The 72089-nt window shown below is 40.1% G+C and overlaps 1 protein-coding gene across 1 annotated transcript; it reads left to right on the top strand.

The window, feature by feature from the left end:
- Positions 1–15791: 15791 nt before the first annotated feature.
- Positions 15792–51178, top strand: SGMS1 (sphingomyelin synthase 1; the record flags this gene model as incomplete). The annotated part of the gene is made up of 5 exons (XM_084245277.1): positions 15792–16451; positions 32082–32199; positions 46967–47120; positions 50110–50276; positions 50999–51178. Exons 1-5 carry the CDS (start codon positions 15829–15831, stop codon positions 51176–51178), a joined length of 1242 nt encoding a protein of 413 aa, XP_084101403.1. The 5' UTR covers positions 15792–15828.
- Positions 51179–72089: the final 20911 nt, after the last annotated feature.

Raw genomic sequence — 72089 nt, 5'->3', positions numbered from 1 at the left:
TTTTAATAGTAAAGAACTGATTTTATCTAATTTAGCTTTAGCTCTGCTTGTTCAGATTTTTTAAAATCTTTTTTTTTTTAAAGATTTATTTATTTATTTATACAAGCAGTGGGTACAGTCAGAAGTGTGGGAGGGAGAGAGAATTCACCAGAGCCAGAGCAGGGAGCAGAACAGGCAGAAGGAACTCAGGTACACTGCTGAGGGGAGCAGCGGGCGCGGCAGGAGAGGTCTGTGCGCCATGTGGGACCCTCGCCGGTGGCCAGGGATCGAACCGGCGCTGCAGAGGCTGCAGGCAGCTTTGCAGCCCAGGGCTCAACCACTGCACCACCAAGGAGGCCCAGATCTTTTAAAATCTTTTTAAAAGAAATTCAATCATTCTATTTGTCAACTGATTTTATAATTTGTATAATTTTACTAATTTCTTTACAACTGTCATCATTGGTTTAGTTACAAGGTTCTAATTTTGTCACATTAAGTTGTAATTATGGAAGCCAAAGAATAAAGCTTATTAAATTTTTATATTAAAAAATAATATTTAAATGATTGTCTTAGGGTTAGTTCTTGTAAACTCTGTGATCGTTAGTTGTAGGCTTTTGTACTTCTTTGAGGTCTTACATCCTAGACATTTTCTGGCTTAGGTGAGATTGCCAAATAGTTCAGATATATAGTATGTTTGCCTAGTAAACGATGTAAATGTTCCTCACAGAGTCACTAGAGGCACATTAGAATTACATAATTATAGTAGAAGGAATGTCAGCCAATGGTTTAGAAAAGAGGGGTTATAGTTCTTGTGATTCCATTACCTTCTTGTGTTACTTAGGTCAGGATCTCTGTTGGGAGATGTCTCTAAACTCCTAATAACTTTGGGAATGTTGTGGGATGAGTATATATTCAGTAGTTTCATAAACTCTCTGCTGCCCCCTGGTGGTGTTCTGCCTTAGTCCAAAGCTTGAGATGTATGGAGTCTCTTTACACCTGAACCTGTGCTGTAGCGCTGCCACCTTGATGGATTGGGACCATCCCTTTAGAGTCCTGAGCTTTGGTGCTAGTAACCATTAGTCAGTTCATAAAGAAACACAGTGAAGGCAGACCCCAGAAGATTAGGAAGTTATCAGCTAAAACCAAGAAGTCACAGTCGGTGGTAAATGGAGAGAAGTTGATCAGTTGATGGATACTTGTTTTTAAGAGTTGGCTTAATTGCTATCTTAAGATAGCAGTTTTTTGGAGGGTGGAGACAAAGGTAGAGAAGACCTACACTTGCTTTCCTTGAAGTCCTTGATTCTGTTAACATCCAGGAGACCAAGAGAAAGGGGCCAGGGGTAGAAACAGGCAGGGGAAGCCATTTATATGAGAAGATTAGAACGTGGTGGGATATGGACTGTGCCTTCAATTTATAGCTTATCCTTTGGGACTCTGTCTAGTCTAAAACTAGTTTGTACTCATCTAACTATCAAAGTAAGCATTAGAAATTTATTTTGGGAGATGGACTTGAACTTGACATCTCCTAGCTAGGCCTTTGTTATTAATTTTGAAATACAGTGTTAGTACACCAGGATCATGTTCCTTAAATTAGCTTTTCTTTTGCTTCAGTGTGTTAAATTTATTTTTAATAAATGTAGGTTTAGAAAAGATATGTTTGCCTTTTTTTCACTGAAATGGAAAAGCTTTGCTTACTTGGCTAGTGGTTATTTCTAATCCTCAGTGGACTATTAAAGAAATGTGTCCTTTTCTTACTGTCTGCTGTTTACCAGCAGTAGGGTATCCCTGTATTTAAGCACCTAAGGTATTTTCTAAATTAGTTGTCTTATTTCACTCATGGTGATTGGACCCCCATAAGTTTTCAGAAGACCATGAATTGCCAAAAGTGGCCATGCTTCTGAGTAAAACATCAGCACACATTTAACTAAGGCTTTCTAATTACAGAAGCATTCTAGGCGAGTAGTTCAGAAACTTCAGTATTAAATCTGTTAGGACACTTTGGTGGTGTATGAGACAAGGAAAAATACATTTGAAATCTGAACTGCCTTAGAAAATCTGGGGATTATCATTGTATATAAAATGTATCTAAATATTATGCTACTATTTTCATCTTTTGTATAATATTAAGGATGCATCACTGCCTTTATTGCAGTTTGAAAATACAATAAAAATTCTACTTTCAGATTCTGTAGGGAGGAAAATATTTTTTCTCTACCCATCTTAGGTTCTCTGACTGGCATCCCATAAATTAGGCTGACAAAAGACTAGCAAGAGTAAAACAAACAATAAATTAACTTGCATGGCACATAAACATGGGAACACATACTGATGAGTAACTCAAAGGAATGGTTAAGAACTTGGATTTATATAGCATGTTACCCAAAGAAGAATACATTTTAGAATAGTGACAAGAGGAAGGAAAATGACTTTGAGTTTCTAGGGGCAGAAAACAAATATATGGGGAAATTAATGATAGGTAAGGGCTAGTTTTAGCAAAGTTTACAGATTCCTCTGATGTTATCTCTTGAATTAATAAGACTCAAAAGTTACCTCCAGTGATTAACTTCTGGTTTTTGGTTGTTTTTTTTTTGTTTTTGTTGTTGTTTGTTTGTTTTGTTTTTATGTTTAGAGGGGAGGCGGAATACTTTCAAAAATTTATGTCCTACTTTTAGGCAAATTGGGGGAAGGTAGAGAGTTCACCCTATGTCTGCTTCCTTTTATTTGCCTTCAGCTCAAAGTAACACTTATGCCAGATAGCTTATTTTGAAATTGCATGTGGTCATCCCTCAATAGCATGAACATTCTCTTGGTGTCTGCAGTGGCTCTTAGGTCAGGGATAAAGATGCGAAGCTGTGACTAGGGTTAAATGGCAGAAAGCATAGTTACAATGGGAAGGAGGGGGCTGAAACATCTCAAGATCTCTTTTCCCTTTAGAATAATTAATACAGGATAGTAACAACAGAAACATGTTTTATACATTTCAGCTGTTATTCTTGGATGCTTGGCAAACACTTTCAGTTTGACAATTCATAGCCCATTGAGTTCTGAGAAGATTTCCTGAATGATCTCTTTGACAGTATCATCTCTGTTTTTTTTTCCTGTGCTCTTCTTGAACTCCTACTATTGTCATATTGAACTTCCTAGATTGCTTTTGTGGCTTGTCTCTCAGTTTTCCATCTATCTGTCTTATTCTACTTTCTGAGAGATATTTCCAGGTTTATTCTAATTGAATTTTTCATATTTACCTTGGATTTCCAAGAGCTTTTTAAGTGAGTATCTTTTGGGGTGCCATTTTGTCTTTGTTCCTTATCTCTTTGAAAATGTTAATAGTATGGGCCTCCCTGGTGGTGCAGTGGTTGAGCACTGGGTTGTGAAGCTGCCCGCAGCCTCTGCAGCACCAGTTCGATCCCCAGCTGCTCCCCGGCCACTGGAGGAGGGTCCCGCATGGCGTGCAGACCTCTCCTGCCGCCCGCTGCTCCCCTCAGCAGTGTATTTCGTCAATCTGCCTGTTCTGCTCCCCGCTCTGGCTCTGGTGAGTTCTCTCACCCTCCCGCGCTTCTGACTATACCCAGTGTTTGTATAAATAAATAAATAAATCTTTAAAAAAAAAAAAAAGAAAATGTTAATAGTAGTTTTTCTTAACATAGTTACATAATCTGTTTCTTTTTTTGTTATTCTTGTTTTAATCTCTGGCTTTCATATTTATTAGTTTTTTCATTAAATGTCTGTTTTTATGTATCCATTCAGATTTTTTTTTTAAAGATTTATTTATTTATTTATACAAGCAGTGGGTACAGTCAGAAGCATGGGAGGGTGAGAGAATTCACCAGAGCCAGAGTGGGGAGCAGAACAGGCAGACTGACGAAGTACCCTGCTGAGGGGAGCAGCGGGCGCAGCAGGAGAGGTCAGCACGCCATGTGGGACCCTCGCCGGTGGCTGGGGATTGAACCGGCGCTGCAGAGGCTGTGGGCAGCTTCACAACCCCGCGCTCAACCGCTGCGTCACAGGGGGGAGGCCCTCCATTCAGGTCTTAAAGGAAGCATTAAATACAGTGTCTGAAAGTTCTTTGCATGAGCTTGTTTGTGTGGATTCAGTACAAAACAATCAGTGCTCTTTTCTCTTACACTGTCTGGGGTTCCCAGGGGAAAAAAAAAATCTATTCATCCTCCTGTTAGTTTCCTTCCTAGCTTCCCGTGTTCTGGGTATCTAAAGGATTTGGGCGTCTGATTTAACTTCTGTTTGCAACTTATACTAATCCCTTGTTTTCAGTGCACTGCCCCTGCTGTCAGCTATATTGGTATCTTCTATCCTGGTGACTCTTCATTTCCCTTTTCCAGCAAGTAAACGTCCCTGTCCCCTCTGGGAGGAGAGGTCTTTGTTTAGCTGTTGAAGTGAGACTCTGGCGGCAACTTTAAAAAAAAAATTTAATATATTTTTTACATCTTTCTTCATTTTTGTTTGCTTTCTCCTTTGTAGTCGCCATGAAATTCCCACCACCCATTCACTGTGCACCATCACCATAGTCCCTTGTGCTCTTCCCACCTCTGTTTTGATCCCTCTCCCTCCTGTTCCCCTACAGAATGTCTCTGATGTATAGTTGCCTGTTGATTTTGATTTTTAATTTATTAAAATTACTTTTTCCCCCTAATCCCTTATTTGGTGCCTCTACATTCCTCCTATAAGTGAAACCATCTGGTATTTTTCTTTTTCTTTCTGTTGGTAACTTTTTAAACAGTCTCACAACCAGTCCTTCTATGGCTCCACCTTCACTCATATTTTGCAAAGTACCTATGCCACCAAGTCCTCCTCCTTTTAAGACTCCTGTTAGAGTCTGATTGCTTCTCAGCTTTCTCCCTTTGCTGCGTTAGAGCTCTGTTTTCCTGGGACACTGTCAGTTATCTCCAGCCCATCTGCTTCTCAGTCTCGCAATTTGTGCTGCTGTTAACACCTCTTTCATTCTCGCTGCCTTTTTTTTTTTTTTTTTTTAATTTCTGTACTATGATTTCAGGAGAGTTTTAAGAGGCAACAGAAATGAATACATATGTTCAGTGAGACCTCTTTTTTGAATCAGATTTATCTTTTAATCAAATAGATGCCATTTTCTATCCCTCTCTTTCCCCACAAAAGAGCCCATGAGTGGTAAGTTATTTGAGTTTTGTTGGTATGAAAAAAATCCCCTGTCAGCTGCCTTTAAACATATATACTTTAATTTTTTTTTTCTGATTCCACTTCCTTTAATAACCTCCCTTGAATCTTTTGCTCTCTCTCCTTTCCTCCTAAGGTATCAGCAGGTCGCAGGCCAAAGAGAGAGGCTCAGATTTCCCATTGCCTTCCTTAAACAATCTTTTAAACTGTCTCACCCACAGCCTCCTCTAACATTTTCTCAAGTTCATAGCATGCTAAACTTCCTGTTTGTCACATTTGCCACCCTCATGATAGATTATTTCTTCATGTGATTTATTGTTTTCAATTGCTTGTTCATCCTTGGCAGAGATTACTCTTTCCAGGGATTCCTGTGAACTCTGTGTCTGTTGAAGGGCCCCTAGGGGGTCATTTGTACTTCTCTTTTATATTTTCATTAATTTCTCTGCTTGGAAAGCCCACACCCCACAGATGGTATAAATTTGGAGTCTTCATGGTTATATGATAAATTCCTGATCCAGTTTCTCTAGCCCTTGTTTCCTGCCTTGATGTGGCCTCAGGCTGTGTTGGCTGCCCAGGCTTGGATCTTAGACCCTTAGCACCTGACTGCTAGGTCCAGGGCTGGTCTCCCTCTGGCCTGAATATGTTAGCTTGTATCTTTTCCATATGAGTTTTGTGATTCCTTTTCTTTCAGCACTTGGGATATCCCCTTTCTTTATTTTGAAATGGATTCGATATTAAAATTTTAGCAATTAAGCTTATTTAGATTGTTATGCTTGATGTACATCCAGGAAGATCTGTATCACCGGTTCCTTGTTTTGGAACCAGCAGTTGTCTTGCTTATTCATATGTTCAGTGGGTATCTGTTTAGTATGTACGGTGTGTTAGGCTTTCTGCAGGTCATAATCCTAAAAGAGCAAAAGTGTAAGATGGGGAAGGATTTCTAGGTGAGGGGGAAAAAACAACTTATGAAGCATGCAGTGAATGGTTTGTGAGGGAAACTATAGATAGTACACAGTCGTGCATGTGTATGACACAGACTTTTCCTTGTTGGGAAAAGTTGCAAGGTAAAGTTAAAGAAATAAGTTGTAGCATAGACGGCCTTGGCACTAAGCTCAGAACTCTGAGCCCTGTTCAGAAGCTGTGGGAGCCCACCCGCGGTGTTGCGCATCAAGTGAGGCATTCGGGTCAGATGCCAGAAAGACCCATCTGATGACAGTGTGGAGGTGGGTTGAGTCAGACTGGAGAAAAGCTAAAGCAGAAACAAATGGAGATAAGAAAAGGAGAGCAGATTGGAGACAGCTGTCATGGTAGAATCTCCAGGAATTAGTGGCCCATTAGACATAGTCATGAAGTCACTCAGTGTCAATCCATGGACCAGGTTCCGTTTCTTTTTAGTTTATTTTGTTTAGTTATTTTAAATTAAAAAAAAAAAAAAAACAACTGAGTTTGATCACCTGGGAATGACTTTCCTGTCCTGTTTGCCACAGTCCTTGCAATGTCTTAGTCTCTGTAACCCTGATGGACTTCTCCTGCCTGGATCCTGAGGGCGAGGAACCTTCTCCTATGAAGTTGAGAACCTGGTGGAATGACTTCCCTTCACAGCTCTTTTTTATTATGCTTCCTTGTCTTGGATGTGGAGACACAGGGGTGAGGAAGGACTAACGACAGAATGACTTCATTACTCTGATGCTGACTCTGCCACCATCCCCACTTTCCAGAAGCCACCTGTACTCTCCTGCCTAGTCTCTTGACTATGTAGGAAAGAGAGGAAAGGAGAAAGGATCTGAACTTTTCCTCCCATGGATGCTTTGAAAAGCTCCTGTTATTATCCATGTGCTAAATTCCATATGATAATTCTAATGCTTATTGCAGCTCTAAGTATTACTTTGACTTTACAGATGAGTAAACTGAGGCAGTTTAAATAACCAAGGCTATTGATATGCTCTAAAATATGTCCTAAAGTTCCTTAAAAGTAAGGGATAGTAAAACATTACCTCACCTTTTCCACGCCTTGGCTTTTCTTCATTGCCCTTTTGACTTTATGATAGACTCAGGAAGTACACGCAGTCTTTTATTCCAGCTCAATTGCAGTAAAGTAGAGAAATTTTAGCTCTCATTAAAAAAATAAAATAAAATGGGAACAAAAGAAAGGAATAGAGTGGGGTGTAATGGAAATAAATGTTAAATGTGATGCTGCCAGTGTTCTTGTGCCAGATGAGATCACCGCTGTGCATGTCCACTGGCTGCAAGAGAGCCAGTGGAATTTGAAAACATTGATTATATCCTAACTTTCTTGAGTGCTGCTGGACTGAGTCTGTGTCCAAGAATACATATTAACTAGATGAATGTGAAAATGGTCCTGCTGGTTTCAGGCTTAGAGAGGCAGTTAATCAGTTGAGTGGGAACAGATTATCTTCAGAATTTTTGTAATTGGGTTCTAAGAATGAACCCCCAAGAGGAAAATGTATCCTGATTACTCATCATTAGAGCTATGCAAGTTGTCCTTATTTTACGATAAGGCAATATTTTCCAGAGAGTTCTTTACTTTTGGCAGTAGATCACCTATATGGATATTGAAGAAAATCTAGGTGATGGAACGATTATAATTCTGACAATTTGTTGTTGCTTTCTCTCTGAAATCATGGGAAATATCTGAGACCAGGATTTCTTTATGCACTTAGTTAAAATTTCAACTTTGTCTTTGTTGTTGGTTTAGCTTATATCCTGACTTATCCTGGGACCATTATGTTGGGGATTTTGAAGGATTTAGGAACCTAATTATACACAAAGGGCAGAAGTTCTGGTTATTTAGAGAAATCTGCAAACCCTTTTCATATTTTTTTTTTAAAGCTAATGTAAAAAATACCAATTTTTAATTTTACAATGCAGCCTACATGTTTAAGGCAGAGAATGTACTTGAAAGAAAAAGTCCTTTTCTAAATGCAAGTTACATATTTTTATCAGAGAAATTATAAAATACTAAAAAAAAACCCAAAAATTAGTTCATAATTTTATTACCCAACGGTAGCAGTTAGAAGTTGATCTAAACTGTCCAGACTTTTTCCTTAGGAGTATTTTTAATACATGTGCATTTACAAAACGGGTGTCATTCTCTTTTGTAACCTGTTTGACAAAACTGTACATACAAAAATAAAATCCAATCTTTAGTAGAGACTTTACTAGTTTATATCATACTGTTACATAATGACAACTTCAATTATTACTATAGAACTTTTAGGTCGTTTCTGATTTTTGCCAGAATAAATAATTCTTTGAGCTTTCTGGTTATTAAATATGTACAATGAGTAAGAATTTTCATTCCATATTATTAGAGTACAAATTAGAACCATAATTTATAATGTATAAGGAATATGTCTCCTTGTTGTATCTACTAATTTTGTCAGTCAGAATCATCTATTTCCCTGTGAAACACTGAGGTCTATCTACATTAAAATGGGTCATTTTGAAGGGGAACATATACATGGAGGCTAATAAATAAAGGCTATCAATTCGGTAAGTTAAAGGGTAACTTGGAAAATCAAAGTATCAAACATCATTAAATAGGTATGGAGGAGACCAAAAGATGTCATCACATGAGGCTCTTCTGACAATCTAGAGGTAGACCAGACAGGAAATATGTACATTTCTAGTCCTTCTTTCTTATATCTAAGCAAAATAGGTCAACATATACTTAGCTCAAGGGGCCTTATGATAAGGGATGATGATTTTATTTGCTAAACAGAGTTTAACTGTGGAATTGTGAATATTGCATATAATAGCAATTTAAAATATAAGACAATTTAAAGATTAAGTCATCAAAAATAATCTTCTAAGATTTCCTAAACTGTAGGTTGAAATAAATATGTAGGGCCTTCAACCGAAGCCACGTGATTGTTATTCTAGTCTTATTCTTCTTCTAATAAATGTAATTTTATGAATTATACCTATTTAAGTTAGTATGTTATATAACAAAAAAAATACAGCAAATTAAATTGGTTTAGAGAAAAGCATTCAGAAACTATCCAAATTGCATTAGAGAGGAATTAAACACCTACCTCTTTAGTGGACTTTTGTTCCCTAAAAGTTTCATTTAAATTATTACTGAGTTTTATGGAAAGTTCTAGGAGTTACCAAGACCTTTATCTGGACTTAAAACATGTTTCATAATAAAGTAATATCAATTCTTATTTGTGTTGTTCTTTAATAACCCACAGATAGTTTCATGTCAGAAAGTCCAACAAGCTATGTATTGTTGACCAAATTTTGATCTTTCGTTAAGTTGATTGTATGGGCTACTAAAACATGTGTATATCCCTATATACCTTTGCTTTTGTTTTTAGGGATTTGATGCAAGAAGCAGTAATTCAATATATATTTGTAAAACTAATTATGTATATACTGTTTCCTGTTGTCATTTGCCACTGTCAGCATTTAGAAATATAGAACTTCTCTGTAATTTCTTCACTGACATTCCAGCTATGTTTGTTCAATCTTGGGTCCATTGTACCTTTAAAAATCATTAAAAAAAATCAATTCTTAATTTCATAGTACTCAAAAATCCATTGAATCATTGAAGTAGGAGAAATTATATTCAGTATAATAAATCCTTACATTTTTTTATGTTTTGCTTTATGTTATCCAAAGCACTATCAGGTATAGGCACATTTCCCAAGTTAATGGAACAACCAAATGGAATAAATTATTTCATTATAGGAAATGGAAGTACTGAGGTTTCAGTACAAGTTAATCACAGAGTGTTGGAGTGCGAAAGAAGTGATTCTGTATCCCTCTGGGTTCTTCAAGACTAGCAAATTGACAATAGAAAAGGCCAAAATGAAATTTAATAATAACTTGTATTCCCCCTGCATACATGGGAGAGACCCAGCATGACTGAGCAACTGATCCACTTGGCTTCAGGTCCCATTTGAACAGCTTAGCTAAGACAAAAGGTCTTGGTGGGTGCCAGGGGGTCACCTAGAGAAAGGGAAGATTAGTTTGGGAAGCTACCAAGGAAAGCACAGTAAACAAAGATAGGTAGATTACATTCTGCATTCTTCGTTGGAAAGGGATAAGGAATATAGTTCTTCCCATTACAAGCCTTTACAGAATTTGTCTGTTACTATCTTTTTCAGAAGCAGCCTTCAGAGCCCAGCCGGGAAATCAGCCTTTTGCCAGACATACTTGGTTGTGGCAGGGTCTTGTTCACTTACAAGTATAAGCGTCAGAACTCAAATTTTCTAAGCAATTGGTCCATGGATAGTTGTTTTGTACCTTTTGTGGTATTGTACTTTGTGTTCATTTGTGAACACAAATGTTCATTTGTGAAAGTTATATAGTAACTTTCTGGTAGGACAGCAATGTCTTATTTCTGGGCAGTGGCAAGTGGTAAGATAAGAAAATAGATTCTTTTTGAGCAAAGCTAAATGAACTTAAATGATTTATTTAGTGTCTTTGCTTGATATTATTTTCATTATCTGGACAATTGCTCCACCCTTATTTTTCTGATTTTTAAAGGTCTGACTTTGATAACTAACTATAAATAGTTTATAGTGTGCAATGGCATATTATCTGATGACTTACAAGATATAAAGTCTAAAATATCTATTTCAAGAATTGGAACCAAATTAACAGATTTATTTTTTCTTAATTGAGACCCATTTAAAAACCCTGCTTGAGTTTAGACTCTACAGTGGCCATGTGTTGTTGTCACTTAACAACAGCAAGGATTGTTGTCCAAGGGTTATTTACCCCAGAAAGCATCTTGGGCCTCCATCTAACCCAGGATTAGTTCTTTACTTTGCAACGTCACTGGACTTTTAGTGTCTAAAAATTACAGAAGAACAGGGGTTCTAGCATTTTGTCTACCTCTCAAATACTGGGGTATTGTAAGACTCTTTATGTACAGATTTTATTTTTCCATTACCTCTTCTTAAGTTTTGATACGCTAATACAATGATTTCAGCTGACAATTATTTCTTAATATCCTCCTAGTAATAGATTCAGTGTAACTTTTTCTGTGTGATGATGGTAGTTGTGTTTTCTTCACCCAGCCTACCATACAGTCTTCTATGTCTAGATGTGAAAAAAACAAATTGCACTTCCCTTTTCACTGATGCCACAATTTTTCTAAATTGAGGGTGTGGATGTAGGGAAAAATAACATTCACCTCTGCTTACACAGCTGCATTCTGAGGCCTTTGAGTAAATCCTTCCCTTTTAGCTGTAGTCTTTGAAGTACTGAGTAGCTGTCCAGCAGTTACCGCCATGATTTCAGCATCAGCTGCAGGAAAACAGCATGTATTCCTTTATTTTCAAGCTTCAAAACTTGCTTGAAAAATAAAGGTTTATTTTCTTGTGAAATTTGGACGACTCTATGTTTGATGTGTGTCAGAATGGTTGAGCTTTAAAAACACTGCTATTTGGAAATGGCAGCTTCAGTAAATATGTGTGAAATGTCACTGTGGGCCTAGTTGGTTGTTAGAAAGGAAGCAGGACATTACATAAAGAATAAATGTGACTCCTGGAGTAAATTAATAGCTTTCACTCCCTGTATATGATCGAAGTATCACAGCAGTAGTAGCTGTGTGACAAAGGCAGAGTAGTTATTAATCTCATTTACCGCACATAAACTGAGGCTTGAAGAGGTTAAAGGACTTTGTCAAGAAGGGAAGTAACTGAGTTGGGTCTTACCTGCAGGCTCCCTGATTCACAGCTGATATTTTTTCCACCATGCCATGCACACAAGATAGTTAAATTATATTGTGTGTCACAGATATCAGTGATGTAGGAATTTGGGGAGAGGAAAGAAAAGACTTTGTAAACAAGAGCTTTAAAAACCAAGGAAAGAATCTGGACTCATTAAAAGGGAGTAGGTGGATGATTCCAAGTTAGGGGAAGCACAGGGACTCTTAAGGAGTGAAGAATTTTGTTGTCCTAATTAATGGAAGCCATTGAAATATATTGCTGTCTCTTAAGAGCTCTTCTGGCTATCAAAACTGTCTAATGGTGTTGATTTTGCCAGATTAGTGTTTCTTCATTTAGATGGAGGCTTGCAAGTGTGTGTTTGTGTGTGTCTGTGTGTGTCCATCTGTCCCATGACACTCTATTGTTCCCTACCATTTGTTTTTTTTCTATTTTAAAGAGTATTAGGTCTTTTTTAAAAAATATATTTTTTTAAGATTTATTTATTTATGCATACAAGAGCTGGGGTACAGGCCAGAGATGCGCGTGGTGGGGAGGGTGAGAGGATTCACCAGAGACAGAGTGGGGAGCAGAACAGGCAAACGGACTGAAATACAATGCTGAGGGGAGCAGCAGGCGAGACAGGAGAGGTCTACCTCGCCATATGGGTTTCTCCCTGGACGGCTGGGGATCGAACTTGTGCTGCAGAGGCTGTGGATTGCTTCATAGCACGGTGCTTAAACCCTTGGGCCACCAGTGAAGCCCAAGAGTATTATGTCTTTAGAGGAGATTTCCTTTTCAAAAAGAAGTGAAATGTGCCTTGATCTTGTTCTAGTCTTTGTAGTTCTGAGGAGTTTCCTCTCTTGGCAGACTTACTGCTTTGGGAAAAGGGGCAAGCTGGAGAATCTACCTGAAAAGCCCCTGTTCATGCCTTGGGCTTGATCATTCCACTGAGAATTTTTCTTTAAAGTTCTCACAGCCATTTTAAAATGTTGAGGGCTTCCTTGGCAAGTACTCTAATTCTACTAAAGATAATTTGGGGAGCAGTCTGGGTTCTGATGCTAAGAGATGCCCATCCCCATAAGACCTTCTGCCAGGACTTTATTTTAGCATGTCTTCTGGTTACTCTGGACAGAACTAGTGACCATCGAAGTTCCTCTAGAGTGTTTTTTTTTTTTTTTAAAGATTTACTTATTTATTTATACAACCACTGGGTACAGTCAGAAGCGCGGGAGGGTGAGAGAATTCACCAGAGTGGGGAGCAGAACAGGCAGACCAACAAAGTACACTGCTGAGGGGAGCAGTTGGTGAGGCAGGAGAGGTCTGCGCGCAATGTGGTATCCTCAGCAGCGGCCAGGGTCGAACTGACACTGCAGAGGCTGCAGGCAGCTTCGCAGCCCAGCGCTCAACCGCTGTGCCACCAGGGGAGGCCCTAGAGTGTTTTTTAAGTGATTACAAATTCATTCAGTTTCATATTTTTCTCTGAGGAATATCTTATTGTCCTTGACCATCCAAATAGTTTTAAAGGCGTTTTCAATATTGGTCAGTAGGTTGCTTGTCCATTAAACCATCTAGGTGTAAGAGACATATCCCAAATGTCCAGCAGACATTGATTGGGCACCTTCTGAGTCCGAGGATGTGATATATCAACACTTTAGATCATTGCCCTTTCCTGGTCACTCATACTCTTCAGGGGTGAGGGGTGAGGGGAGGGGGATTCTAGGCAAACGCTAACCACAGGCTGTGTGACAAGGAAGGGGAGTAAGGGGCGTGCACAGTGGATGCACAAAAGAAAATACCAGCTTTTTGCACAAGGTTCACAGTATGTTTTAAACTGGCCATTAAGATTTGATTGAAAATTTGAGAAAGAAAAACCAAGGATTTAGCACCGACAACCCCTTTTGATGCTAGATTATGTATCATCAACTGTCACATCTGGTTCTTAAGACACTAACAACAACCTTGTGAGAAGAGGATTACACCCATTTTACAGATGAATAAACTGAAACTCAACTGATGGGTTATGCATGGGAAATGCTAAGAACAAAACTCTGGTTTTTCTTCTGCCAGAGGCCATTTTTTTTTTTAAATGACAATGCTTTGTTATAGAACTAGGTCTTTTATTTTGAATTTGTCTTGCTTTTTTAAAAAAAAAAAATTCAAATGACTTTTTTTTTTTTAAGATTTATTTATTTATATAAGCACTGGGTATAGTCAGAAGCACGGGAGGGTGAGAGAATTCACCAGAGCCAGAGCGGGGAGCAGAACAGGCAGACTGACGAAATACACTGCTGAGGGGAGCAGCGGCCACCAGGAGAGGTCTGCATGCCATGTGGGACTCTCGCCCAGTGGCCGGGAATCGAACCGGCACTGCAGAGGCTGTGGGCAGCTTCGCAACCCAGCGCTCAACTGCTGCGCCACTGGGGAGGCCCGACTATGACATTATTAAAATAATACATGCAAATGAAAGAAAAGTAGGAAAAAAGTAGAAAATGCCTCTAGGCCCATCATCAAGTATAAAAGTTAATATGTGATATATTTCTTCCCCATTGTTTGATGCAGTGTTTACAAACCATGTGTAGTTAAATACATAGACTTCATATATGTGAGTGTTATAAATACATGTCATGCAAAACACCTAACTTACATGCTTATATTCATGCATGTATAAACTTATGTGATTTTGAATCTCCCCTACAGATATACATTTTGGGTATTACCACATCACTGATTAAGTATTTTAATAAATAAATACACTGAACTTGGGATGAGAAACTTAAGTTTTAGCTCTTCTATGTGAGCTACCATTTGGCCACGGGCAAATTTCTTGACCTCTCTGGAACTCAGTTTTGTCACTTATAAATGAGGGAGTTGGACTAGATCACTGACTTTGAAACTGGATCCCACAAAGGGATGTAAAGGTCATCAGAGCCAAGAGGAACCTGACCCTTCATTCCATTTGTGTTTTAACCCAAGCAGCTGCATTTATAACTCTTACAAATTTGGTGTCCCAGCACATTTGAAATAAGGGACTCATTGATTTGGGGGTGGGGGGGAGTGAAAGAGTATAAAATATTTGAATAGATGATTTTGAATGAAATTTCTGTTTCTCTTCTGTAATATTTATTATTAAATGCTCTTGTGTTATGTACATCTTTTTCTTTTTTTAAGATTTATTTACACAAGCACTGGGTATAGTCAGTAGCGTGGGAGGGTGAGAGAATTCACCAGAGCCAGAGCGGGGAACAGAACAGGCAGACTAATGAAATACACTGCTGAGGGGAGCAGCGGGCGAGGCAGGAGAGGTCTGCGCACCATGTGGGACCCTCGCCGGCAGCCGGGGATCGAACCGGTGCTGCAGAGGCTGCGGGCAGCTTCACAGCCCTGCTCTCAACTGCTGCACCACCACGGGAGGCCCTGTTATGTACATCTTAAAACATGTCTTCACCAGATAGAATGGTAGATGAAGCATATTTGCCATATTCTTTCATATTACCTCAGGAAGCATGTGTGCGAAGAATCACTGATTCATACTGAGCAGTGTCCAAAGCACTAGTGAATTATTTCTTAGCAAATATGTCATTGGAAAGACTGGGAAACATTTCTCCTTGATCTTATCCATTGCAGGTAATTTATGATGCTTTTTCATGGGGACACTAGCCAGAGAATCAGTAGTTCTTTAAGTTAATAACATAGTTGAGGACTATGTATTATACTTCACCAGTAACTAAATTTACATTTCAAGGGGATTAGTTTGAAAGTCTAACTATTTTGACATTTTCTCTTGCCTCCACAGAAGGAAGAATCTTGTCAAAAAATGAGGTGAATTAATACCCAAGCACGCAGGAACCCCCGACAGCTACATGAGGTATTTAAAAATTGCCCGACTGTCTTGCTGCCCTCGTCTCTGTCATGAGGCCTGACAGGATGAACAAGCCACGGAGGGACAGCGTCCTGCTCTGTAGGAACGGAGGCTGCTGACCTGCGGGAACAAGCTGGGGACGGCCTCTTGTCTGCCAGTACAATGAAGGAAGTGGTTTATTGGTCACCCAAGAAGGTGGCAGACTGGCTGCTGGAGAATGCTATGCCAGAATACTGTGAGCCTCTGGAACATTTCACAGGCCGGGACTTGATCAACCTAACTCAAGAGGATTTCACAAAGCCCCCCTTGTGCCGAGTCTCCTCTGACAATGGGCAGCGGCTCTTGGACATGATCGAGACCCTAAAAATGGAACACCACATGGAAGTGCACAAGAACGGCCATGCCAACGGGCACCTCAGCATTGGCACAGACATCCCCACACCTGATAGTAGCTTCAGCATCAAGGTCAAACCCAATGGGATGCCAAATGGATATAGGAAGGAGATGATAAAGATCCCCATGCCAGAACCAGAGCGTTCCCAGTACCCCATGGAGTGGGGCAAGACGTTTCTGGCCTTTCTTTACGCACTTTCCTGTTTCGTTCTCACCACAGTGATGATCTCGGTCGTCCATGAACGAGTACCTCCTAAGGAGGTGCAGCCTCCACTACCGGACACATTTTTTGACCATTTTAACCGGGTGCAGTGGGCCTTTTCTATTTGTGAAATTAACGGCATGATCCTTGTAGGACTCTGGTTAATTCAGTGGCTGCTCCTAAAATACAAGTAAGTAAATCACATAATTGGGGAGTATCCACAGCTCACGCCTGTTATGTTTTGTTTGGAAATGAAATATAGCAAGGATTAGTAATCAACGTATATTATTTCCATAAAAAAAAGATAAAACAACCACATACCCAACTGAAACTCTGGTAGCTTTTAGAAAATGCTGGCTTATTGCCTGTTTTGTATAAGATTCATAGAGCGTGAGGAAAAGAATTGTTAGGAATGATGTTCTGTTTCACTTCACAGGAATGAAAACCCTCAGACACCATCAGAGAACACAGATAAACTGCCTAGTCTTGGTGTTACTAACCCATCAAATAAATTGTTGACAGTTGGCCTATATACCAGGAGTGCCTGTATAACCTATTGCATCAGGTCAGACATCTGGAACTTAGCAATATGTATTTAAGGATGTTTCATACACAGTGCAGAATGCTGTTCCACAGTGGCTCGGGCTGTTGGGAAAATGATACACTTGGGGAAAGACTTAGGTCAGTGGGCTGTGGATGAATTTGAATGGTTCAGTACCTTCTAGAATCTAGTGACTTACAGGTATATGTGGCCATTCCATTCAAGTTTTGTGGGATTGTAAACAGGCATCTCTTTTTAGATTCTGGTGGATCCAAGATCGTTTTCATGAACCAAGCTCTAGAAATACATATTACCTCAGGCAGGCTGTTTGTTCAGGTTGCCTTCAGCAAACTAAACACCATCACCCATGTGTTTGATTTACTCATTATCAGAACTTCCTTATAAATTCCATGCACAGAGCTGGAAACTGGCTTGTTGGGGAACTGAGTTTCTAGTGAACTGTGTTCTGTGACCTCACAATATGGTTGACTATTAAGAAAAACATTTTTGAATCAAGAAAATAAAGTGTTGACTGAGTTTATGCTGTGTTTTATCTAACATAAAATGATGAGTGTTTTTTCCTGCTATGTTTCATAAGGACTGTGTTTCTTCACCTTATAAATTATATATCTGCAAATGAAAATAAAAGCAGTTTCTGATTCTTTGCCAGGAAAGGACTATCTTAACCTTGTGTGAAGGAAACTGACTAAGTGGCCGGTGTTTGTTTATTTTGGGGCCAGCGTCTTTGATTTTAAGCTAGCTTCAAAATAGAAAAAATGGTTTGGGCTGCATTTGATTTGGTGGAAGAAGACTACCTTATATTTGCTTTAGTTTTAAGAGGCTTAGTTAGCCTTAATTATTTGTTAAGAACATGCTTTAGAAATATGAGATGATTAGAATTTGCTAATCACATTCATTAGCTGCCAAACTTGACTTCGCTTTCCTATTTCTAAACCTTTTTCCTAAAAGACCCTTAGAAAGTAACTGCAGTACTTTTCCTTCACAAAGGCAGGATCAACTCAAATTTGTTTCTTGAATTTTTGTTGTTTTGTTTGTGTGCTTGTTTTCTGGTTTTCCTTAAAAAATTTTACATGCAAGCAAATAATTCACAGCCCCAGAATATAGTGTTGTGCAGGTCATATCATATTTGAATCCAAATCTGTCACAGAAGTGTGACTTTTAAGTAATTTTTTTCTTGTTCTAAGAAGTGTCCTATCTTTAGGACTAGTTTTTATAAAGTATATTTCTCTCAGCATGGACTTTTATTCAAATCTCTCTCCCTTTATGCTTTCTAACGTTGTATATTACTGGCACTTATTGCCAGCACTGAAGTCATTTGTATAAATTATTTAATAGCAGTAACTTAGTTGGCTTGTGCCTTGGCAGAATGAATGGGCTACAGACAGCCAACCTGGCCGTGCCCTAACATGCTGGGTGGGGTGGACTGATCTAAATCTCAGGAGCCTTGTCTTCCTCACAGATAAAATAGGGGCCTCTCAGTGTAGTTATTTCTATTGTTCTATATAACTGCATTTTATTTGATTCTAACATTTTTGAATGGGCCAATTATGAGTATTATTAGCTGCAGAGCATTCTTTTGATGTAGAGTACACCCAGTGAAGGAGTTGTTTGAAGTTCACTCTCTGGTTTCCATGTTGGCAAGTCAGAGACATGGGAAATGGAAGCCAACTGGTAGGATAATCCTGAACATTCCTGCTTCTGTCCTCCGGGGTGGGGGGGCAGGGGGACACACTCCTGGTTTCCCAGCTGCCTCTTGGAGACCTTACTTTGGTGTATGTAGCACCCCAGACAGATGCAGATTGATAGTTCAAGCAGTAGGTATTGGTGAGCCTTTCCCTGGCCCTCAGAAAGAAGATTAAAATGCCGTGTAGAATCAGAGACACCCCTTGTTTTTACTTATTTGCCTGTTGCAGCATAGCAGTTTTATTCAGCATGTTGGAGAAATGGGTTCTTCTGGTTAAGGAATATTTTATTTAACAGAGTTAAACTCTTGCTGTTTTTGTGCTTAACTCTTCTCAGTCTAGACCTAGACCCCTTTCCCCAACCTCCATCAGAAGGCTTTCCATTTAGAGCATCTTTTATACGGCTTCTAAGAGTTAAGGCTGAACAGTAATTCCCAAAGGGGCATGTTGCTTTCATTTTAAGAGTCTTGGGGCCTTTTAAAATAAAATCAGCCTACTCCTTTTGCTTCTGTATTTTCTGCTTTTTTGAGAAGAATCATCAAAGGCTGAAAATCCGAAACTTGGATTTAGAGGGTGATTTATTAATTGAGAAGTGAGATCACTGAAATCTGGACATCAGCCAGATGTTTGAGGTGCTAGAAAACCTTGATGTTGAATTTGTGACCTTCTGACATTTGGTTCTATCCTTATGTTCTATGGAATTGTCCTTTATGGGTAAACGTGTTTTGGGTTTTTTGTACTTAAAAAAAATTTTTTTTTGCCTTTTTTCATTCTTAACATCTTCCCCTCATGTCTGTATGTATATATGTTTATATATACATATATCCATGTGGGAGTTCCATGACATTTTGAAGTGGAATACAATAATGCCTAACCTAGAGAATTTTTTAATTTTTAAAATTGTAAATAATGTTGTTTCCCCATTTAGAATTGGACTTTCAAGCCACTGACTAGGAAAAATTCCTGGAAATCTCTACATTTGTGTCAGACTTCACTGCAAAACAGGTATCCCTTGTTTTAAGAAAGCATGATAAAGAACTTGTTAAACTTACAGATTTGATAAGGACTTTTCATGCATGGCTAAGTCATGGCTAACACGGTGACACCTATGTGTGACACACGTGGCTCAGCTCTATTAGGACACCTGGCAGAGAGGGCCAAGGAGCAGGACTGCAGAATTTCTAAGGCAAGGGTGTTCCAGCTAGCAGAGAAATCATCATGACTTAGGATGGTGATCACAGATAATCCTGCCCACCTTGTTGGCAACCAGATCTAACATTCTTTTCTTTCACCTTCTTTCTTTCATGTGGGCAATGGCTGTACCTAGAAACTTAGAACTCCTTAGATCCTTGTATATAAATACTCAGAAAGTTCTGTGAACTCTGATTTCAAATCCATTACCTCTCTCTTTCTACTTAATGATGTACATGGGATGGGGGTGGGGCTAGTTCCTTAGCATCAAACTCAATGTCTAATCCTACCTCATCTTTAACTACTCTGTGCCACAATTTTCCTTGAACAAACTCATACCACATTCCATTATACTCAGTGTCTCCTTGTTAGATTGTAACTTTCTCAAAGGGAAAGAGTAGATCCTTTTTTTGTCATTTATCTTTCCATTGCATGATCTGGTACAGAGTCTAGCACATAGAAAGTGCTCATTTAAAATTTATTCATTCAGCTTGTGTATACTGAGCAACCTAGTATGTGCCAGGCTCTGTTGTAGACCCCAGTGGTGTTAGTTAGAGTGAGCAGAGGCCCCTGGTGCTCTCATGGAACTTACATTCTGGCCTGCATATAGCAGTCAGTAAACAATTTAGCATATAATGTCAGTTAGTGATAGGGAAAATGCAAAAAAATGAAGCCATATAAAGGGTTACAGAGTGTTGGCTGGTGGGAAGGGGAATAGTATTTTAGATAAGACTTCCAATGTGGTAATAGTTGAGTAGACACCAAAATCAAATGAAGGAAAATACCAGGCAAGGTGTTGGGACAGACCAGTACAGACAGGAGAGATGGTAAGTACAGAATCTGAGGCTTCCTTGACTAAGTGTCAAGGACTCTGTGCCAAGTGGGCTAGAAGAAAGTGGTGACACAGAAGGTCAGTGAAGTGTGTGTGGTGTGTCAGGTAGGGTATGTGGGCCACAAGTAAAGAGTTAGGATTTTGTTTCAAGTGTGATAAATTATGAGAGGAAATGTTATTATCAGATTTGTATTTGGAAAGAATCACACTGGTTGTGATGTAGAGAACAGTGAATTAAAAGTGGCGGTAGGGGACCCATTAGGACACCATTAAAGTAGTGCAGGTAGAAGGTGGTTGTGAGTTAGACTCACGTACCTCAGTTTGACCAATAAATACATTCGTGCTCCAATGGTGGAAGGCATGAACTCTTTCAACTCTTTGAGGAAGCTATGGCTTCTGCTAAATTTAGAGCTCCTTATGTTTTTTGCCACAGGGCATGCTCTTTTATAATATCTTTCTCATACAAAGATTTTGGGTCTCTCTGAATGTCTTAATTTTGTGTGGAATTTAGTGAGGAGATCGGATTCACTAATTTGGGAGTTTACACAATTTTGCTTGAATATATTTTATTGCAAAACAAAGTCAGGTCACATATTTATCCTAGTGTTTTCTACTGTGGCTTATTTGGGATTGGATACTGGCCCAGAGGAGTAGTACCAAGCATTTGGTGAGAGTTGTGGTTGGTGGGGGTGTTTTGTAAGGATAAATTAAATATTGCAGGTAAAAAGATTCCAAGAAAAAATAGAAGGAGCCATTGGATAGTTGGAATAGAGTTGAAGGAGCTTAGGGGTTGAGGCATGTTGGGAGAAGAGATTCTGGCATAAACAGTTGCATAGAGATACAGGGAAACTGAGTGGGTTCTTTGAAAACTGATCACATGCCTAAGGGAAAGAAGTAGGAAAGGAAATGGTGCTGGCAGATCCTGCTTAAGACCTGCCATGATGTCTCTATTGAAAAGTATTTCTGGGATCTTTGTTCATCTTGCAGAAGAGAACAGATAGATTTTTCCATTGTGGCTTTTCTGGGATGACACTATGAAACTATTGATATGGATTTTTAGATGTTTGGCACCAGTCTGTATTTTGTATTCAGAAGCTGCTTTGTATGTTATCCTTTGATAATGCTCTGGCTTTGGGGACTGTTTATTGGGAGGGTATCTACCAAAATACCTCACTTCTGGGAAAGAAATGTAATTTCCGAGGACATCATCATTGTGCTGATTGGCAGCTGTTGCTGTCAGATGCTTATTTGGTTTTTTTGGTTTGTGTCTTATTCACAGACTAGACTTACCACCAACATTTATCTTTCATTGTATCCCATTTTAATTCTGTCATTGCTTCTTGTTGTATTAAGTTGATTGGATCAAAGTGCTCCTATTCCCCAAGGTAGTTTATGACCACAGTTATTGTCAACATTTTTTCAATTGTTTTTAAGTCTTTGAGGTTGTGACTAAAGTACATTAAAGTTCCTGATACAGAGTATTTAATATAAAGCAGATCTCTCCACATTTCTATTCAACAGTTTATTTTTCAAGAACCTTTTCTTAACATCATGTCACATAGGTTGACTTTATGCAACAGACACAAGGTTAACTTTTAATGGAACTTCAGGACATATTTACATTTACTTACTTATCAAGAATTGTTGAAGACTATATGCTAGGGATACAGCAATGAGCAAAACAAAGCTGCGCAAAGGTTATCTTCTGGAAGAACTTTTGTTTGTTCTCATAGCAACATCTAAGTTTTTAAAAATGTGTACTGTCCAAACCATCTAAATATAAACTCACAAGGACAAAAATTCTCTCATGTTATTGTAGCTTTACAGTACCTGGCCCATTTAGTTGGCCAGTAAACGATCTTCCAGCAATAAAGCAAGATAGGAACTCAGGATCATGTCTTTCCATCCTTTCTGTTCCTTCTCCACATGCAGACACATCATTATGTGTTCCCTCTGAGTCTGTTCTTTTCCATGCCTTGTCATCCATGTTGTCAGAAAATCGCTCTGTTCACATGGCAGATTCCAAAACAGCTATTTGAATAATAAGATTTTTTTAAACATGCCTTTTCATTTGATCTAGTGCAATCCAACCCTTAAAGTAAGTGTCATTCCCTCTCTCAGTGAGTTTAACTGAAACTCAGAGTAGCTCTTGACTTGCCCTGGGTCCCACTTGGAATGTTGTAGGGATTTAGGGGCCTTCACTCTAAATCTAGGCTAGAAATGTCCTGATAGAGCAGACACCTGTCCTTTGGAAATGTACTTCCTTAGCAGATATAGTGGCAAGATTCGACATACACAGGACAGATAGAATGAAACAGGTTCAATTAAGAGATTTATGTGTCATTAGCATTCAGGAAACATGTACGCTTGCTCCAGGGTGGACCTGTGAACGCTGACAGCTATCACATGTTGTTTTTCCTTGTGATTTACAGAAAATATGCTGAGCCCTGCTGTAACCACTGCTGTCCTATAGCCTCTGAGGTGTGACTCACCACCACACTGGGAGTCCCCTGTGCCACCAGCTTCAGTCATGCTTTTTGACTTGAAGACAGCTGATCGGCAGTGCCTAATCTGATTCTTTCCTCTCTATTTCTAGCAAGTCTTCCTCCTCTAATTCCACCCATCATGCATCTGGGTGAGATCCTGGTTTTTTTCCCCCTTTTCTGGGCATCTTTTCTATCCTATTATCTTCCCACATAATCTGAAACTCCTTGGCTTTTGCAGACCTCCTTTACTGGGGCATTATTGGAGTGGGAAAAATAGTTATTAAGGAGACAGGTGACAGATTGAACGCCATGTTGTACCTCCTCATTCTCATGTTAGCCAACAAGTTAGCTAACCTTCTCTAAATTATGCCAGTTGAGGTCCCAAGATTTAAATACTACCCTAAGCCCTAGGAATTGTATGGAAACTAGATTCACACTGAAACTCCCTAAATTCATAATCCCAGCAATTTTGGGTTTTAAATTTACATAAACATTATAAAAGGCTTTTAAGCCAAGGATTAGGATAAAAGGGCAAGAGAGGGGAAAAAAGTAGTAAATAGCAATTTTTGTGAGTTAATTTTTATTTGTAATACAAGAAGTAATGCATCTGACTTGTAGGTGGTTTAGAAGATAAACAAGTAGGGAAAAGTTACTTATGTTTTCAGAAATGAGTATCATGTAGGTTCATGTCCCTTTTGATATTTTTCTGTGTGCTCATATACATGTAATCTGTTTATGTATTTTTGAGTTGTATCATGTATTTGCCTTCTATTTTGATAGCATGACCAGGGATTATCTCTTCCTCTCTTCTTTAAAAACCCACCAGGGATGGCTAATTAATTCATGATCCAATATAAAAGTGACATCTGTTCCCCCACCAAGATGTTCTTTTGTGACAGCCGCAGTAAAGCATTAGGATACTGTAAATATTGCTAGTTTAAGATGATCTTCTTTCTATAGTCACCTACTATCTGAGTGTAACTGGTCAAGTTACCCAACTGCCATAGTCACATTGTTTCCTCCCTACAAAAATGGGATTCATAAGGAGTGTCCATTCCAGTGTTGTGTGTGGGATTGAGTAAGATAATATATGTAAAGCATTTGACTGAGCTTTGGCATCCACCTGGCCCCCATGCCTGCCCCATGCCCAAGTAAATATTGTTATTCCTTTCCATTATTTTCAGCCAAATTGTCTCAATTTTGGGTTTGGCATTTGCTTCCACTGCATATCCGGCCTGTGCTCACCTCCTGTGTTGCTGCCCCAGGTCTTCACTACTATCATCTGTTACCAGGGTTGGTGCAAGAGCCCCCTACCGGCCTCGGTTTCTGTTCTTGCTTCCTTTTAGTCACTTATCCATTCAGTACTGTGTGTTTCTGTAAGGGTTAAGTTGGCTTTTGTGCTCTCCTTCCACCAAAATCCTCATGGTAACTAAAGGGGTCCAACCCCCCAGGATCTCATGTCCTCATGCACTCTGCTCCCTGACCCCCTTGCTGGTCAGCAAACACCCACATATGCTGGCCTCCAGAACCTTTTCCCACAGGTATCTTCCTTGTTCACCTCCTCATATCTATCTACACCTCATCGGATCAGCTTACCTCCAAATTGTAACCTCCCTTCCCTTAGTGGCACTCTTGCTTAGTTTTACCCTTCAGTACTTATCCAGTGTGCTCTATATTTTGCTTGTTTATGTTGTTTATTGTCCACCTCCTCCACTAGAACATAAGTACCATCAAGCAGCCTTTTTGTCACTTGTGTTCACTGCTGTATCTTAAAGCCAGAACAGTGCCTAGCACATATGCACTTTTGTGAATAAATAATAAGAGCAGCAGTTAACATTTATTGAGTGTTGCACTATGCTAGTGTTGCACTAGAACTTAATAACTGTTAACCACTGCTGGTGACATATGTCTTATGATGTTTTTAGAAAAACCCTCTTAAAATGGGTTACTTTTAAGGATAATCCATTAGCCCAGGAGCAATATTTAATCATTCAGTTCTACTAATTGTCACTGAACAAGCCCCGAGAGTGTGATTCTAAGTGGTTAAGTTTTGTTGGAGGGAAGGAATGAGGAAAGACCTGGCTATACATAGATGTATTTACACTGTATAAATACACTTTTGTGTATATATACACATATGTTTATACACACATATATGCACGTATTTATTTTGTTAATATCCCAAAATGCTAACAAGAAATGCCCCTCCTTTTGTTACATAGATAGGCATGTCTCAAATAGATCATATTGATGTCTTTCGTATCATATAGAGCAACATTTTTTTCTTTGCTTTATGCTTCAATCTATTTTTAACCCAGGAAGTAATTTTTTTTAAAGATGGGTTCAGTGGGAATAATTTTATAAAATCACCTGCTATTTGCAAATTCACTAGTGTGGATCATTTTCTGAACTTAATTGTGAAGTTCTTTTGCAGTCTTTTAAATGGGGCTTCAAAAAATAATCTAAGCCCATTCCTTTTTAAAATTTTTTAAAAAGATTTTTAATTTTATTTATGCATACAAGAGCTGGGGTGTAAGCCAGCGGTGCAGTGACAGTGCAGGGGAGGGGACAACACAGTGAGAGGATTCACCAGAGACAGAGTGGGGAGCAGAACAGGCAGATTGACTGAAATACACTGCTGAGGGGAGCAGCGGGCCAGTCAGGAGAGGTCTGCCATGCCATGTGGGTTAGCTCTTTGGCCAGAGATCGAACTCATGCTGCAGTGGCTGCAGATAGCTTCATAGTGCTGAGACTTAACCCCTTGAGCCACCAGGGTGGCTCTCCATTTTTTTAAATGTGACAGTTTCATTAGTAAAAATACAAACTAACTGGTATCTGAGACCTGTGCTGTGTTGTGGCCCTCTGAGTGGTGGACCCCAGGCTTACAGTTGAACTCTTTACACTCTAATTTTTCCTTTTATTAAATGGCATAAATAATACATGTTAATCAGGAGTGTGGTCAAAATAACTAAAACCAAAGCTGTAAAATCGCTTTGAGTTGGATTTTTAAAAGACAAAAAGACACTAGGTTTCTGGACAGATCCATTTCTTTCTCTTTTTTTAACTTTAATGTTTTTTATTTATTTTTTTAAAGATTTATTTTTACAGGGCCTCCCCGGTGGCGCAGCGGTTGAGCGCTGGGTTGCGAGGCTGCCCGCGGCCTCTGCGGTGCCGGTTCGATCCCCGGCTGCATCCCGGCCACAGGAGGAGGGTCCCACATGGCGCGCAGACCTCTCCTGCCGCCCGCTGCTCCCCTCAGCAGTGTACTTCAGTCCTTTCTGCCTGCTCTGCTTCCCGCTCTGCCTCTGGTGAATTCTCTCACCCTTCCACGCTTCTGACTGTACCCAGTGCATGTATAAACAAAAACAAATAAATAAATAAAACATGCCTCTATTAAAAAAATAAATAAAATAAAAAAGATTTATTTTTACAAGTACTGGGGTACAGACCAGAGGCATGGGAGGGTGAGAGAATTCACCGGAGACGGAGCAGGGAACAGAACAGGCAGAAGGACTGAAATACACTGCTGAGGGGAGCAGCAGGTGAGACAGGAGAGGTCTGCTGCGCCATGTGGGTATCTCCCTGGCTGGCTGGGAATTGAACTGGTGCAGCAAAGGCTGTGGACGGCTTTACCGTGCTGCGCTCAATCCACTATGCCACCAGGGAGGCCCTGGACAGATGCATTTCTAAGCTGGTGCATGGGTCTGCTCATTCCCCTGATTCACCAGTGTGGTACCCAGAAAATAGTAAATGAGCAGTAGCTCTGCCAGGGGGGATATGTATTTTCACTTTACTGTTTGTTGTGTAGCATTTGTTCTTTTCCCTTTCATTTGTTTATAGATCTTTGCTTGGAATTTTCTTTCCTAAATACCAAATTAGCTTTGGGTTATCATGAACTGGAATGGTGGAGACTCCTGTAATGGGTAGGGAAACCCAATCAGGGCAGTAAGGATACAGGGAGGGAGCGGGGAAAGAGGACAGGACTCACATCATCCCCAGTTCCCAGGGTTTATGGTCCTGTTTGGATGAAAGCAGCGGTCGCCACAGTTGCAGAAAGGATGCAAAGTAAAGGCTTGGTTACTTCAGGGCCAGTTAATCCAGGCAGATATGTGAAGGGGTTTAAAGGATAAACATTTATGGGAAGAAGCAGTAAAGTCACAGGAAGTAAGAAGTGAAGTTCTTAATCACAGAACCACATGTTGTTGCCAGTATTGCAACAACTTACTGGGACAAAATGATGAGTAAAGTACAACTTTAAGAGCATTCTCTAATAGAAGGATTAGGCCTTCTGTTGGTAATGGCTATGCCAGCCTCATGATTAAAAATAGTATAAAATAGAGACAGAAGTTCTGAAGTGAAGGATGAAGTAAAGGATGGCTCCAGTTGGAGACATCTGGAAGGGTTTATGGGGAGGTGTGGTATTTGGAGTGGTGGGTAGGATTATAGCAGACCAGGTAATAGGAGAGGACAGGAAGAAACCTGCTGGCAAAAGCAAGAAGCCAGGGTTTTGGGAATAATGAGTGGCTCCTTTTGCTCAGGTCCTGGGATTCATAGTTAAGACAAGACAGATAAAGTAACTTGAAATTCAGCAGTTAGTGGCAAGTGGTTGTCATAATTCAGGGACTCTAGGGCTAGTAGCAGGGAATTAAGGGGAGAAAAACAGATTTCAGAAACCGTTTGGAGTTACTTTCAACAGAATATAGGGGGTTGAGGAGGCTGTTATGAAGATAGTGCAGTTGCAGGATGAGATAGAGAACTTTATTTTTTTTTTTTTTAATATGGAATAGATGGTGTCTCAGAGATCTGAATGCCAGGCAGTGTTCTAGGCTTCCAGGCAGAAGGAATGGCTAGCACAGAGGTCCTACCTAAGGCAGAAGGGATTGTACATGGTGTGTTCAAACTACTCCAATGGCATTGGACTGAAGCTGGCATCCAGAGAATGGGAAGGGGAGGTTGGAGAAAGGCAAACCACGTCATTGCGGGCCTTGTGGCCTAAGTAAAGGATTTAGATTTTGCTCAAATTGTATTTATAATCATTGGAAGAATTTTAAAGAACAAATTGTACTCTGTATTTTGACTGCTATATGTGGAATGGACTTCAGGAAGGCATGAGTAAAAACAGGAACCTTGTGGGTTCAGGTGAGTTAGAATGAGAAGTATAAGACATTTCAGAATGAAATGGAGGAACTGTTAGCAAATCTAACTGGGCATACATTGGAAATAATGGAAAATGGATGCATTTAGTGTTGGATAGCTAAAAGAATATACTATTTTTTACTAATTTAATAATTAGTAAGTTATCAAAATGCTTATTTTGTGGAGTTTGGATCAGTGTGAAATACTGTATAAAATAATGAAAAATATGAGTTAAGTAGCTTTTAAAATGTCATTTAAATATCAGTCATCTATAGCTGTACAGCAGTGCACTCTCAAATTTGGAACTTCTTACATAATTGGAAACAATTTCCTAAACATTTATGTCTTGTGTAAAATATTTGTTTCAGTTTAAACTCTGAGCTACAATTCCCATGTCCATTACATAGGACGATAGTCTTGCCCTACAGTTTATTTTAAAAATTAAATAACACAGAAAGTGGTATACAGGGGGAATTTGGCAAAGCTCTAGCTACTATTCATAACAGCCTAGGGAAATACCTCAATAATATTTTTATAGTTCATAAGAAAGTGATACTCTTTTGTGGACAGGAAACAAATTTACAAGGAAGTTATTAAAGATGGTCCAGGCTACCAAGTGAGCTTTTGTTAAAGGCTGAGCAAGCCCTGTTGAAAGATAAGCTCAATGTCACCTTGTCCACATAGCATCTACTGCAGTCTAGTCATGGTCCTGAATTAAACACTGACCTCCATGCTTGCCTCCTTGATTCTATTCCAGTTGTGTGTGCCTTCCTCTTTATCACCGCTTAGTTTTAGACTGTTACCTAGCTCCACCACTGCATTTCAGGATCTATTGGCTAAGAGCTGAATAGGTCCCATCAAGAGCTTACAGACTAGGTCCGAGTGCTGAAAGAATTGTATGTCTTCTGGCAGTGGTTTAGTTGAAAGAGAGAACTTGTAGGAAGCAAAAGAACTTTCTAGTTTTTCATTTTACTTTCCACTATATTAATTCCTTTTTTTCATTTTTTCCCTTTAGGGTTTTAGACTGTTGTACTAGATGCTGACAACAGTGTAGTACTGCTCTGAAAAGCCTGATTTGTGTGTATTTAACGAGGTCTGACCACTGTTGCCTTTTTAAGTAGGGATATGAAAAAGTTTAATAAAGTCACCTGTTCTCACAAGTCTTTTCTAGCAAGTCTTAATAATTATCTATAAAATATTAACACTTTTATTCATATTTTATTATATTCAAACTTAACAAGTATGTTTTTCTTTTCCTCTCAGGAAAAAAATACTGTGTCTATTCACACAAATACTTGGGAGAATAGATAACTCTGACCAATTCTAAGTGTCTGTGAAGTGATAGTAATTGTAAAGTGTGAGCAGATGGAAAACAGACCTCTTTCCAACTTGAAAGGAGACATGTTTCCCATATGATAAAAGGACCATTGTGGATTTTTTTAAATTATTTATTTATTTATATTTTACATCATTGTTAACTTCTTTACAATGTTTGCTTTCTTTTCTCAGGTGTAGTCCCCATAGAATTTCCACCACCAATTTACCCATGCACCATCACCAAGGTCCCTTGTGGTTGTGAGAATTACATGTGCATCTTATTTTTGGCACTCAGTCTCTGGTAATATCTCATAAAGTTTTCCTCAGTGGCTTTTTGTTGCCTTCTTACATTTTTAACTACTTTAACCTTTTTTAAAAAAAAACACATCTTGAACTTATTTTAAACCTTTAAATAAGAATTCTAATGTGTGAAATTCTTTGATTAAGGAAGGAAATACCTTAACTGCAGACAATTCTTTGAAACATATCACGCTCTTTTAAATTTGTGCTTAGAGATCCTAATTTAGCATGCATTACACACAAAGATATTCTAAGTTTGATTTCAAAAAGATTAAAAAATGCCAAAGATCAGAAGATTCTTATGAACAGCTACTTCCAACTTGTTACCTCATTAATGCTGATGGAGTCACATGGAAAAAGTCATTTGACTTTTCACTTCAAGTCAAAGAATAAATGTGACTAAATCATCCATGACTGTTGCATTAAAATTATATTTTTTTGTGAGAGGATTTGTCTTTCCTCATTCTCTATCATTTTTTTCATACACCTCATTCTCAGATTAACCTGAAATCCTTTCACTGCTACTCCTGTGACTCCAGTCTGAGATATGAGATATGGGAATAATTAGCTGAGGTATGTGGGTGTACTATATACCATGAAACAACCAAACAAAGTGATTTTAAGATAGTAGTCTCTTCCAAAATTGAATGAGAGCAGTGATTTTGTTGTCGTCGTTCCTCTAAAGAGATGAATATGATCTGGATAGACTTAACAGTTTTCTGTCAACAGGTTTTTCTTTTATAGCTCAAGTGAAATTGCAAATAATTTATGTTGATTTGAGCAGGATGGTTAGTGATGGTGGGAAAGTATTTTCTTTTTTAAGAAATTATGTATTAGAATATGTCTTTGAATATATATGCCTTTTAGATCTAAAATCCACCTTGGTAAAATTCACTTTGGTATTTCAAGTATTCTTGGTTAGATATTTATAGGCTAGTATTGTTATTATTATCTAATATTGCCCCACTTTACATTGCTTAATTGTTCTCAGGGGAATGCCTGTGTGTTGTCTTTATTTGTTTTGTTCAACTCAGATTTCTCAGACCAATCTTGAAACTTGAACTCAAGATTGAGAAAGCAGATACTTGTAAAACTGATTCTGGCCTCTGGTAGAATAGGGAAGTAGAAAGGAATATTCTTGTCCCAGGATAAACTGAAATTTGTACAGTTTAAGTAAAGTAAGCCTATGTGGGTTTGATATTAAGGGGGAGTTCTCAATCTCAATCTGCATAGTCACATGTATACAGCAAATAATTTCATTAGAACCACAGATCAACTTGAAATGGAAAAGATTTTTCTTTCTAATTCTTGCTTATTTTGTTAAACATTTACAAATCCTATGCACTTAATGGCTGCCATCATGCATATAAGACAAGGATTTTCTCTACATTATTTCTTTTTTTTTTTTAAAGATTTATTTTTTATTTATTTATACATGCACTGGGTACAGTCAGAAGCGCGGGAGGGCGAGAGAATTCACCAGAGCCAGAACAGGGAACAGAGCAGGCAGACTGACGAAATCCACTGCTGAGGGGAGCAGCAGCGGCAGGAGAGGTCTGTGTGCCATGTGGGACCCTCCTCTGGTGTGGGGAGCAGCCTGGGATCGAACCCGCGCTGCAAAGGCTGTGGGCAGCTTCGCTACCCAGCGCTTAACCACTGCACCACCGGGGAGGCCCTCTCTACATTATTTCTAACGTTATTATCCCTGGTCTACAGATTAGGAAACTGAGACTCAAAAATGTCTGCTATAGGCTATCGCGAGACCACATAGTGAACAGAGAGAGGTGAGGCTCAGGTGCTATCACGCGGACAGGCTCTTTTCTTGGCATTGTGCTTTCTTGAAGGTCAGCTAAAAGAATCCGTTTCTGGGATATATGAATAAAATTGTTTAATGTCTTTGACTCATTAAATGTCAGAATCGTTTTGAATCCTCATTTTAATGTCATTTTAATTTTTTGAACATCTTCCCTTTGTGACAGAAAAGACACTCTCTTAATGTTTAACCACGGGAACCGAGTCAGCTCCAACAAATCAGAATAGGCCCCAGTTGTACATCAGTTGAATGTCAACTCAAATGTAAGGCCTCTCAAAGCCTAATTAACACTGCAGAACATTTTAAACTCTTTTGACCAGTGACTATTTTTAAAAAACCATTCTCAAAATCCTTAGCTCCTATTAGCTATGGCTGTAACATTCTAGTTTCAACTTCTCAAAAAGCTGTGGGGTTTGTTTTGTTGGGTCATTGAAAGCTTAAAGTAAATGAACCTGTGGAATTTCATGACTGAGTGTCTGCCCTGTTTTTCCCTTTTTCTAGGTCTATTATTAGCAGAAGATTTTTCTGCATAGTTGGCACGCTGTACCTGTATCGGTGTATTACAATGTATGTAACTACACTACCAGTACCCGGTATGCATTTCAACTGCTCTCCGAAGGTAAACCATTCCACACTATAATTTCCCTTTTTGTTTGTTTTTCCTCTTGCCTAAGAGTCCTTTGACTAAGGCTAAAGGTGAAAATTTCTTCAGAATATAGTCTCGTCTCTCCATCCTCATCTGGGAATGTTACTAAGCAATATGGCTAGGCAGCCCTACCCTTCTCAAATTTTCCAAGCCCTGCCAGCACTTCCCAGCTAGGGAAATATGTGGTCTAGTTAGTGTGCTGGAAGCAGTTAAGCTTTGCATGTGGGTGTAGCTCTTTGGTTTCCTGCCAAACTTTCAAAATATCTTTGCTCCCTTGACACAGATCCAAAAGCTTTTATATGCTTTCTCCCTCTCTCAGATAGAAAGTTCAGTTTCAAATGATGGTGTTTTTTTTTTTTTTCTTCTATTAATCTCTACAGTGGTGATCCATAGCAGCAGAGCATGAGACACTATTCCTGTCTCCTCGCACCCTCCACCCACCCAGACCAGATCACTACTCTCTGGAGTTTTGCCATATTGATCTTCTCTAGTAGCACAAAAGCCTTCTTGTTGTTATTGCTTTTTTTTTTTAATAGACTTTATTCTTCTGTTATTTTCTCTACCTATCAGATTCACATGATACTTATTACCTCTAACTTTTACCTTGAATAATTTCAACTAGGGAGATCACTGGAACTTTATGAAATGATTAGCAAAAGCGATTAGTTAAGCTTTTTAATTTGGGTAGGAGAAAATATTGAATACTCTAATGGGCTTGGAATCATGTCTTTGGGTTGCCCTTGTGCTAGTGAAACATCTATACCCTTTCAGTTTCATTTCATCCCTTTGTATTTTTGTTCCTTCTAGAAGGCATTTCTGTCTGATAGAACCTCAGAAGGCTGAAAGTCCACTTTTGATTTTTAAAGCATTGTCTTTATCATTTGAAATTTTGGATGTTTTCCTTACGGTGATCCTCCTTCCTTCCCACTTAAACAGAGAGCGGTCACTTGTTCTTACTTTTTTTCCACTTTTGCTACAAACTGCACCTTAACTCTGGAGAAAGTTTCATAAAAAACAAATGACCCCAACTTTCCCCTTGCAGTCTTACCACCCTGAACATTCCATTTGCTTTTTAACCCTTCCAAGAAACCAACCTCACATCTTCTTTATTCTGTATAAAAGTTCTCAAGCACTTGCCTGCAGCTCCTAGTTTTTAGAAAATAACTTGTTGCCATTGAGAATCCAATGATGTAAACTTTGACTGGGACTGGCTTGATAAGCAGTATGTTCTCATTGGTAGCTGATGGTTTAAGACATTTGCTTAAGTTTTCATTCAACTCCTGAAAAAGTCTGTCTGCACTGGGAACATGTTCCACCAAGGACAGGCCATGCCATTTTAAATAGAAATGCAATTGGCCATGCACACTTGAAGATGGATCTGAGATCCAATGTTGAGGGTACGTGCTCTCTAGCACATGGTTCTAGGCCTGTTTCTTCTCAGGATCTGCAGCTGTACCCAGTTTCTGGCAAGCCCAAGCTTGCTTAGCATTGGCACTTATACTGCTGACAAAAATCAGCTTGAGTCATCAGAATATCTAAGCTCTCATGATGAAAGTAACTTAAGGGTTTCTTGGTAAAAGGCAGGGTAATGGCAGGAACTGTGTGCAAAAAAAAAAAAAAATCTAAATGTTTCCTGATTTATAGTATTGCCAGAAATCCTGACTAGGGCATCATTCTGTGATAGTCTTTTGGAAATTGCAATACAAGGGGTAAAAAGTTAGGACACTTAGCAAAAATTATTAGTAAAAACTCATTGAATGTAATGACTCTTGTAGAACAGTGCTCTTTGAAGAATTTTTTTTTTTCTGATAATTTCCAAATCTATCCCAAAGTAGGGAAACTTATGGAACCCTGCATATATTTATTCCACACTCAGAATCAGTAATGACCAAGATTGGCTACATTTGCTTCCCCTATTTTTTTCTATTTTGAAGTATTTTAAATCAAATCACAGACAAAGTCATCTTATTGCTATATCCCTTGTTATGCTTCTAAAAAATTGGAACACTTTATTTGCATAACTTTAGTACTGTTGATACACTGAACATAATTAACAGTTATTATTTAGTACCAGTTACCAGTTCATGGAATGTCATAGTTGTCTTAAAAATGCCTTTTTTCTGTGATTGGTTTCTATCATGCTTCAACCAAGTCCTGGACTCTTACTCATCAAGTGAAAATTTATTTAGCAAACATAGTTTAAGCACCTACTGTGTCTTAGGTATTAGAGTACAAGGCTAAGTCCCTGCCTTTGTGGAAAGCACCTTAAGATCATCTAGTCCAGACATGTACCTAATATAATAAATGTGTGAAGTGCTATCATAATAACTTTAAATCACTGGCTCTAGTGATGGAAAGGAGAAGAGAGATTTGAACAATATGTAAGAGCCAAATCAATACAACTTGATAATACATTTGATGTAGGGAGTGAAAATAGAAAGGAAGGATTTCAAAGGTGATTTGATTTTAGCCTGGGATAATTTCAAGGTAAAGAGGAATGTGATGATGATGATTTCATTTTGAGCAAAGTTTGAGATACTTGAGAGATATCTAAGTGGAATCTGGGACAGTTAGCAATATTTTCTGAAGTTAAGGGGAAAATGAGAGCTAGAAATTTAATATTTGTGAGTCATCATATTCTAGATGGTGTGAAAGCTGTGGTATGAATACAAAGACCAGAAACAGGATGTAAGTGTGCAGTGCTCCCTTGATTGGATAGCCCTTGATTTAAGACACCGTTTTAGTCATGTCATTTGGTGGATACTCTAGAGTTATCAATCATCATTAAGCTACAAGGGAAGAGAGTTTAGCATTAGAGTATGACTTTCTGTTTATCATAGTCACGTGAACCAAAATTTGGTTCCCCCATTATGTTAAACACTGTGATTATTATACTTAATTCTTCCCTTAACACCAGTATTACAATTCATGAATTCTAAGAAAAGTACATGCAGTGGTAATTTTGAAAATTATTCTTATTGTTCATTCATATGATGGCATTGAACTCTTTACAGAATATAATGGCTTGGAGAAGTAATCTTGTGAAATGATTAGGTGAGGAAGAAAAGTGGGCCTCCCATTAAATGCTACTGCAATCATGGCAAGCCCCTGTGAAACATGGGAAGGAAGTAGGTGTGTCCAGTTTCTAGAATAGTACTTTCTGGGAAGCACTTGTCCTGTATCCCAGTATATTTTTGTGCAGGGCTTACGCTGGAGGCTGCCACAGTTTTTGTTGTTTTTTTATTATTAAATTTATTTTCTTACATTGTTCATTTTTATAGGTGTAGTCCCTGTAAGTTCTCCCACTACCAACATAGCCCTTGTGACCCATCAACAGAGTTCCTTGTGCTCTTCCCTTCCCCTGTTTTGACCACTCTCCCTCTTCCTCACCTGCTATATGCCTCAGCTCTATGGTCAGCTTGCAAGTTTTGTCTTTTTCTGGACCTTTTGTTCAATTTCTGTATATTCCACAGTCACAGTTTTGACACACTCTGACCACAGTTTCTCCCCAAGGAGTATGTATACAAACCAGAAAACAACCATTTATTGTCTTGTTCCAAAGCTGTTTAGGATTCATTTGTTGTCTTAAAGGTAGAAGCATGTGAGAATTTGATGATGCTCTAAGCTTTCTTAAGAAAATTTCTGTTTTAATAAATTGCAAAAGAAAATAAAATACCTTAGGACCCAGATTCACAAAAACAGCAGCCTAATGTTAACAGAAGAGAAGAAATTACTTATGCTATTTTCAACTTTAATTTTAGAAATCATATGAATTAATCTAGTGGTTAATCATTAAAGTAAGATGTATGTTGGGTTCTGTTTTATAGTCTCCATGGTGACCTTAGATATAAATTCCTTCAAAAAGAGAATTATGTTACAGCAGAATTCAGGTTTGCTTCCTGTCTGAAAGTAGACTGTTCCAACTAGGTAGGATCTGATACATTGTTTTTGGGGTGTGGGAGTGCTCTTGCCATTCACTTACATGGGAAAGTTTTTGAGTGTTTCTAAACCCAAAATATAACCTAATAAGAATGTTCTACTTCTGTATAGTGGAGAAAACCTGTACTTAGCTGGCTAATGCATTAATCTCATACAGTGTTTTCAGCAAAAATGATGATCTTGAACTTGAAAGGCATGTTTCTTTTTCTCCCTCCTGCACCCCAACATATGTGAACATAGCCTATTGTTGGACAAGAGTTATGTTTGGATTGCATCTGAGGTTAATTGTCTAGTGGAACAATACAAATCAAATATAACAACAAAGACCTACACATTCTCTTCTGTCTCTGTCAGCTTTTCTGCATTTCACATATTAGAAAGATCAAGCACTTACTTCAATTCACTACTGAGCCGTGATGTAGTAGTCACCAACCTAATGGATCTCTTTTCTGATATGAGTTCCATTTTACAATGCAAAAGACCCACCTCTCTTTAGGATTTTATAGCCTGTTTTAGTTCTTTTGTACATTCTCTTGAGTTCCATCCTGCCTTCCTCACTGACAAATTTTGATATTATGATTAGCTTCTGCCATCCTTTTCAGTAGTTCAGAATAGAGCCTGTGTTCTATTGCCAAAATAGCTTTGTGTCATCCTGTTGAATTGTGTGGAACTTTGTCAGTGCCTGGTTTTACCTAATTTTATACTTGCCTCCAGTTTGTCATTGTCAATGTAATTTTCCTTTTTTGTTCATTTTCCTTTTTTGTTATTTCTTGCATATGATTTCTAGTATCCTTCCCCATGCCAAGTTTCTTCTTCACTTACCCATTTCTTGCTCCATTGTTCTCTTCCACTTTCAGGGATTAAAAAAATAGAAGTGCAGTAAATCATTTCTTTCTCTCCCTGTAAAGAAAGATGATTTTCTCCATTTTAAAGAAATTTCATAGTCATTATAGATGCAATGAAAAATACAAAAAGAAAAATTTGACCATATCTTTGTCCCTACCTACTGTTACTATTTCAGTACACTTATTTGTCCATTACTTATACATTTTTTCCTTAATGTACAGTTATTCCTGTTTCTTTATGGTGAACACTTGCTATATGAATTTTTACATGATTTTATAAACCCTACACTTTCTAAATCATTTTCTTATTTAAGTGAGAGATACCAGGAGACTCACACTCCCAGAATGTGAGACTGGCAGATTTTTTAATGTGACTTGTTGTGATTTTTAAAAAAAAGCTGGTTGTTTATTTCTTATACAATCATTTTTATAGAAACTGTGCTGTGCATGGTAAATTTTGAGGATACACAAATGTATAAGACAAGAACACCCTTCTCTCACAAATAGACATCCCGAAGCCATGGTGGACATGTAACCTTGCTGATTACTCTCTTCCTTGTTCAGTCTTCCCTGTAATGGGCACGTGGTGCTCAGTTGTCATGGATACACAGAGGAACGTGGCAAACTCTGCTGGGCATGCGTGGAGGTGCTGTTCTGAGCCAAGTTTCCAAAGGTTGAGTAGGAGTTTGCCAGGTGAACATGAAAAAGGGAGATTTCCAGGTGGAAGAAAGAGAATGGATAGAGAGGAATCTGTGGGAGCAGATATGCCTCTGTGCATGTGAGCCTCTAGGCCGAGTGGTCAGAGAGAAAGCCAGAGAGGCAAGTTGTGAGCAGATTTTAAGGGGTCATGTCATCCTTCTAAGGATTGGGCTTTGTTTAGGGAGTTTGGCTCTAGAAAGTCAGGAAAATTTTTAGCAGGGAGTATTATGTGATCACATCTGTCTCTTAGAGGCATCTCTCCAGGGATGTAGTGAATAGGCTGTTAGGGAGGGAGGAGGAGAGGTAGACTCAGAGTGGTGCCACATTACATAAACCCGCTCGCGCAGATAGAATACTAAAGGTTTTGTTCCCATTTAATTCTCACAACAGTGACAAGGAGGAGATTGCAGTCGGTTCAGAGATGCCTGACCTCCCTTTTGCTTACAGGTACTAACAGTAATAAGCAGCAGAGGTGAAAAGTTTGACCTTAATCTGTTCCTATTACTTTGCCTGAGGGAGACAGGTGAGGCTACTTTTGTGTGGTGGTCTGAATTAGAGGTGAGGATGCAGAGAGGTCTATGTGTGGGAGACATAGGGAGGATGCAGAGAGGTCTGTGTGTGGGAGACATAGGGAAGATGACAGAGATTTTCTACATAGCAGCAGCCATCTAGTGTGAAGCACTGTCCAAGTGTCCGAGTACAACAGACAATGAGCCTTTCATTCTGAGGAAGGATTCCAGAGACACCAGACAGTACAGGCCAGTGGGTTCCATTCAAAAGCCATATTGCTCCACTGATAGACTCCCAGTGACCTTGTTTGAGCATCACAATGAATAATGACAGTAATTGATTGTAATACATTAATCTTAAGCATTTTAAAAATTAGTGTTGGGGAAGAAAAAAGATGTAAAGGAAATACTAGTAATAGAAAATCACCCTTTACAACCACTATCATAACAAGTCAAGTAAGACTCATCATTGGATGCGAATCCATTGGGTAAAAGGTTGGGGCAATAATATTCGCATAATGTCCACAATATCACAAAGTCTTCACTGATTATAAAGGGCAAAGGTGTGTATTTAGTGGAGAAATATGCCAAACACTTCCATAACCCAGGGATCAAACCAGTAGCAGGACAATTGACATTAGATGCTTGGATGTGATACACTGAGTGGACATATCATTTCTGTAATATTTGTACCATTTAGCCTGAATTTAAACATAAGCAATCAGATAAAACCAAATTGAGGGGTATTTGAAAAGGAAAGTAGACTGGACTCTTAAAAAGGTCATTTTCATTTTTTAAAAAGCAATAAACTGTCGTAGACTAGGGAAAATTAAGAGTATCGACAAATGACATCAATATATATTTTCTGATTAGATCCTAGTTTGGTTGGGGGGTGGGGCTATGAAAGGTATTATTATTATTATTTTTAAGATTTATTTATGCATACAAGAGCTGGGGTACAGGCCAGAGGTGTGTGGGGGAGTGTGTGTGTGAGAGGGTTCACCAGAGACAGAGTGGGGAACAGAACAGGCAGATTGAATACACTGCTGAGGGTAGCAGCAGGCAAGCCAGGAGAGGTCTGCTGCACCATGTGGGTAGCTCCTTGACCAGGGGAATCGAACTCGTGTTGCAGTGGCTGCGGACAGCTTCATAGGTTGCATCTTAACCCTTGCGCCACCAGGGAGGCCCTGAAAGGTATTATTGAGACAATGCAGAAGTTCAATTCAGGATGTCTGTTATCTGTGACAGGATTGTGTCTCTGTGAAGTTTTGAGTGTGACTAGAAAAGAAAATGAATATCCTGATCTTTATATTTGGGGATGAAATGTCATAATGTATTTAGCTTATACCCAAATGGCCCAGGAAAACAAAAAAAGGATGAGACAGAGTAGCAAACATGGAAAAATGTTGTTTATATATGATCCTTAAGGGGCTACAAGTGTTCATTATACTCTTCTTTAGTTTAGAAATATTCAAGAGAAAAATCTGAGAAAAGTTTTTTCTTTTTCCCTTAAATTTTCGCTTCATGTCAAGGTAGGCCGAAGGATCTCTCAACGCTTTAAGCAAATATAATTTTATTAAAGGGGCTCTTGGCTGGCTGAAATAGTAGATTTCTCTAATGTGATGAATAACATTGTAGGGGAATGGGAGTCAATAGCTGACCTTTATTTAAGATTTTATGAAGTCTTTGATAAGTCTCCTTACAAGAACCTATGAAAAAATGTTAAAGGTTTTACTGGAGAAAAGGGGATTCTAATTGGAGAATCGGCAGTGTTTCCCTGCTGATAATCACCTGGAGACCCAACTCACCCCACCCTGATAACAAACCTGCCTGATATAGGAATTAATGGATACATTTGATAACAGAGCAATAGATGCAAAGTCAAATCCTTTGAGCTTAGTGGAGGGAAAAATCTATTTAAAAGGTGTATGTGTGTGTTCTAAGAGGATATGTCTAGTGAACATTTTCTACATTAGATCAGTTGAGGTAGATACAGTATTTGTGGAGGACATTTAATCTTCCAACAGTGAAACGATTACCATCTGGAGGAAGATTTCTAAAAAGTCTCTTATGATCACAGATGAGCATCTGTGAAGCCTGTATTATTAAGGAGAACCCTCCAAATTTCACTTGTTGGCTGCTAGGCATTGAATTTCTCACCCCTCCACCAGAAGATTCACCTACCTTGGTTGTTGAAATGCTATCTTAAATTTGTACTGTGGTATATAATTTTAGCAATCACTTTTACAAACATTACCTCTCTTGTCAGTGAGGGTCGAGGATAAGATGTCTTGTTCTTGCCATTTTATACACGAGAGAATTGAAACTAGAATGGGTAAAAATGGTTTATCCAGAGCCCCCGCTAGATGGTTAACTCAACCTGGAGTGTGGGATGGACTTATTCTCATTGTTGACCTGTAAACTCAGGACACCTTTGGACCATCCCTGTAACAGTGCAGTATAAAGCAAGGAAAGTTAAAATCAAATTGAAAACAATTTGTATAAGGAGACAAAAAAATATGCAATTTGCAAAAGAGTTCCATGAAAATAACTGGGACGGGAAGTTTGATTTAAAGGATAAAACAATCAAGAACAATAAATCTTCATTGAGTAAAGAATCAATATTATTTTCTCTATTTAACTATATTTATTTAAATAACATATAAAATGGATTACATTTCTTTTTTTTTTTTTAGTATATGAAAAGGCTAGTATTTGAATCCAAGCCTTTTTTATTTTTTTATTATTGTTTTTTTTTATTTTTTATAATAAATTTTATTTTTATATTCCCCATACAATTGCAACCCCCTTATTTTGACCCCAATCCCTCCCCTCCCCGCCTCCACCTCCCATAGAGTGTCTCTGGTTAAAAACTATGCATATTGCAACATTATTTACAATAGCTAGAACATGGAAACAAACTAAATGTCCACTTATACAGGACTGGATAGAGAAGATTCTACAAATGGAATACCATTCAACCATAAGAAAAAATGAAATGTTGTCATTTACAGAAAAATGGAAGAAATTCCAGGAAATTGTGTGTAGTAAATAATACAGAATGATAAAGCTTTGTGTATTTACATAGTGAACTATTCACCAAAGCAAAATACTTACAAAAACTAGCAGACACAAATAAATGAGGTGAGGTCACTAAGGTCAAGAGGGTGGGGAGAGGGAAATAGTCAAAAGGGGTATAATGGAAAACTAAGTAAATAAAATCTCCAATTCTCGTAATTGCCAGAGTAAATGAAATTCCATCAAAGGACAAGAGAAAGAAAGGTGAACATTAGTGCTGGCAGCAAAAGCAGTGGCTTTTAGTGCAGGATTATGGATTTCACAGCCACTCCAGAATGCAGAGGTTTGAAAGATGAACTGAATTTTAGAAATTAGTTTAAAGTTTAAAATGTTATGTTTATAAAAACAGATTTTTTAGAACTCATTTGGGTAATTTCTAAAACAAAACCAAACATGAGAGCTGCCCCAATCCTTCCAAAGTAAAGGAGTAATTTCTATAAGAAAGCGCACTCTTTAATACTTGGTTCTCTAACTAAAGCTACTGTAACCTTTGCTTAGATTCTCGTGTGCAAAAAAAAGTTGGACTCTGTACAAAAAAAGTTAATGTTTTATTATAAAAACCACCCTACTGTCTTTTTTTACTGACTACTCAAGTAATAGTAGAAAGGTTTGAGAAATTATAAGGGGCAGTTTGAGCCTCTTACCATTTCTGTGAACTCTAAAAGGCACCTATAAAGACACTACTATCCCTGTGTAAACTTCATGGTCCCACTAAAGGACAGTTTCCTAGCCTGTATTAATTCTTAAGTACCCATCATTGGTTAGAAGTGTGCTTTGGCATTTGTAATTCAGTACGTGGCATGATTTTGCTGTTTAGGGCCTTAGACATTTGGGGAGTTGAAGTTGAGCATGGAACTGCAGTGTGTAGTGTGTTTCTCAGCTGCAGGCTGCTTAGAATATGGAGTGACAGGGACACCAATGGCCTCCTGCTCCCCACAGCTTGATTCCCTCAGCAGGTCTGATTTGCGGTGTGGTTATTTAAAGGCAGTTTTCCTGGTGTGTCAAGGTCACATAATGGTGAATTTTCCATTTTGGAGGAAGACTGTTCTTCCATAACAAGATTAAAGATTATTTGTCCTTGTGGTAGAGTTGCTCAGTGAATGAGTGAATGAATGAATGAATGAGGACTTTGGGATACACCTGACTGTTCATGTTGTTGGAGTCAAGTGTGACAGCACGAAATTAACTCCATAAAGTACCAAGTTACTTCATATGTATCCAGGCCCTGATTTCTCTTCAAGTTTTTGAGGGACTGACAGTGCTCAGGTAGCAGAGTTGGCACATGGAGTCAGAAAAGTTGGTCCCATTGCAGCACCAAAGCCAGGAGATTCAGGACCTGCTTTACTGAGTTTTCAGGGCTGCTGTGAGAGGAAGCCTTGATAAGGGCCAGTTAATGGCATTTCTGTTCTTTAGCACCAGTCATTGATTTATGCAGCATTTTTTGATGCATTTTTAGCTCCAGATCTTTCCTCTCCTGCCGTTAGGGACTGAAACAGTGAATGGGACATTCACTGTTCTTCAAGTGCAGGTAAGAGAAGTAGAACAAGTACACTAGACCATCTGCAGACTGAATGAAGGTAAACAGACACTCATAAGTGCTTTGTGTTATTGAATATTGAGGAAATACTTGGGAGTATTGAGAAAATACTGTTTCAGTGATCAGAGGCTCCCTGGTTGTGACTGTACTGAGTGGTCTTATTCATATGCCTCTCCCACATTCTCCTGCTCTTGGTTTCTTTCTGTGCCTTATTATTGCTTAAGTGATTTGACCAGTTTAATTTCTTAACCAGTCATTAGATGTTGAAGAAAATTGCTTTATTTTTTTACTGAATATTGATTTCTCTATGCCCCTAGGAGACCTTAAGTCATATAGTAGTGTAGGTTTGAGACCTTCTTGTCACAGCTTTGCAGTACCTACTGAGAGAGTGTTGATGCCCATGCCTCCCAATATAGTTCTGCTTTCAAAAATGCACGTTCAAAAGCCCACTGAAGCGGAGGTTACACTTGCAGTTACAATGCAGTAAGCACATTCCATCTTTTTTTCCCACCAAATACAACAACAACAACAACAAAATTCACTGAGCAGAATGTGTGGAGCAGCTTTTGGAGGACTCTGAAAATGGTAGTGGCAGATTTGGGGAGGAAACTAAAATAAGAAGTATGAAGGGTAATGTGAAAGTCTGTGTTCTTTTTTCTGCACCTTGTCCCCTCCTCTCCCAGGAGCCTGCCTGAGAAGATCTCTGCCGTTGTACCTTCCCCGCCCTTGACTAGTGTTTTTTTAGGTTTGCTAATTTCACGTGGGGAAAAAAATGAACTGTTCAAGTTAATATTTATTTCTATTTGTTTGACAGAATCTGTGCCTCCAGCCTGTCACATCCTTTGTCCTTTGATAAATTTTATTTCTTCAATTAGTTTTATTTACTTGATTTGTATGATTTATATTGTAGTATATATGATAAAGATAACTTGCTTCTGCTCCAGTGATTTTAAAATTTGTCTCTAACTTTGTTTGCTTTTTAAGATATAAATTAAAATTGTTTATGTAGCTAGAAACATCCATCTTCTTTCCTGGTCCCCTTGAGTTTAAAGAGACTTTCCCTTGCAGAGATTCAACAAACACAAGAAGATATTTTTCAAAGAAAACTTAGGTGTCATAGGGCATGAGTAGTAAATGTGGCATCATTTCCTCCGTGTGTTGTTTGCCTCATAATTTCTCTCTCCTAGCCTACACATAGTTTTCCCACACACATTTTTCAGCTAAAGTAAGAGAGCAAATTTTGTGGTGATAGGGCTTGAAAACATGATTTCTGGAGTTTTGAAAGGACAATTTGGAATTATAACAGACCTAAGCCAAACTTTTAATTTAAAATGGAAAAAAAAATTAATCATGTTTACACCTACATGCAATTTAAAAAATAAAATGGTTCTGTATGACTTATGAAAAACCTAACCTTAATCCTACTCCAGTCTACTTTCCTACTGTCATTTTACTGATTCTTGTTTTTAAATTTAATCCTTTTTTGGCATCATTTTTCTTCTGCTACCAACTCTTATATGCCTTTAGCCCTCACCCCGCTCCCTCTTAACCTCAGAAACCTCACTTCATGCATTAATGTCCACAAGTTTCAATAAGTATTTTACAGTGCCTGGTATGTAAATGTCCAGTATCCAATATTTGTCTTTGTTATTCTGACTTGCTTTGCTGCACATAATGCCCTTGGACTCCTTCCATTTTTGCAACTTCCTTATGACTGAATATTATTCCATTTGTGGATATGACATATCTTATTGACCTAGTCTTCTATTCGTGGGCATTTAGATTGTAAATAGCTGCAATCAACATTGTAGAATAAGTAGTTTATTTTAATTGATGATTTCATCTTTGGATAGGTGACCAGAAGTGGGACTGCTAGGTCATGTGATATTTCCATTATTAGGATTTTTTTTTTAAAGGTCAATCCAGATTGCTTTCCAAAATGTCCACTCCAGTTTATATCCTCACCAACAGTGCAATAGGGTCCCTCTTTGTCTGCACCTGCTCCTGTGCCAGTCTCACAGGTGTGCCATGGCATCTCAATGTGGTTTTAATCTGCATCGCCCTTGTTAGAGCAATGATAAATATTTTTCTGTGTATCTATTGGCTTGTATCTATTGTGTATCTATTCACCTTGGTGAGTTGTCTTATTCACTCTATTGTCCATTATTAATTGATATTTTAGTGTTTTTTAAATTATGTAAGTTTTTTATATATCTTTGCAATTTGAGGCCTTTTTGTGGCCCCATGTAAACTTCATTATTTTTTGTTCAGTTTCTTTAAAGAATATTGATGGTGTTTTAGTGGAGATTGCATTAAATTGATCACTTTAGGTAGGGTAGTTATTTTAATTATATTTGTTCTCCCCATCCATGAGCATGGAATGTCTTTCCATTTCCTTATGTCAAATTTTATCTTTAACTCTTATTACAGGGTTATTTTTATTGCTTTGTGTGTGTGTGTGTGTGTGTGTGTTTGCCCTTAGGTCTCTAAGTTGCATAGCAATATTGGAATATGTATTTATATATATAAAATATTAAAATTTATAATATTTCCTATAATTTCTAATACAGGATATTAGCCTACTCTTCCAGCTTTGAAAGACCAGGATTAAATACTTGTGCTTCCCAATCCCTATAGAATTATCTTCTTTCTCAAAACAATGTCAGTAATAGATTTCTTTCACCAGAGTTCAAATTTCAGTTGCTAATATTGGACAATCGTTCTTTCATGCGGAGTTTAGGGCTAATATAAAATTGCATGTGTTCTGGTCTTTTTCCTTCCTTTCCTCCCCTATGCCCACCATCCCACTCCAAGAGTTCATGATTTTTATCCCATCTTCTCAGTGTAGTCTACTGTACTTGATTTATCTCAATATTTAGTGCTCACATTATTATAGTTTTGTAAGTACTATTCACAGCCAAGTTATGCAGTTTCCCATAGAGTCAGTAATCACCTTGCTTTTGCTTAATATTTTTCTGTGTACTTATCAGCCCCACATGTGACTTTCCTCTCAATACAGTGTGAGCTATTGACTTCTGTGTTTATCTCATTGCCTTGAAGATGCCCCTTAACACTGACTCACTCATTGGCTACTCACTTTCTAAGTCTGCTTCACACATAGCTTATTGGCTCTCCCTTCATGGACATCCTGGCCAATTTCATTTCTTCTTTTGTTCAGGGCTTATTCCTCTGTAATTTCCTGGGACTAAAAAAAAGAAAAAAAGAAAGAAAGACAGACACTCCTCTGTGTCTTTTCTACTTCTCAAGACCTAGACTGAGCACTTCTGTGATCAGATGTAGGGCTGGTGGCAATTTTCCCTCACACCAAACTGTTCTTTTCACTCTCTTTCACTCAGTTCTAACACTGACATTATGAATACAGAGTCAGAGCCTAGTTGTTACGAGTTCAGTCTCACACTGACTGATTTGTGAGACATCAGTCTCACAAGTCCAGATTGTTACTTGTGCTTCTGACTGACCAGCTGTAAACCATACTCAGACCCTACTAATTTGCTAGAGCGACTCACAGAACTCAGGAAAACCTTCTAATTATTGATTACCAGTTTATTACAGAAGGACATATCTCAGGGACTGCCAGAGAGATGAAATGTATGGGGCAGGGTCTAGGGAAGAGCATGGGACTGCTGTGGTCTCCACATGCCTCTCTACTTTTCACCAGCCTGGAGGCTCTGCCAACCACCATCTTTTTGCAATTTTTTGTGGAGGCTTCTTTAGGGTAGGCATGATTAATTAAGTCTTTGGCCATTAGTGATTAACTCAACCCAGTCCTTCTTCCTTCCCTGAAGATGGAGAAGTAGCACTGAAAATGCAATCCTGTAATTACCTGGTTGTTTCTCCTGGCAAAGAGCCTCCATCCTTAGGTGCTTTCCACAAGTCACCTCATTCCCAAGAACTCAAGTGCGGTTGAAAGAGGTTTGCCATGAATAACATACATTTATCTCTCAGGAAATTCCAAAGGTTGTAGAAGCTCTATGCAAGGAACTGAGACAAAGACCAAATATGTATTTATTATAAATCACAATATCACATAGCTTAACTCTGAAGATAAATAGTAATCATAGAACACTTTTATGTGGGCTAATAATGAATCTTGTTTTCTCTTTTCCCACCAGCTTTTTGGAGACTGGGAAGCCCAACTGCGGAGAATAATGAAGCTCATTGCCGGCGGTGGCTTGTCTATCACTGGCTCTCACAACATGTGTGGGGACTATCTGTATAGTGGCCACACAGTCATGCTCACACTCACCTACTTATTTATCAAAGAGTGTAAGTCTACCTTACATAAAAGTTTCTCACCTGCCATTGCCCATGGTCTCTGGAAAGTATGAAAGCAAGACTAGAGACATCGAGAGAACAGCAACTATTTCTGCCACAGACCCAGATGTAGCAGGCACCAGAGAAATATATCTGGAGGAAGGAATTATTCTTCTGGATGGAGTGTTGTTTCTTCAATGTCAGCTGTAGTACTCTATTGTTTTACAGCTACTGGAAGGAGGCAGACGGAATTCCCATAAGGACACAAATTGTAATGTCAGGGCCTGCTTGGATAATGGTGGATGATGGGTTCACTCAATAGCCATTTTTTAAGGGCATAGCACTGAGCTTTAAGCTGAGAGAGAGTATGGGTCTGATGTCACCACCCTCATAGAAATAATGGGTTAGGAACTCTAATGATGAAGAGTAGGACATTTCCTTTTAAAATGTCCTTAATGTATTTTATAATGAAACACAGAAATAACAATCCTGTACACTGTGCAGGTATAATTATATATATATATATATTAATATTTGCCATATCTATTTCAAATAATCCTTAAAACTGAAGTGTTCTATATGAATGAAGCCTTTCATCCCTCCCTCTTCCCATTTTCCCATATCATTTCTTGGTTTTTACAGCTTTTGACTTGGTCAAAAAACATACATGTTTTTATACTTGTGTATCATTGTTTTGTCGTTTTTGAAATTTCCATGAATGATAGCATGCTATATATAGCATCCATTGCTTTTCTCTTTCATACTGTGTTTCTGCGAGACATCAGACTCTGGTTCATTTGTATTGCTGTTACTGTTTTAGTAGTAAATGAACCACAGATTATTTATTTCTCTACTTGTCAAAAATTCATTTATCCTCAATATTTTACTATTAGAAACAGTCTCAAAGAAACTATAAAAATAGTTTATATGGAGAGTGACAATTAGAACCAGGTGCTGGCACCCCAGAGAAGGGACACACACTGCAATCAGGTAGTGTCTAGGAAAGAGCATGTGACATTTTCTAGAACTTTAGTGTTGTTGGAATTCAGAGTAGTAATGAGAATAATACTCAGAGGTAATCGTGAGAAATGAAAAATGAACTGAGAGATTGGAACCAGAGCACAGAACATGCTATGAGCCACAAGAAGGAACCCAAAGTTCCACTTTATGGAAATATGGTGCCCACTGTAGCCAGAAGGGGCAGTGTTGTCTTACTTGTCCTCTAGAAAGAGAAATCACTCTTGTAGCAGCTGGCAGGATGGAGTGGAGAGGGCCAAGATTGGAGACCAAGAAGAAAGTTTAGAGACTAGCTGCTTTTGTAATCCAGGAAAGAGATGGTGATGGTCTGACCTACCATGATGCTTTTAGGGATGGAAAAGAGTGGAGGGAGCTCAGCGTGATAAACAAAGCAGAGTCAGCATGTAACAGGATTGATTGTGAGGATAAAGGGGACAGTTGTTGGACTGAAAGATGGAAACACAGTTTTGGTTTTAAAATATGAAGGGAAAACAGGAGGAGAAGAGATGATGGGGTTCAGGGCCTAAGAAAGAGAAGGGAGAGTAGATGTTCTGCTTATACTTAGTATGTGACCAAATAGAGTGAATTCTAACTGTGTCTGCTCACAATTGGCAGGGTATGATTTTGTCCTTGTCTGGGATTTACCAGGCATAGAAAATGGGAGCTGAACAGGCCTGATGTCAGCAGCCCTGGGGGTGAGGATAGGGGTTCCTGCCCCCTTCTAGCTAGTACCTGAAATAATTTAATGGGATTAAGCCTTACTCTTCTTAAAGATAAGGCCTTGTGCTATGGTGGGAAGTTCTGAAGACTTGGGCCACCAGCTCTGATGGTGAATCCTGGTGCTGTCACTGCCCTGTCAGTGGCAGGGGTAGAAGGGGGAAACTTTACACTAAGTCTGCATTTCTCATCTTTAGAACAAGATGCTGATAACTATTTCATGGGTAAGGGAGAGGTGGTGAAAATTAGAATAGATGGTATGTGTAGACATTAATAAAATCGCTTGGAGAATGAATAGTAGCCTCTCTGTGGTGGTGTATTGTTAAGGTATCAAATACACATTTTCCTGGAAAGGGCATATGGAGCCCTGTACATATATAAGAACTCTACCAGCACCACCACTCCATTGAAATTGCAAACATCCCTTTACCTTTACTACTGATCTGACTTGGCCAGTTTGACTTTATTTTTCCATAACATTTAACACCTAACATAGTATATAATTTACTTATTTTTTGTAATATCTCTTTTCCCTACTAAGAAGGGAACTCCTCACAAAGGAGATTATTTGCCTGTTTTGTTCACTTATCCAGTAGCTAGAGCAGGTGCTGTCCTGCATGTAGTAAATGTGTGATAAATATTAGTTGAATGAATGAGTGATTCTTGTCTCCTTGAGAATCCAATAAATCCTGAACTTTCTCCCATGCTGGGAGCGTAGATCACATTCAAACATTTTTGCCTAAAATTTCAGACCCTCTGAAGCCCATTCATGAGAATACAGGTAGAAAGACCTGCACTAATAGAGATTTTGATGCTTCCCTCAATTGACATTCCTATAGAGTATAGACGACTATCACAAGTATTTATCTGACACTGCCCTAACTTTAGGAATGCCCTTGGACTAGAATCTCTGGGCATTTGGATAGTCTATTAGTTGTATTTGGAAAATGCAAATTTCAAAGACTTTCAAACTAGTGTGTGGTTGCAGAGATTGGAAAGCAGATAAAACAGTTTCATCAGTTTTGCCTAGTACATGTATAAGGTTCTATAGACAGACCAAAAGTATTTATTTTTATAAAGAGCATTAACCCCAAGGTATTTGTCAGTAAATTTAGTTAAATGTCAGTGAGCAATGTTTTCAGTGGAACTTGATACATTAACCTGTCCTTACCTGTCCTTTTAAACCTTGGGTACTGCAGTAAAGGTGGCATTGTGTGCCCTTAGTGGCACTAGAATAATGGAGCTATTGCATTTTTCCTCTGTTCAGATTCCCCTCGACGACTCTGGTGGTATCACTGGATCTGCTGGCTTCTCAGCGTGGTTGGAATCTTCTGTATTCTCTTAGCACATGACCACTACACTGTGGATGTGGTGGTGGCATATTACATCACCACGAGACTCTTCTGGTGGTACCACACTATGGCCAATCAGCAAGTAAGTTTTTACCCCCATTTGATTTCAACTTCAGTTGCTCCTGGCCTGGTGCAACTGGTGTGGCAGGGGGAAAAGTATGAAGAATCTGCAGATGTCTTAGGTTTCTCTTTTCTAAATGGGGAGTAGACTAATATTTTGTCTTTCGTAATGCCACTCCACTTCAGAATCAAAAACGGACAAGAAATGGGTTAATATAATGACATAAGGGACAGTATTACATTATATAATGACATAAATTAATATATTGACATCCTTCCAGAACACTCTCATTGTCCTTGAAAATTATTTTCTATGTTGTGCCTACCTGCTGCTTGATTTGCCTTCCTGCCTTCTTCCTATCCTTGGCCCTCACCAACCTTTCATTAAGTCTGTTCATTTTAATTGTAGAAGAGAGTAACTAAAAACTGAATTGAGGTATTTACTTATAGATAGGAGATTGAGTAAGCCAGGAGTTTTCCATGCACTCCCAGAATTGGGGTTTTTCTGCCAGAGTGTTAACCCAGTGTACAGATGATTGCAGAGTATAGAATTGTGGTGTTACTGTAAAACTGGGTAACTGGATGTGTGGGTAGACATAGGGTGGGCCTGGAGTCCTTTGTGAGTTTTAACATGAAAAATGTTTGAACTTCAAATAAAGATGATAAGAAAGGTGTGTGTTCCTTTGGGAGCTGGAACGATGAATTGTTCTTCCTGATTGGGTTTGCTTTTCTTTGTTATCATAGGTGCTAAAAGAAGCTTCCCAGATGAACCTCCTGGCCAGGGTGTGGTGGTACAGGCCATTTCAGTACTTTGAAAAGAATGTCCAAGGAATTGTGCCTCGATCTTACCATTGGCCCTTCCCCTGGCCAGTAGTCCACCTTGGTAGACAAGTTAAATACAGCCGGTTGGTGAACGACACATAACAGCTGTACAAAGCGGGGGGGAAAAGAGGAACTGTCCTAAGTGCTAAGAACTCCATGAGAGAAGATGCCATAAAATAAACACCTCCCTAATCCTATTATCTTTCAACAGTTAACTTGACTTAACCTATTGATTTACCTGGTCAGCACTGTGATCTTTTTTTCCTCTCCAAAGGACCTGCGTTGGACAACAATAAAGAAAATTTAACCTATCATGCACTGTACACATACCCTGTTCATAAGTTTGGTATTTACATAACCTGCGACCACCGTGTTCCTTTGTATATGATGCAACAGCATAAATGTAAGCTTTTATATCATAAGTTCTGGTCTTTCCAGTCACATCTGGAAATAAAGCGTATTATTTTCTTGGGAAAACATACTTTCATATCTCTTGCCCCAAAGATTGGGCTGTAAGCCATTTTCTAGCAAATGTCTCTATGAAGGTTTCTAAGTACCTGAATGGGGTTTGATTCTGAAATCTTTCTACCTGTTGCACCGATATTCAAATAAAAATGACAGACACAGAAAGGTTTGGTAACTTTGGGTTTTGTAAAAATCAGCCAAGACAGTGTGTCAAAAAGTGCAAAAAAAGATTCTGTTATAAAGTGATTTTATAAGTATTTCCTAACTTTATTTTTCAAAATGATGTTATGAAAACCAAATTTAAAGATTTTTACATGTCAGAGAGAAGAGAGTTGAAATTTAAAAATGCTTCTTGGGAGAGAAATTTGTCTATGTTTCTAGTGCCTTTCTTGTCTTGATTGTATGGTCAGTAGGCAATCTTAATGTTTTTATTTAAAATAAAGTATTCCATGAAAATATAAATATATGTATACACTACTAAATTTTGCATTTATAGCTAAATGAAATCAGAAGACTGCTTATGGTTTTTAAATTGCTATGAATTAAAGATTGGGGAGTTAATTAGAAAGTCAGAGCCTGTTCCCATATTGTGAGCAGGTGGCATTGTCATATACCGCTTGAATTATTTTATCTCCTATTTGGTAGTTCGATTTTAACTATACTATGAAAACAGCCATGAATACTTTTTTTTTTTAAAAAAGAGAGTTTTGAAAATGATCACTTAACTAAAACTTGAAAGCTATAAATTAGTTATCCATACTCTCATGACAATTTTGTTGATGAACAACAAAACAGAGATCTATTTCTTTAAAATATATTTGTGCAGAAACTGCATGTAACTCTAAGTTTACGCCTAACATAAGTATGTTTGGGGAAGTATTCTATTCTATACTTGCCAGTGTGGAGAACAAAATAGTTTTTTAAGAATGAAAAAGTATATCCATTCTGTATTTTACGTGCAGCAGAATTATCTTCCGTAGGACTTTTTTGTGTATTCACAAGGTGATATTTGTATTGTAAAACAATAATGGTGAAGGAAATAAAAAGGCTTTTAAAATTTTATTTGTTTTAAATCTTTGTAAAGTTATTATTCCAGAGAGTATACTGATACTTTAACAGCTTACCTAGATCATAAATTAATCAAAATGCACTTTTTAATAAAAACTGATACTTAAAATAAATGGCTGTTATTTTGAATATGTTCATCTTATTCACAGAAGACATAAAGGAAGTCATTAAAGCAAGATAAAAATCTGAGTTTGGAATTTCTTCTTTAAGTTTGTTGAAGATGTGGCGCTTGTTGATCACATTTCTTTTTCCTAGAGATTCCTTATATATACTCTAATTTTCAGTAACCTACAGGTTAAATATGTTTTTTTAAATACATTAAAAATAATCACAGACATGGTAAATTCAAACTACTAACAACTTTGAATTCTTCAATCAAGTCCACTAACAAGAGCTTTCTATAATTTAAAGTAATACTGATTTTCCGGTTTAGATGGACAGAAAAGTAAACCTGAAATGAGAACTACAATAATAGTACCTTGATAATCAGTGGTAATGCAGAGTAACTTTAAAAAGTGAAAGGTCAGGGCCTCCCCGGTGGCTCAGCGGTTGAGCGCTGGGTTGCGAAGCTGCCCGCAGCCTCTGCAGCGCCGGTTCGATCCCCAGCTGCTCCCCGGCCACTGCAGGAGGGTCCCGCATGGCGCGCAGACCTCTCCTGCCGCCCGCTGCTCCCCTAAGCAGTGTACTTCGGTCCTTCTGCCTGCTCTGCTCCCCGCTCTGACTCTGGTGAATTCTCTCACCCTCCCACACTTCTGACTGTACCCAGTGCATGTATAAATAAACAAACAAATAAAATAAATAAAACATGCCTCTATTTGAAAAAAAATAAAAAGTGAAAGGTCAGACCTGATGTGGTTTATTTTATTTATTTATTTGTTTTGTTTATACATGCACTGGGTACAGTCAGAAGCGCGGGAGAGTGAGAGAATTCACCAGAGCCAGAGCGGGGAGTAGGGCAGGCAGAGGGACCGAGGTACACTGCTGGGGTGGGCAGCGGGCGGCAGGAGAGGTCTGCGCGCCATGTGGGACCCTCCTCCGGTGGCCTGGGATCGAACCGGCACCGCAGAGGCCGCGGGCAGCTTCGCAACCCAGCGCTCAACCGCTGCGCCACAGGGGAGGCCCCCTCATGTGGTTTAAAAAAGGAAGATATTCACGGTAGACACACCTGTCTTTACTTTAAAAAAAAAAAAAATATCTAAACTAGAAACGTAAAACTAGTAAGATTTCCTGCATGGAGCTTTGGACAAGTATCTCAGATAAAATGTAGGGGGGGGGGGTCTTCAGGCAAACAGGGCAAAATTTTAGGATAGGTTTGTATTTAACTTTCAGTCTTCCCAGACTTTGACTGTTGACCGGGTGCTGCATGTTAACATGGAAAGTAAGGAGTAATGAAAATGAATTATTGGTGGATGCTAAAAGTAAGATCTTTTTTCCTCTATTATATTTTTATTAAAAAAAATGCATTAGTACAAGTTTACATGCAACATATGTACTAAGAATTTCACTTCTTGATTACTCTTCCTTTCTAGCTGTACTGCTTCATGAACTAACATACCTCATTGTGCTCTGGCCTGCAAAACCCGGGAAAAATGAGCAATCATGCATTCTGGAATATTGTAATACAGTTGATAACACCTGCTTGAGAGGAGATGTGCTTTTTTGTCAGTTAGGTAAGCTAAGGGCCTAGACAATAAACAACAACTTTGTCTTGCTGTCATTACAAGTCAAGCATCTTATGTATATAACTAAAAATGGCTATTAGGGTCTGCTTTAATGACATAACTTTCAATACCCAGATGTCTAAAAGAATATGCAGGAAGTTAACATTGGATTAGCGAATGGAGGGATAATTTCAGGTGTCTTTTATTTAGTATGTGCTGGGAACTTCAGGTGTGCTCTCTAGGTTTCTTAATTATGATACTTATATGATCTTTAATATGCTGTCTACAGAGGACCTAGGATGGAATCCAGCATTCAACCCAAATTCTAGAGCTTCCCTTGAAAAAAAATTTTTTTTTCCTTTTGACTTCTCTATTTGTCCAGCACTGTAGCATATCCCAAACTGATACCTGGGAAGGTTCATAACAGTATAATTACATAAAGGAACTTATGGGAAAATGTCAGGCACCTATAGTCCAGGATGCTTGACCTACTAATGTCAAAATGACAGTATTTTGTTTGTTTAGTCGATTGCTTGCTTCTCATATATTTTTTTTAATAATAAATTTTATTTTTATATTCCCCCATACAATTGCAAACGCCCCATTCTGACCCCAATCCTTCCCCTCCCGCCCCCCACCCCCCAAAAAGTGTCTCTGGTTCATAGTTTTCTGTTGATTTTGATTTTCACTTTCTTATATTCATTTTCCTGGTCCCTTATTTAAGTTCTCTAGATTCCTGCTATGAGTGAGACCATCCATCCGGTATTTTTATTTTTCTTTTTGGCTTATTTCGCTGAACATGATCCCTTCCAGCGCCATCCATGTTGCTGCAAATTGCATGTGTTTATCTTTTTTGAATGCTGATTCAAACGTGAACTAAGATAAACTTTAAATACTTGATGACCCGAAGATTTTTTCAGTATAAGAAATAGCGATTTAGGGCCTCCCCGGTGGCGCAGCGGTTGAGCGCTGGGCTGTGAAGCTGCCCGCAGCCTCTGCAGCGCCGGTTCGATCCCTGGCCGGCCGGCTAGGGTCCCACATGGCAGGCAGACCTCTCCTGTGCCCGCTGCTCCCCTCAGCAGTGTATTTTGTCAGTCTGCCTGTTCTACTCCCCGCTCTGGCTCTGGTGAATTCTCTCACCCTCCCGCACTTCTGATTGTACCCAGTGCTTGTATAAATAAATAAATAAATCTTTAAAAAAAAGTGCTTTAGATTTATCCTATCCATGTTATTTCTAGCAAGAACTTCAACCAGAGTATTACATTTACCTTTATTTCACTTTTTTCCAACTTTTATGAATTTATTTTTAAGATGCAGTAGTGCTCAGACATGTTCAAATATTAACCCAGAGTAGTTTCTGAAAGGATGTGAATCATTTAGATCATTGCTAAAGTATCTAACCTAGAGACATCCTGTCCACTCTTGAAATCAATGTTAACCATTCACTGTGGTGCCATTTGGAATGAAAATATGCAACTATGGAGACTATGGTCTGACGGTCATAGTGGATTGTGTCGGTACCTATTTGTGAGAACCAAAAACCTTGGGGAGTGGATAAAGGAAAAGAATCACAAGTTGAAAGAAATTGTCTTTTCTCTGGGAAGTGAGCTACACACTTCTGTTTATCTTGTGTGTATCACTTAATATAAGATTTGGTGACTAAATGACTCCTTTATTTTCAGAAGAAAGTAATTGCCTAGGGAGAAAGACAGACCCAGGAGGAGCCAGAGGAATGATGGTGTATATATGAGAGATATGGATTGTGAACTCGAATGTTGGTTCAATCTCAACTCTGCTGTTCACAGAGATTGTGCCCTTTGGCAAATTTTTCTCTCAGGCAAAATCTCATAGATAAGAAACCAAGCCCAGACTAAGACTTTAATTTGAACTCCTGAGCATATTGTTATGAGCAGTCTGATCCAATTTACATCTTAATACCTTTGGTAAAATAGTGTTCTGAATGTCTGATATGCATGTACTATAGTAGCTAGAGTATTGATCGACTGGAAAAGCATGTGACACTGTCACTTGGATGATGAGCCAGGTTAGCAATGAAGTAGAAGCGTGCTTGGAGACTATGATTTACTTGGGGTCTGGTCCCCTTGCTGGTTCTGTTGCCCTGTGTTGTTTGAATTGCTTTGTGGTAATAGTATTCATCTGCATGAAACTTTGTTGGGAAAGGAAAAGGAGGTTTCAACTAAAGCTGTCTTTCATGCATTCTTTTTTTAATAAAGAGACCATGGAAAGGCAAAAGTCAGATTTCCCTTTGTAACAATGCTCCCTGATAGTTTAGGATTTTTTGGGAACAGGAAAAAAAAATATACATCATTTTGGAAAAAGTGGACAGTTAAAATAAAATATTTGAAAGCTTCTCTAAAATCATTGACAGGTTTAGGAGATGTGTGTTCATGATGAGCTTTGTTGGCCAACGGAAGCTTACGACGTCTGGCTGGTGTTAGGCTGTGTGCAGGCCCCTGGGAGGGGCTGTGGGTTTCCAGCACAAACTTCCTTGTCACAGTGGCGACCATTACAACTGCTTAGTGATCTCTCCAGCACCTATAATACCAAATGGGCAGGTGAATTTGTAGGCATTTGTTAGCTCCACTTCTCCATGGGCTAGAAGAATGAACATAAGAGGGCCTCCCTAGTGACGCAAGGGGTTAAACACCACACTATGAAGCAGTCTGCAACCTCTGCAGCAATAGTTCGATCCCCGGCCAGGGAGCAACCCACATGGCAAAGCAGACCTCTCCTGTCTCGTGCGCTGCTCCCTCAGCAGTGTATTTCAGTCAGTCTGCCTGTTCTGTTCCCCACTTTGTCTCTGGTGGGTCCTCTCACCGCCCTGCCCCATATCTCTGGCCTATACCCCAGCTCTTGTATGCATAAATAAATAAATCTTTAAAAAAATAAAAAGAATGGGCATATAAAGCAAATGACTTAAAAAGAAACTGTGTCCAATTCACGCTGCTGTCACATCTCTACTTTGGAAGCGTCATTGCCCCGGATTCTGAATCCCATTTGTGTGCTGGTGTGCTGACACCAGGTAACTCCATGGAGTTGGATCTCTGTCCCCATTTGGCTTACAGTGGACACCCCGAACCCTCAGGGCCAGAAGGATGCCTAACCAGGTCTCCCCTGGAACCTGGATTTCCTGAGGAATAAGGGGTGCAACTGTGGGAGGACAAAGGGATAGAAACAAGGAATAAAGCCAGAAGGTCTTGTTCCTTGTTCTTGCACAATCCCCTGAGCCAAATGTACCCAACACAGCAAAATTTGTGTGTGGTGGTGGTTTTTTTTTTTTCCTTTTCTCAGAGCAAGGAGGGAGCTAAGGTTCTTTCTTCAGTAGAGAAAATGTCAATGTATTCACCACACATAACCCCCACATACTATTAACATTCACCAAGTGTGAATTCAAACAAAAAGTAGCCAAAATTAACTGGGAAGGTATCTGAAATGTCACTTTAACACATGGCGAGTATGGAGAACTGTGACAATTTGGCTTCCTGCAGATCTGGGCTATCAAAACTGGCTAAATTTCTCAAGATGTTCAGGACTTAATCACCAATTAAAATCAGCAACAACAATGATTTTTGCCCATGCCCTAGGAAATCCATTTTCTTCTTGGGAATGAAAGGGGCCCGAATCCAAGTCTTTCATTTGACAGAAATGATGAGGAATTGATGGCAACCTTCCTACTGCTAAAAGGAGGTCAGAGCAGGAAGGCAGCCAAGCACACTAGAAAGACCTGCTGGTTTCTGTTCTCATTTAGAGTCCAGAACTGTGGGGGGGAATGAGCTAGGGGATTAGGGCTGAAGACCAGGGGACCCCAGTCACCCTGCACGGACCCCTGAAGGGCAGGCAACGTGTTAGTACTGGCAAACTCAAGGCTGTTTCCCAGTTCTCAATTCTCTCATTTGATTTTGAAGGGGATGAAGGGGAATCTTTAGGGAACACACACACATTCAGCATTTTTATCAGTATATTTAAGGCTCTTTTTTAAAAGTATTCTATTCAAATTTAATTCACTAGTAGTTTCCAAATTTATTCAGCCTTGAAACCCTTTCTGTACAAAACTTTTCTGTACAAAAAACCCTTTCTGAAAAATTTTAAGTGGACACTAAATTTGTAATAATTTCAGTTTCATGTAGGAATTACCTAGTTTCTGTTGTTATTGTAACTTGCTTTATCATGTGTAATCCTACCTTTTGAGTCTATTATCTATTATTCTTATTTCTTGGATGCATTTCAAAATGAATGGAGCTATCGCCTCATTTCTTCCCAAATACTTCAGCATTCAGGGCCTCCCAGGTGGTGCAGCAGTTGAGCGCTGGGCTGCGAGGCTGCCCGCAGCCTTTGCAACCCCGGTTCAGCCTCCACAGCGCCGGTTCGATCCCCAGCCACCGGGCTAGGGTCCCACATGGTGCGCAGACCTCTCCTGCCGCCCGCTGCTCCCCTCAGCAGTGTATTTCGTCAGTCTGCCTGTTCTGCTCCCTGCTCTGGCTCTGGTGAATTCTCTCACCCTCCTGTGCTTCTGACTGTACCCAGTGCTTGTATAAATAAGTAAATAAATCTTTAAAAAAAAAAAAAAAACTTCAGCACCCATGTCAATTTAAACAAAGAGATAAGCCAAGGCAAGGTAAGCCAAGTTGCTTTGTAATAATTTATCTGAGTCTCATTCTGTGTTTTGGCTTGAATCTTCCAACTTTAAACCTTTTCTCTCGATAAGTGTATAACCAGTGTATAACCAGTAAAGTGTATAACCAATTACTATGTTGGTTTTGCTTTTTTTCTGAATGTTTGACAAGTCCTAGTTGCAAATTTATGAACAAGGATGAGGAGAGATTTTTGGAGAATTTTCATTGGTTAAGAGGTGAGTTTCAGTTTCTATAAATCAGATGTTTATGGGAAATCAGTCTCTCAGTATTTATTGGTCCTTAAATTTTGTTTTTGGAATGCACATGAGTGAGACTCTGTTTTCTATCCTTTGGTTCAATTTTAAATAGAAATTCTTTCATGTCTATCATGACATAGAACATTACTATCTCCCAGAAAGTTCCCTTATGACCCTTCACAGTCAGTCCTGGCCAGCCCTTCACCTCACCTATCCCAGAGGCAAACACTTGCCCTTCCTCCACTGCTGATTCCCCCCATTCCCTTCCCCAGAGTGTGCTATGTATGTAGTCTTCATGCCTGACCTCTTTCATTTGGTATAATATTTTTAGATTCAATCATTTGTCTTTGTATTTATGATTCATCTCTTTTTATTAGTAGTATTCCATTGAATAAATGTACCACAGCTTGTCTACCCATTCTTCTGTACTGTTTCTAAATTTTGGATATTATTAATAAAACAGTTAAGAGGGGCCTCCCCAGGTGGCGCAGGCGGTTGAGCGCAGCGCTGTGAAGCTGTCTGCAGCCTCTGCAGCACCGGTTCGATCCCAACTGGCCAACAAGAATCCCACATGGCAAGCAGACCTCTCCTGTCTTGCCCGCTGCTCCCCTCAGCAGTGCATTTCAGTCTGCCTGTTCTGTTCCCTGCTCTGTCTCTGGTGAATTCTCTCACCCTCCCATGCATCTGGCCTGTACCCCGGTTCTTTGTATGCATGAATAAATAAATCTTTAAAAAAATAATAAATAAATAGTTAAGAACATTATTGTATAGTAGTTCTCCCTTACTCCTGGGGAAGACATTCCAAGACCACCAGTGAATGCCTGAAACTGTGGCTACTTCCAAACTCTATATATACTATGTTTTTTATTCTGTACATACATACCTATAAAAAAGCTTAATTTATAAGTCAAGCACAGAGAGACATCAACAATAGTGGGAATAAAATAGAACAATTGCCACAATATACTTTAATAAGAGCTTTGTTATTATGTGTTCTCTCTCTCAAAATATCTTATTATCTGTAGTATTTTCTGACCAAGGTTAACCATGGATTGGTGAAACTATGAAAAGCATTACCAGACACAGTTTTTTTTTTTAAGATTGTTTGCTTTATATGTTTATCTTTAGATCCTGTGGAGAAATGGAGCTAACAAACTCCTGCAAAATTACCTGCCCTTTTGGTATAGACGCCGCATGACCACTGAAGTGGTTATAATGGTCTCTGCTGTGACAAGGAAGTTTGTGCTGGGAACATAATGCATCCTCACTCCTTGCCCCTTCAGGAGCTAAACACAGCCTAACACCAGCCAGAAGTCAAAAGTAAAGCCTTGGATAAGGTTGACTATGGTATACATTTTCTATATGTGTACCCATGTATGTGTATATACATACACATATGTGCATATACTCATATGAATGCCTCTCTGCAGTGTGTTCCACAGAGTCTAGGTAGTAAATAATAGAGTAAGCTTTCTAAGGACCAGATCATGACACCGTTCTGCTCAAAACTCTTGAATGACTTTCCATCTAATTGAGGCAAAATCTGCAGTCCTCACCTTGACCTCTAAGACCCTTCCTGACCATCCACTGCACCTCTGCCCAACACACTTAACCAGATTTCCATCTGCTTCTTCCCTTGCTTTCTTTACTCAAGTCATCCTGACAACCTTTTCTTCTTCAAACCATTGATCATTATTTTGCTGGGGACCTTCATGTCTGTTACTCCTTTTATCTGGAATGCTTTCTTCCCAAGCATAAGCATGACTTATACTTCTTCTCACTGCCTTCAGATACATCACCCATCAGAGATGGACTCTCTGCTTGTACTCTATCAAATAATCTTCTCTCACCTCTAATTATGCTACTTCTCAACACTTATTTAATTTTATTTTTGGTTTGTCATCCTCCATTTAGAATGGAAGCACCATGAAAAGGAGGACTGTGCACTCCTCTGTCATCAGTAAAAGTGTCTGGCAAACAGTAGACACTTAATAACTACATTAATAAATACCAATTGCATAAATACTGCCTGATCATTGCAGGATCATTGCAGTCAAGATTCTGGCAAATCTTCACTCTCTGGCGTTCTCTCATGGTTTACTTCACTTGTCTCCACTGCACTCTGCCACTCAGTCCTCTGCCTCCGTGCCTCTCCTCTCTGCCACCCATCTATGCTCAGCCTCTCAGCTCAGGCATGCCTACTCATGCATCCACACTCCTCACTCCAGGTTCCGCCATCAGGCCTGCGTGTAAGACCACAGGTGTCCATCACAGATGCTAATGGCCGGAGGGCAAAAAAATCCTGATCACTTCCATTTACACTACAGTCATTCAGATGCTGTAGGGTTAGTGAATTCATCAGGCTTTTTTCACCACTAGCCTCTGTGGCTGTCACTGCAGCCTTGATGGTGTTGATGTAGAAGATGCTTGGGAGCGTGGTGTGGCACATGTGTGCCTGATTATGGACACCTGAAGCATGCATGGTGCAGGTGTGGGTAATTGTGCACACCTGAGCCTAGAGGGCAATGCTCTAAGGGCAGCATCACTCAGAAGTGGGGGCTACGGGGAAACCCTAGGAGGTGGACAAGCCAGTGACTACAGGAGAGGCAAGACCACCAGAGAACGCCAGAGATAGCTCAGAGAAAGCACTAGAATTCGCTGGGGCCTGGGGGCTTGGTTGCTGCCGGCTTCCTAGTCCCTCAGTTCCTCGGCCTCCCTGCCTTGCCAGCTGTGGGCTTGCCTCAACCAGTGGCAAGAAGGCAGGATGATTCCTTGCAGACAGGCATGGAGGACACTGAAGACCTCGGGAGAGTCTGAGGGCTGGCGGGCTCCTCTGTGTGGGTGCCTTTCCAGAGTGGCCTGAGGCAGCTGAGTCCCCAGTGCAGGTGGAGAAGGCTCTGGACACAGTGGAGGAACCACTGAATGGACATGATGCCTGTCCGAGGACTCAGGGGTGGGTATTCCTCATGGCTCTGCAGATGGAGTTGAGGACAAGGTGGGAGACACCATGGCAGCACAGTGGTAGCCAAAGTCCAGGAGCTGCAGGAAAAGCTAAAGATGCCGCAGGAGCACAGGAGATGAACAAGGTCCTGGAGCTGTGGGTCAAGACCTTATGGAGATGGCCCAAGGGGACCCCTGAGGCAGCAGACTCATTGGGGAGAAAGAGAACCACGATTCAGCATTCAGAGCTCACCCTGTGGTGACACAAAGATAAAAACTGATGGACTAACAATTCCAACAGAAGGTGGGGGCACTTTGGTGGGTTGATGTCATGGCTATGGTACCTGGGGATGGAAGGGATCAATTGCACACCCCAGGAAATGAGAATCAAGGGGTGGCTGGTGCGCCTCGGGGCCAAAAGCAGCCTGTGCGCTGCCGGGCATGCCCAGGGCCACAGCAGGTGGCTGTGTTCCACCAGCCAGGGAGCTGCCCTCCACCAGCCAGGGATCTGCAGGGGCAACAGCCCTGTGGATAGATTAGAGTGGGGGCAGGGGCAGGTGTGAGAGCAGCCCAAGGCTGGCTGAGGGAGGAAACCCTTGCCAGGTCCTCTGCAGCCAGCCGGGAGATGCATCAAAAAAGGCAACTGAGACAGGGCAAAAGCTGGTGCCAAGGTCAGGAATTCCTGAGGGGCTGTTGAGCTGACGTGGAGACTGAGCCCTTTACCTGTTGAGTCTGATATTATCTCTGGGTGGACTGTGACAGAACTGACTTTAATTCTCACATATCCTGCTGATGTGTGAGAATTGCTTGTTAATGTTAAGAAGACATCATGCACTCATTGGATTTGGGTCTGGGGACCTTGCACAGGCCCTGAAGGAGAATATTACAATTATGTTTGCTACATACCAAACGGCTCCAAACACAGTTGCTTAAAATAACAATTGTTTTCTTATAGCTGATGATTTTGTAGGTCAGGGATTTGGGCAGAGCTTGACTGGGTAATATTTCTGTTCCATATGGTGTTGCTGGGGTTCATTCCATGGTGTTCAGTGGGTGAATAGGCTGGTTTGGAGTCTAAGAGACTACTTGTGTATCTGGAATCTTCATGGGGAGGGCTTGAAGGCAGGTTTAAGCCACTGTGATTGAACCATGGTTGAGACCATACATGTGATCGTTTCTGCGTGGCAGCTTCTGGGTATCCACACTTCTTGCACAGTGACTCAGGGTTCTTTTACAGACAAGTCAACAAACCCCAAAATAGAGTTGCTTCTGTTAAGCCCCGCACCACTGAACTGAGACTTAGTTTTGAGGCTCCCAGAAATAGAATCTTAAAATCAGTCAATCAGGAATCCCCTGATCTGCACTAGTTAAGTAATTTACCCGATAGACCCCTGCTGTGCCCAAAAGGAAAAACACCTTGAGGTTATCAACTGACTTTTTTCCCCCAGTGTAACTTCCTCCCTTCTGCCAGTGATAGTCTTTCTTTTTGTACAGCTCCTCAAATCTCCTTTCCACCTTTCTTTCTGCTAATGTGGAAGCTGCCTGATACATGAATCACTGATAAAGCCAAAATGATCTTGAAAATACACTAAGTTGAATTTTGTGTTTTAATAGTTCCAAGAGCTAGTGTCCTGGAAACAATGGAAGCCATGGCCTTTTGTTGCCCAGTCTAGTGCAAGCATGCCCAGGGCAGGTTCACTGTTGATTTGGGCAGATGGATAAAGAGAGACCTGGAGCCCTCAGTGGATCTTTACAGGACTTTATTGCTCTCTCAGGGAACTAGGCTCATAGGCACACTGGGCAGGGAGGCTGGCGTGAGAGGAGGGAGGCACAGGCCGGTAGGAAGGCTGGGAGGCAGGAGACCAATCTCTGGCCTCTTTCTCTGCCTCTCTCTGGTGTTCTCAGTTTAGTGTCTTGTGGCTCACTTCCAGGTGGTCCTCTCATAGCTGCAGTCACAGTCCCTGGGTGATGCTGCCCTTTCATTCCCTCCTCTCTGCACAGGTGTGCACATTCACACATGCACGTGCCTGTGCATGCTCTTTGGGCCCAGCTGTCCACAATCAGGCACGCATGCCCCAGCCCAAGTGCCTTCTGCATTAACATGATCGAGGCCGCAGGTGATAGCCACAGAGGCTAGTGGCACAGAAGGTCTGATTAATTTATTTACCCTACACCCATTCTCAGATGTCACATGGCCTCAGTCTCATGTTCTCTATTGTCAGTCACAAACCCACCTGGATTCAAATTTTGAAAAATGCATCTTTAGGTTGGCATTCATTTTTGCCCTCATAATTTAAAAGCAGTAGCAAAGGTAAGCAGATATCCCTATGTAGTCAGTCAGGCTGTTGGAAGATTTTCCATCTTTCTGTAGCCTCCAAGGTCACTGTGGGCCTCTCCCTCCTAGTCTGTGCCTGGAACCTGGAGGATCACACAGAGGGCAGGTTTATAGGCCAGGATGAACCTGGCGTGTATCAATTCTGCTCACTTTCCATTACAAGAGTTTAGTGACATGATGACTTCTCTGGAGGAGGCCTGGAAGAAGAGAGGACACAGATTCTGCCTGATGTTGGAGTCTCTTTCTCATCACTTAAATGTATAAGATTTATTCCGGCCTACCTATCGGACATTAGTTCTCATCTGTATGATTTGGGGAAGAGAAGAAAACCTAAAACCCTGTCCAAATATGTGACATTCCTGAAGAAGTATGTAGCTGCAGGATGGCACAGAGCAGGATCTCTATGAACCCATGCAGACGGGTAAAGGAGAGTCCTGGCACCCTTGGTGGCTTTTGCAGGCTTTTATTGAGTCTACCAGGTTATGGCAGGCATGGGTGCCATGAGGCTGGCAGGCCTCTCAGCCCCCGGTGAATCTTCACTCTTTCTGGGCTCCCTGGCATTCTCTTGTGGTCTCGTTTTCTCTCTTCTGCTTCTCTTTCATTCTCTTCTGCTCTTTCTCTCTGCTGGTTCTCTTCCTGCTGGCATCCCTGTGATGCCGCCCTTATAAGCCAGTCTCAGCCCAGGTGCACCCACCTACACATGCCCACACCCCCTCCAGGTGCCCGCCATCAGGCACGCATTCAGGACCACAGGGATACATCATCAATCCTAAGGGCGTGAGGGCAAAAAAGCCTGATAATCACTTACCCTACAAAATAACTATTATATTGTTTTCAAGAGTTTCATTTTTCTTTTCTACACAGAACAATTTTGCTTGCATGCACAGCATTGAGCACGTTTGCTGGCATTCAGTAAGCATTCAGCACTGTAGCCACACCTATTGCTGTCACCATAATTATTACTCTACATTCAGTTTCCAGGATGTGTTCTATGCACCGATGGATTTGCATTCCCTGTGCCGGAGTTTGTAGGTCCCCAAGGTGGATGCACTTTAGGCAAAAAGGCCCCAGAGCCTTGGATCCCCATTAGTAGCTAATAAACCTTAGCTGGCAGGACTACTACTCTAGGTGGTCTTAAGAATAAGGAACCTGGGTCATAGCTCCCTAAGCCCAGGTTTCCACTCAGCTGCATGGCTGTCTTGCCTGCCTCCAAAACACATTTCCTACCCAAGTCTTGTACCTCTTCTCCCTGCCTTGCATCCAACTTCTACATCCATGTAGGGCCCAGGATGGACTCTGCTATGCCTGAAAAAAAATCAGGGACTTCCCTGAGATGAGGGGTACGTTTTTGTCCCTAGAGGTACTCCTCTAAATAACCAAAAAATAACTGGAAAAGCAGCACTAGTTTTCTTTAGGAATTCTAGATTTTTGTGCTTCCTGTGTGGTGAAATTGTTGGAATGTCATGGACTGCAAAGACTCTATCAGATGTGTGGAGGGCAGGAATGGACACTGAGCAGGTTTTCTGATGATCCCATGCAGACTGGGTAAAGGAGGGATCAGAGTCCTTAGTGGCTTTTTGCAGGTCTTTTTATTGGGATTTACCCGGTACACAGCAGGTAAGGGTGCTGGGGGCCGGGAGGCTGGCAGGCCTCCCAGCCCCCAGCAAATCTTCATTCTATCTGGGCTCTCTGGCCTTCTCTCGGCTTCTCTTTTGGCTTCTGTTCATTCTTGGCTTCTTGGCTTCTCTTGGCGTCCCCGTGACGCCACCCTTAAAAGCCTAGTCTTAGCCCAGGTGAATCCCATCTACCTATGCCCACACCCTACTCCAGGTGCCCGCCATCAGGCATGGATACAGGACCGCAGGGATCCATCATCTATCCTGATGGCGGGAGGCCAGAAAAGCCTGACATTTTTCCTTACCCTACAAGGCGCTAAAAATTTTTGCTTTCTTTTTCCCTGCCTTTGATACCTGCTAATCTGGGTCCCAAAATGTTAGAATGAACTTTCACCCTAGGGTCCCTAGTAACCATGTAGGTCACGACCGAGGAAAAACTGCAGGAAATTCAAGTTTGCTTTTGCCTGGGAAGGACACCAGGGACAATGTAAACATTGTACTACTTGTTTCCCTAAACTGCCAAAGGACCACGTGTGATCAATTTTCAGTATCTAGATACATTTCTAGAAAAGTGGGTGCATCCCCTGCCAGCGCGTAATTCATTCATTTAGAATGGTCTGAACTTACATCTCTGTGTTGATTTGTTCTGCATGGTCTCCCCTCATTTGTTCGCAACTCCCCTCAAGGGTGTGCAGTTGATGTGGTAAAGAAATAATGTAATATTTTCCAAATGAAATAGGAGAAGCAGATTAGTCTGAAAAAAGATGATGACTCCTTCCTGGGTTGGGTTTGTGCAGGATTTAAAACGATGAGTCCCAGGTGTGACCTTCCAAGGATGGTGCAAGAGTTGGGCTACAAAAGCAGGCTCAGTAGGGGTTCGTCCTGCCCTGAGCATGAGTCAGCACATAAGTAGTTAAGCTGGTGCACCTTGGCTCCCTGGCTAGAGCATCCAGCCTCCAAGAGTTAACCTGCAGTTCTGTTCAGAGGAGCAGAGGATGAGGATTCAGAAGCGTCCTGACACTCTGGCTGGCGAGAAGGAATGACATGCTGTTTTGAACAAGCAGATACCGCAGCAGGTCTAGGTACGTAGCTTTGCTTTGATTAATAGTGTTTTGTTTTCTCCCGAGAGAATGAAGCAATGGTCTTTCATGTTTGCAAGCAAAGATCCCTTGGACACTGAAAAGGAACAGATGTTTATTAGACTGCTGTTTAGTATGAAAATAGCAGGAATGGAGGTGGGGGGGCATATTCTCTATTCTGCAATGGCAGATTTTCTTTAATTCTATCTGAATTCCAATGCTGTTTGGTCAGGTCATTTGAATGTCATAGTTACAGTGGAATTCAGAAATTGTCTTTTGGCTGTTTTGTCTGTAAATCTTCATATCTACATTCAGAGAGACAGATTTGTTCTGAAGAGTTACTTGCCGAATTTGTGAAGTGGCAGAAATTCATTTCCTAGCCCATTTTGGAATGTAAGACTCAGATCTTTAGGCTTAGAGAGCAAATTTCTACAAATTTACCATATGAGTGAGAGCAGCAGTGGCTTGGATTGTTTTTTTTTTTTTTTTGCTTTTTTCTACAACTTCAGTGGCAGGTGAATGCAGCGTGACCTGAAATAACCTTCAGAATTCCAAGTCTTTTCATGAGTACTCAGCCTGGTCACCTTTGTCGCTTTGGTAACTTTTTCTATTCTATGCATTAAAAAAAAAAACAAAAACAAAAAACCAAACTGAAATTCAGAATAGATTAGAATTATCCCCAAAGACTTGGATTTGATGAAATTTCCGAGATTACAGGGACATAATTAAAGTTTGTCTGGATCCATCTCTGTCCTGGTGCTGCAGCATCATTCACCAACCAGCCCTCACTCATGGCTTTTTCCCAGATGGCACTTCCTGCAGATTTAAGTTAGGGGGTGATGGGGTCAGGCTAGGGTGAGGCTTGTTAACCCCAGTAAACAAGTTAGGTCTCCCCTGCACAATGATCAAACTCATCCAAAACTGTTTTGGAAACACCTACCTATTTCCTGCCCAGTGTCCAAATTGCTTCTAACCAATGGGAGACTGCTTTTGGTAAATATGATTTCCCCCCCAAAAATACAAACACTGCTTTAAAACTTGGACAATCTGTCAGTTAATGCTATTACCACAAATACAAATTCATGCCTCATAAAGCCACAGAAGGAACTTTGATGCTCAGGCAAGGGAGCAAGAAGGAAATTTATTTAGGGATAGATACACAGTAGAACTCTGAGGCCTTTGGTACTCCAGGAGTAGCAATAGTCGCCACTAAGTGGGATTGTGTCTAGAGGTTATATTGTTTCCCTCTAGTTCCTCTAAAGCCACCTTGGCCTTTTGTGATTGGTCCTATTTTACTCTCCTCGATGGTCTTACTCCCCTTGCGTTAATACGGCTATGCCAGAATTCTGTCCTGTTTCTCAGGCCTTATCTAAGAGTTTTTTCTTTTTACTGCCATTTACTGTCTTTATCTCTGGAGGCTCCCTAATCTTCTGAGGCCCTCTACCCTGCACAACTCTGGCCCTGGCAGCTGTCTGCCTACCCAGTGACTCATTGTCACCTTTATGGATGGAACCCTTAACTGCTATTAGGACTAGGGGCATCAATTGATCTGTAACTGCTTCCTGCTGAGTATTGGCATCAAGGAAGAACAGTGGGTGTTCCATAGCAGGATGGGATCTAAGGGACCTCAGAAGAAGGATGGTGGAGGCTTCATAGTGGGCTCCAACTGGAGGACCATTTGGAGTTTGATGGCCTCCAGGCAAGAGGAGATGATCTTGATGAGGCCATTGAGGATGCAGGGCCCAAACAAGAAATAAATGAAGAAAATTAGTAAGGAAATAAGCAAGCAGAACAGTCAGGACAGGAGTTGATTTTTTAAAGACCCAAGGATCGACTGGCCAGCTAGGCCCTTGTATAGCCTGCCTTTTAAGAGTATCTGTAATCCAGATGCTTCTTTTTAATACTTCTAAATTTTCTTTGACTTTCTTAGAAGTGTGAATTCAAAAACAGCAAGTTGGGGCATCCCTGGTGGCCTAGGGGTTAAGTCTCAGCACTATCATCACTATGGCCTGGGTTAGACCCCCCAGACAGGGAGTTAAACCCACACGGTACAGCAGACCTCTCCTGTTTGGCCATTGCTCCCCTTAGCAGTGTTTATTAGTAGATCTGCCTGTTATTCTCCCCACTCTGTCTCTGGTGAATAACCACACACATACCTCTGGCCTGTACCCCAGTTCTCCTATGCAAAAATAAATAAAACTGAAAACAAGCAAAGAAATCCCAGCAAGTTTCATTAAAAAGGCACAAAATCTCCCAGCCTCAGTCATGAGCAAGTCCGGTCTCCTTTTGAGTAAACCCAACAGTTACCATAGTTTCCTGTTTTTTTTTTCTGCTAATTGGAGACTAGCTTGGAGTTTGGTCATGATGTTCCATTTTAGGAAGGCAAGACCAAAAAATGAATGTATAAACAATATGTTCGTGTTGTGATTAGGGCAGCAGTGCTGTAACAAAAGCATTCCCGCTTAGGTTGGCCATCAGTATCAGTGAGAAGGCCACTCAACCAGTAGGTCAGTCTGGAGAATCAGAATAAGGCAGAGTACGTGACTCCCATATCCATCAAGAAGGTGTTATCTTTGTTTGCCACTCTAAGGTCACCTGAGTCTTGTCTATAGAAACAGTAAATAGGGGAACCCTGTCTCACCTCTGGATTCCATCAGAAATGTCTTTTCCTGCACTGGGTTCTTCATAATCAGAGGCAGCTGAAGGTCATTTTCTCCACACATCTTGCCTATGGCCTAGGCCTAGTGCCCTCCCTCTCTGGAAAGTGGGATTGTCCCTCTTTTGGTGCCCTGTATGATGGGCATGGCCCTTGGGTGCTCTCATCAGACACTTGTGACTGAGGGGTCCCAGTTGGTGGTAGTGGAGGCAAGCTTGTGGCCCTTTAAGAGAATGAGGTTCCGGGGCCTCCCCAGTGGCGCAGCAGTTGAGCACCGGGCTGCAAAGCTGCCCACAGCCTCTACAGCGCCAGTTCGATCCCCAGCCAGCTGGCGAGAATCCCACATGGCGCAGCAGACCTCTCTTGTCTCGCCCGCTGCTCCCCTCAGCAATGTTTTCGGTCCATCTGCCTGTTCTGTTCCCTGCTCTGGCTCTGGTGAATTCTCTCACCCTCCCACACTTCTGACTGTACCCAGTGCTTGTATAAATAAGTAAATAAATCTTTAAAAAAAAAAAAAAAAAAAGGAGAGAATGATGTCCCAAACACTGTGGGGGTGCCTGGGGCCTCAGGTGAGTCTGAGGTGGCAGGTGCTGGCAATGGCAGCTGCTATATATTGGGCCCTTATTTTTCAGCCTTGTTGGTCTCCTCCGTGTCACTGGAGGTCTTAAAGGCTATATTTCAAAAAAGTGGGAAAAGGAATCTGAGCCCCTTGATCCAGTCTCTGGAGCTTGTACTTGATGTCAGGGCAAGACTGACTAATGAAGTGAACTGCTAGAATGGCTTTTCTCTGGATCCAGATTAGGATATTTTCTGATGGCCTCAGTAAGTCTAGTCTGAAATAACATAAGTGTTTCATTAGGCTCCTAAGTAATTTCACTTGGTTTGTCATAGTTGAAGGGCTTAAAAATTACCTTTTGCACGCTCTGAAGGAGGCAGGTAATCATATGGTCCCTGTTTCTGTGACCAGAGTCTTGGAGTTGTGAACTCCATTGGGGTTGGTGCTAGGGTCTGCCACACAGAACATACTAGGTTTTCAGAAGTCTTAGATGTACACTCCTCTTAGTTCACATTCATGTTGAAAAGGTGTTATAATTTTTATGACAATGTTTCCTATGGAGGTATCAGTATACCCAGATTGACCTAATTTGTTTTCCACCCTGAAAACATTATCAGGTGTCTTAGGTGCGCTTTCAAGACAAAAACTTTATTATTTTAGAATTTTGATTCTAGGGAAGTTGTCCTAAGGATAACAAACATAGAATTTTATAAAATACTGAGAGTAACAAAGATTTTAAAGCACAGATCTAATTCTTTGACAAGGCTCAGCCATGCTGACAGGATAAAGTTCTTCTCAGTTAATCTGAAGGTAAAAGAGCACCTAGATTTTCAAATTACCTAGTCTTTACTCGGCTATCGAAAGTTAATATAAGCAGTTTGAGAATACTTCAGTCCCTTTCTCTATCATAAAGGACTAACATTTTTTTTTAAAGATTTATTTATTTATTTATGCAAGAACCGGGTGTAGGGTAAAGAAAATGTCAGGCTTCTCTGCCCTCCCACCATTAGGATAGATAACAGAACCCTGTGGTCCCGAATGCATGCCTGATGGCGGGCACCTGGAATAGGGTGTGGGCATAGGTAGATGGGATTCACCTGGGCTAAGACTGGGCTTTTAAGGGCGGTGTCAAGGGGACGCCAGCAGCAGCAGAAGCAGAACGAACGCCAGAAAGCCCAGATAGAGTGAAGATTTGCTGGGGGCTGGGAGGACTGCCAGCCTCCCAGCCCCCCAGCACCCCTGCCTGCCATGTACCCGCTGAACCCCAATAAAAGACCTGCAAAAAACCACTGAGGACTCTGACTCCTCCTTTACCTGGTCTGCATGGGATCAGAAAACCTGCACCGTGACCAATCCTGCCCTTACACCGGGGTACAGACCAGATTTGCCAGAGGGTGAGAGGATTCACCGGAGACAGAGTGGGAAACAGAACAGGCAGTCTGACGAAATACACTGCTGAGGGGAGAAGCGGGCGACACAGGAGAGGTCTGTCGCGCCATGTGGGACCCTCGCCGGCTGGCCCGGATGGAACCTGCGCTGCAGAGCCTGCGGACAGCTTCACAGTGCGGTGCTCAACTGCCTGCGCCACCAGGGGAGGCCCTAATATTTGGTTTTACATAGGTATAATATCGATATTAAACTTAAATATTCTTGTAGCAAGTCATTTGGGCACATAAAATTTCTTTTCCTAAGATACTCTCTCTTAGACTTTAACACTTTTTTGCTTTTCTATTTTTATACCATTTC

Source organism: Talpa europaea, assembly GCF_964194135.1.
Source record: "Talpa europaea genome assembly, chromosome: 10".
In the NCBI taxonomy this organism is placed as follows: Eukaryota; Metazoa; Chordata; class Mammalia; order Eulipotyphla; family Talpidae; genus Talpa; species Talpa europaea.
The sequence above is the reverse complement of the archived record's forward strand: the minus strand, read 5'-3'. Positions and strand labels throughout refer to the sequence as shown.